The sequence below is a fragment of the Humulus lupulus genome, chromosome X (assembly GCF_963169125.1).
Source record: "Humulus lupulus chromosome X, drHumLupu1.1, whole genome shotgun sequence".
Taxonomy (NCBI): domain Eukaryota; kingdom Viridiplantae; phylum Streptophyta; class Magnoliopsida; order Rosales; family Cannabaceae; genus Humulus; species Humulus lupulus.
In genome coordinates, this window is record NC_084802.1 from 192,754,767 (window position 1) to 192,816,974 (window position 62,208).

The window sequence follows — 62,208 nt, forward strand, 5'->3', positions numbered from 1 at the left end:
TTCTTCCTCTTGAACACAAAATGAAATGAGCTCATTAAGAGTCCACTTCTCCCTTTGACAGTTGTAACTGACCTTGAATTGGCTGAATTGTGGAGGAAGAGAGATAAGCACTAAATGCACAAGCAAGTCATCTGAAAGCTCAAGCTTTAGTGCCTTCAACTTTGAAGCAAGGTGAGACATTTCCATAATGTACTCCCTTATGTTTTCCTTGCCCTTAAACCTCATGGAAATAAGTTTCTTTAAAAGAGTACTTGTTTCCGCCTTATCGCTTTTTGCAAAGCGTTTCTCAATTTCAGCAAGGAAAGTTGTGGCATCGGTGACCTCTTCGGACACCGCACCCCTAAAAGCCTCAGGTATGCCGCGCTTGATGATCATAAGACTCATGCGGTTTGAACGGTCCCACTTCTCATAAATCCTCCTTTGCTCGGAGGTACTAGCATCCGTAAGAGAAGCAGGTCGATCCATCCTTAATGCAAGGTCAAGATCCATGCAGCCAAGAACAATGAAAATGTTCTCCTTCCAGTCCTTAAAGTTATTACCATTAAGGACCGGCACTGAATTAAGGTTAGCAGATACAGTAGTAACAGCTGAAAACAGAAGAGTACAATTACATAAATAACATGCTCATATAAGAAACCAAATAAAACAATAAATTCAAATAATGGTTAATCCCATCTCAAGATACCAAACACATCATTAATATCAAGTCTTTGGACAATAATATTAATTGAAAACGGTACTCTTGTTATAGCGATCAGACATTGACAATAAATTATGTCAAATAATATGCAATCTTTGGACTAACATATTATTCACACAAAAGTACCTTATAATTGTCACACATTTATCACCATATGTACGTATGAAACTCTGTCAAATATTAACTTACATTTGGGTCAGTTAATAAACACATGAATTACATACACACAATTATCTTAATATTGTTATTGAATTAATCTACACAAAAGAGATCACTTTGGTGATATTTTGTTTCAATTAATTTAACTAAATATTAGATATCCTTAATAAATTCTCAAACCAAAATTTGAATTAAATTGTTACTGTATTATTATTATATATTTAATAAAATAATAATAATAATGAAAACCCAATAACACATATATATATATATCCATATACAAAACAAAAGAAACTATAGTTGGTATTTTGTTTTATTCTTTATATATATATTCATATAAAAAACAAAAAACAAAAACGTAATCTGTTTTGTAAAGAAAACAGAATAAAACATATCCATATAAAAACAAAACAAAAAACTCTCCAATATAACTATAACGGAAGAGAAGAGAAGTTCTGCAATATAACTATAACGGAATCCATTCAAATTTAAAATGGCATAAGATGTTATATATATATATATTCAAAACTAATCGCAGATGTTATGTATCCATTCAAAAATAAAATCGCAGATGTTATATATCCATTCAAAGCAGAAATTCATATTATATATATAATAATTGAATGAATTTTCTGCAATTATATTTCTTAAACATTCATCGCATAACATGATGGAAGATCAATACTACTATATATTCTCAAGAATTAATTTAGGGTTGCTCTGATACCAAATGTTGGGAAAAACTTTAATCTGTATTTAGCCCTAATTAATTCATGAGAATCAAACAATAGAATTAAAGTTTAGCGGAAGCGTACCAGAGTCCATAGAATCGATTTTGAATGGTATGATCTTCCAATTTTTGCATCAATATTTCTCTCTGGAACCTCAGTTTCTTGATGATGGGGATTCAAGAATAAAGATACGATATATGAAACGATGCAAAAATGGGGACCAACTTGTTTATTAATAACTGAAAAACAGTAATTAATAATTTATTTACTATTTCTAATTTGACCCCTCATCAAATCAGAAATTGTCTCAATGGTATCCACATATAAAAATCATGACAATCATGCCCTTAAGTCATAAACTTTATTAAAAAATAGACCACATAAATTTGACTCATTTATATAATGACCCAACACACATTTTTATATATACAATTGTGACTCCAAATAAATAAATTTCTAATAATTCATTCAATTGTATTAATTAATAAATATATATATAGATCGGCCTAACAATTAAAATTTTAAAAGCACCATTAACAATCATTATTCTATATATAAGCAATAAAAAATACATACACAAAGCGTTAATAAATACTTACGGATTAAGGAAAGTCAGCAAAAGTCCGCAAAACAGATAAAAAGATGTTATAAAGTGTACAATGTATTTTAAATGAAAACATTATTATTAAAAGATCCCAAACTATGCATACTAAAGACAAATAAGGCAATGAACTTAGATCTACAGCATATACTCTCAAACATCTTATAGCCCACAAATAAATGTGAAGATATTTTTAAGAATTACAAAAACGACAAAGTAAATCAACAGCATCCATTTTTTCTATAAAAATCAAAGCTTTAAAACATCATGTCGCAAACAAAAGCGATGGATCTGCAAAACTCAGTTTTTCTTGCAATCATTAATTAAAAAATCATTCCAACAAAGAAGTACTATTGCCTAACCACAACCCAATTCAGCATTTTCATTCTACCCAAAACCCAAACTCTCAATATTAAGTAAAGCAAACAAACCAAAAACAAAAAAAAGCATGGATCCAAAAAAAAAACCATCAGCAGGAAAAATAAAACTCTAATAAAAAAGTCACATTTCCATTAATGGAGACCAAATAAAAACAACCCAGAACATCCATTTCATCAAACAACCCATGAAACAATCAAAACCAACAAAATATACATTAAAAAAATACTTTTTATCTTTTTCTTTTCCCATTTGTATCTACCAAAAACCAAACAAGAACAGAGAAGCAAAGAAAATGTACAGAACAAGAAAAAGCCATTGTAAACATTACCTTAATTAAGAAAATGAGCAAATATCGAATGAGATTGCATTGTATTAATGTTAAAGATTCTCCCAGTTTAATAGTATACAGAGGAGAAGAAAATACGAGCACAAATAAGAAGATAAGTAAAAAGTAAAAAGAAAGAAGATCGTCAAAACAATAATAAGTTAAAATAAATTATATTGAATAAGTGAAGTGTAACTGAAGATCCTTAGGGAATATTCCTTCATTAAGGAATATTTTAAGCTATATAGAATATCACCAACAACAGTAATTAAACTATGAAAGGAAAGAATCAGGGGTATTTGCTGTCAAAATCCAAACTATAAAGCTATTTTTCAGCAAAAAAAAAAGTATTTTATACATGTAGTATTTTATAGAATAAAATAAATATGCGTAAATTAGAATATTAATTAAAAGATTCAATAGAAATCTTACTTCTCACAGATCATTAACTGAAGCCTCAGCTGCTGAAATGCACAGAATCCTACAAAAATATATAGAACAAATACCTATCAAAGAGAATAAAAAAGGAAAATAAAATAAAGACGTAAAGAACAAAGTCATTATTTTTTTTCACTCTGTTTACTGAAATAGAAGAGAAGTAATCAATGGAAAATATGAAATAAAATTCACGGAGCCCTAAAATGATATTTTATCTTTTAACTTAGTTTTTGAATGCTGAGAAAAAGTTTTGAAATACAGAGAAGAACGAGTAAATAAAGATAAAGAGGAAGGAAAAAATGATATATAAAATGAATAAAAAAGTATTGTGTATGTTTGACACGTTTTGATTTAGCTTTTTTTTTTCAGCAAACATTTTTCACTTCCTTTGTCAGTAAGAAACTAATATTTTAATAATTTATAATAAGAAATATATATATATATAAAAATATGTGACATATATATAATAAATAACAAAAATAGAATTTAAAAAATATAAACATGTAAATATTTATTTAAAAAATAAAATTATAAACACTTAAGTAGAAAAAAACACATTAAATAGAAATGCAAAATTAATATTTAAAAAAATAGAAATTCATTACTAATAGAGAAGGAAGAGAAACAATCAAAATGCAAAAGACAAAATACATTGAGGAATCTTTTATGGATAGGGAATATTCCTAAACTAATTAGTGATCTACACTTCTATATATTACTATAGATATATATATATATTCCATTTGTATTTTTGTATATATTTTTTTCAAGAGACAACATACTCGATGTAGTAAATATTAGTAATGTGTTTTTGATTAACTTGAATTTTAACCAATCTGTTATTTTTTTTTCCTCAAAACAATTAGACTTCCACCTCATGGAGGTGGAGTAAGGAAAATGCTCAACCACCCCAACTAGGTCAAGTACGTGATCTTTTAAAGCCTCAACTAGGAATGTTAATTTAATATTCGGGGTAGGGTTCCGTGGGGACCCATCCCTAATGGGGAGGGGCAGGGCAGGGGACATGACCCCATATCGAATCCGTCTCATTTACATTGTAATTTTATTTTAATTTATTTTTTAATATAAATATTATTAAAAATATATAATATAATAATTTATATGAAAATATATATTTCCTAATGGTATAATTTATTATTTTTTAAGTTATTTTATATTAAAAAAGTATTAATTATTTTAATTTATTTTATGAAACGGGTACTTAATGGGAGCCCTACCCTGAGACGGGATAGGGATGGGGGAGCCATCCTTGACCCCGACCCTGTCCAACCCCGTTTACATCCCTAGCCTCAACTGTTGGTGGCTAAAGACTGAGTTTGATGAATTGAGATTGAGCTTTTGTTTTTCACAAACCTATTTTTAATTAGCCCGCGTACATACACACACACGTGTATATATATATATATAAATACAAATATATATATGTATGTATTAGGTAAAAGTAACGAGTAATGTACATTTTTTTAATTTTATTTATTAATTTATTTTTATTATGTTTTTTAGTCATATAAATTTTAAATAAATAAATAATGTCATATATAATAAAAGAATGACATAAACATATTTAAAAAAAATTAAACCAAAACATTGTCTATAATTTTTAAAAAATAAAAAATATGATAACTTTTTAAATACAAACTGCCCTACCTACTTGTTATACCCATTTTTTTTTGGTTTAATGACGTGTCAAAGAGTAGCAATGACTAGGATTTCTTAACCTGGTGGTTATTTCCTTTATAAGATAATGAACAAGCTTTATAGAATTCCTACTCTCACATGGTAAGCTATCAAGCACTAGCAGAAGAAGTCTGGTCGCTCAATGATATTATTATATTTCTGGTCTCTAATAGAAGGTTGTAATACGCTAATAGGTTATAGATCTGGTTGCCTATTCCTTCAGTGTATTCTTGCTTGTTTCTCACTAGCAATCGTGCGTTAGCAGGAGTAATAACAGAAGAATGAGTCGTTATTTACTAAAGATACAACCAAAGCAACTTGGTTAAGACTTTTAATGTATTATTTACGGGCCAAGCCCAATAGCCTAGACCCACAACTCAAATGTAACCCTAAATTCCTGACCATAAATAAGAGGAGATGGAATCATAATAGAAAGGAGGCAACTCATATTGCCTACAGACTGAGAAACTCTATTCCTGTACAAACTAGTCCTTATGTAATCAAAGCAAATGAGGATTGAAGAACAACCAACAATACAAGTTCGCTGGAAACTATGGTTCTTCAAGCTTAAATATCAATAAAAGTGACTAAGTGGAGTATGTCATCTTTTTTGGGCCGAACCACTATATACATAGTGTTATTTTCTCATATCTCTATTCTTGAATCCATGCTCTAATGTTCTTAAGTTGACGAAAATAGTGTCAATATTACATTTATTCAAGGTACAAAACATTCAGTTATATTATTCTTCAAAGCACACCTTAGTGATTGGAGAAAAAGTTTGTTTATTCTTGATAGAAAAGAAATGTTATTCTACTTTCTTATGTAGTTACACAACCATATTCTTTATACACATACGGCACCTATATACAATGTACTTATAATGTTTGTTATTATTTAATATGAATATAGATTAAGTAATAAAAAAAAGAGTAACATGTTTTAAATATATATATATATATATAAATGATTAATTAAATATTATTATAATAATGATATTTTTATAATTTTGAATTTATATTAATATAATTTAATAATAATGATAATTTATAATATTAAAATTTATATTAATATAATTGTTAAATGTCTAGTCTTGTATTAAATATTATTATAATAATGATATTTTATAACATTTGAATTTATATGAATATAATTATTAAATATCTAGTATATTGTATTTTTTTAATTGATTTTAATGGTATATTCCATTAAATATTTGTAAGATTCTGTTAAAGTTGACGAAAAAAAAAACCGTTAAACCAAGAGTCTATTAAAGACACATTTTTTATATATAAAGATAAGATACATTATAGTTTTAAAATTAAAATATTTTTCTCTAATTTTCTTTTAGAAATAATACCTATGAATTTCAATATAATAAAATATGAAGAAAAAATTATAAATTAAAACTATGAATTTAAAAAATTTATTTGATCAAATTTTAATTTTTCAATTAATTTTTTTTAAAACCAACAAAAATTTATATATAAATATATATTATTTAATTAATGGCTAGAGCAAATAAATTAAGTATGTTGACGCTGTTTTTCGTCAACTTGAGAACATAAGAGTATAGACTCAAGAATATAGATATAATCAAAAAAATAACACCATATTTTATATTGGTTCGGCCCCAAAAAGATGACCTATGTCTACTTAGTCACTTTTATTAATATTTAAGCTTGAAGAACCATAGTTTCCGGTGAACTTGCGTTGCTAGTTGTTCTATAGTCCTCATTCGCTTTACATTACGTAAGGACTGTGTTTACAAGAATGATCATTTGGCATTATCAATTGCCCCTCTATTTCTATCCCATCTCCTCTTATTTATAATGAGGAGTTTAGGGTTACAATTACATCATGGACCTAAGTTATTGGGCTTGGCCTGCAAATAATACATTACAACAGAAATACAGTTATATTTTGATATGTGACAACTCTGTAATCCTTTGCTAACTCTATTAGCGTGAATGTTGTGTGTTGAACGAACATGATCCTTTGCCTTGTGCTAACAGAGGTGGAATAACTTGTCTTGTGCGAGCAGAGGTAGAGGAATGCAGCTACGTGACCAAATCCCTTCTATTAGCGCTTGATAGTCTGCTTTGTACTCTGTGAGAACAAAAACCATTTTGCATTGCGTGAGAACAGGAACTATTTTGCAGTGCGTGGGAACAGGAAGGCAAAGTATTCTCTTCATCATCCCTTCATAATTACTATTTATTATTATTTTTTAAATGTCATAGATGTCCAAAAAATGGGTATAACATTTACCCCCCAAGTCAGTTTTCGTGCTTTGCGCAATTCTGACTTAGTTATGCGAACAATTTCCCCATTCATTTTTTATTATAAACTTATATGACATTTAAATAAAATATCATTTTCACGATCACTTCTCTAATCGTTTCCAAAGGCATTTTATTTGACAGCATCTTGTTGGACTTGTTTACTTTTACATTTCTTAACAGCAGTAGGCCCACTATTTTTACTAGAGCCTTAGGCCCAAACTTTGCAAACATGAAGCCCAAAGTTCTTGTTGTTCTCGTAGAAACTCATGGTAAGCCAGAGCAAGCAGCCGCCGAACCCCTTGTGCACTGATAAGATCCCGACGCCGTGAGAGGAAAGGTATTCTCAGCTTTCTGAAGTCACGCCGACGTCGTCGGAGAGGAAGAAGCGTTGCCGAGGAGCACCATCGTCTATCCGTTTGTGCTTCTGGTGAGTTCTAGATTTCATTTTGTAATTTTATTTTCACAAATCTGAATCTAAAGATAGTATTCTGACTAGGCCCTCGTCATTCAGCATCTTTGGAGCCCCAAGTTTGAGCTTGTTGAAGGTGTTTTGTAGTTTTGAACTCATTTTGTCGATTCTTCTTCTGATCGTTCTTTGAACAAAGTGTAGCTCCTAATTAGGCATGATGCTCTGTTTGTTCCCTTTAGTTATAGACTATGGCACATGAACAGATTCCCATCTTTTTGTGTTCTTAGCAAATAGCTTCACACAAGCCTGCTTTTCCATTAAAACACTACATAAACGAACATGAGTCTAGATGTATTATAAGTAATCAAATGCCTTTTGGACACCATATACATCTGAACAACATAATGATATTTGTCGTTTAGGCATGTTGCTGTCTCCACTTATTTTGGACTTTCCCATTTCCTTAATAATGCACTTGTCTACACAAGCAAACCAACAAATCCCCTTCTGTTCGTTTCTTAAACATTTTGCTATTGTTTCTTGCTTTTTTCATTTCAATGAATATGAATAAAGATGATTAACCATCTTCCATCTATCCGAATGAGTTGATTTCATTAGAGTAGAGACTTCAAATTCTTACTCATTTCTAGGTACACAATCGAACAGTTAGTCTCTGTTTGCTCCCCTCATAAGCAAGCCCCTTTTCTTCGATTCTATTCTCATCTGGTATGTGTATGTAGGCGTTGCGCGAACAAGAACGTAAGCAACTCCATGTTGCCTTATTCGAATAGGTCCTCATAGCGCATCTTTTATTCGTATCATTTATAGTATAGGCGGAAAAATAAGCTTTTCCTCCCAGGCTATATGTGAATAGGTTGCATCTTTGAATATGAGAACAGCCCCACCTAAGTCTCAGTCTAATCCAGATTTTATGAAAATAAAAAAATAATAAAAATAAAAATAAGATATTCTTGCTGGTCGGAATATCTTATTTAAATGACTTTATTATTTTTTTTATTTTGAAAAAATTATTTACCTTATTTAGAAGATTTTAAAATTAACCGTAATAGAAAATAATAAAAAAATATTATATCTAAGGGAGAAGAACAATTTCTATTAAACATAATGTATAAAGATAATGCTATGTTTTAAGATGATGACGTGACATACACTATCTTTCTAATTGACTATTTTTTTTCTTTCTAATTTGTGGTTATTTTTATCTTATATTATTCTAACTTTTAATATTTATTAATAATTTATATATAATCAATAATTTTAATTATTTCTAATAATGAGCAATATAAAAATAATTAACATTATCTTCGAAATATGGCCAACTGTATTCCGTTACATAATTTTATATTAATATTAATTCTCAAATATTCCAATTTTCAATATTTATTAAAATTCTATTTATATATATATATATAACTAGTAACATATATGATTACCCAATTTCACATCTCATTCATCATATAAAATTAGATATATAGGAGAGGTGTGGTCACTCCCCTCAATCAAGAAAATGACTCATTTTGTCCAATAAATTTTGACCTCTTTGGGGGATCTTGTTGAGTTGTGCGTAAGCATGTTCTCTTCTATTCTCTACTCAATATATAGCTTTATAATAGTCCTAATAATTAAAGCATTTTCATTATCAGAGACGTCACCCACCCACAACTTAAATAAACTCACAATTTATCTTTTCCAACTAATCCAATTAATGTGACTGATTATTGATCATAGACATTATTATTATTATTATTATTATTAAAAGATGTATTTTAGGGGTCCTAAAATATATATAGAGGTTAGTATCTATAAAAAGAAGAATGCCGTCAAAATCGTGCCCACAAAATTATCTACACACAAGGAAAGCCTCTCTCTCTCTCTCTCTCTCTTTTTCTTTCTTTCTTTCTTTGTCTCTCAATTCTTCATCGACCGACCCTAGCCTCCACTACTCTTCGAAATTGCATATTTTCACCATTAAACCACTCGTTCTTAATAGGATGCTGCCACTTTAGGGGGGTCGGAGAGAAAGAGGGAAGGGACTCCTAATTCATCCATAATACTACTCTTACCTATACCAAGGACTCCTTTTCCTCTTTCTTTCTTTTTTTTCTTCGAAAAAAAGAAACACAAAAAGGGTCTTCATTGGTTTCTATGAGGAAGGTTTGTCCGAATTTTGACAAAGAAAATGGGCTGGATACGGTGTTGGAGGTTCCTATCCCAGAAGAAATGTTCACCAGCATGGGTAGCAACGCCCTTCTAAGGTGGCAAAATCTACGGTCTTTGATGAAAGCACAATCCATTGAGAATATTAATAAGCTTCCATCTTGTAATATATCCCATCTCTCTTCTGGATCCAATAACGAGTTTATGGCTTTGCTTAAACTCGTTGGCTCTCCTCTTATTCCTCTTCAGCTCCAATCTAGCGACGCCCTAACTCGTCCCGTTAAAACTGGTTCCATTGTAAGCCTCACTAAATTAATGTCTTTATTCCTCAATATTATTATTATTCTTTTGGTATATATCTGTATGTTTCTTGACATGTCAATGTATTTACCATTGTTGACTAAGTATATATACATGACACATAATCCTTATGATTGATTGAGATCACGTATTGAATAAAATAATAAACAAATAATTAATTAATTAATGCAGGAAGCTTCGTCGGCAAAGTATATCGTGCAACAATATTTGGCAGCAACAGGGGGAGTAGGGGCATTGAACTCGATCAACAGCATGTACGCAGTGGGACAGGTGAAGATGACTGGGTCAGAAATGAAAGAAGGTGATGACAGTGTACGGATGAAAGGGAAGGGTGAGGTGGGTGGGTTTGTGCTTTGGCAAAAGAATCCTGACTTGTGGTACTTAGAACTCGTCGTTTCGGGCTTCAAAGTCAGTGCCGGCAGTGATGGCAAGCTCGCTTGGAATCAGTCTTCTTCTCAACCTTCTCATGCTAACAAAGGTCCCCCTAGACCACTCCGTCGCTTCTTCCAGGTATTATTATTGTTATATATATATATATATATATATATTCACTTATTACCAATTAATCATTCTATACTAAACTTGTTATTGCGAGTTAATTATTTTTGTGACATGATAATATATATATATATGTGTGTGTGTTTAGTTTACCATATTTTACTGATTGTGATGATTAATCGCCAATTTGTTGCTCTATGAATTTCCATCAAAACAAATTTGTTGCTCTATGAATAAACAACATGATGATGAGAGAAATGAGAATAAGCCTAATGATTTGTGACAGAACATGATGACTTGACTATTGCAATAGATAGAAAGTGGTTGCATATATAGTGACAACACACTCACCGTCACCCCCCATAGTGGAACCCCTCATGCATTTTTAGGGTACAAACTACATACATTGTTTTTGTCTTGGTTAGGTATTTCATGAATTAGGTGAGCAAAGCAATATCATGTCCTATAATAAATATACTAGTTAATAATTTTAAAGTCACCCTATTCTAAGTTTTTTGTTTTTGTTTTTGGTCACACACATTTAAGTACTTAATTAAGACCGAGTAGGAAAAAAAAAGCAGATTGATCGAACATTCTTTTCCTTAATTAACTCCGAAATTATATCTCATTAGGGATTGGACCCCAGGTGCATAGCCAGCTTGTTTCTTGATGCTGTATGTGTGGGAGAGAAAACCATTAACAACGATGATTGTTTCGTACTGAGGCTCGAGACGGCCCCAAACATACTCAGGGCCCAAAGCACGGCCCAAACTGAGATATCTCGCCATACAATGTGGGGATACTTCAGTCAACGCACTGGGCTCCTCATACAGTTTGAAGACACCAAACTAGTTCGAATGAAGCCCATTAAGGGAAACGACAGTGTATTTTGGGAAACGACAATGATATCGTCCATAGAGGACTACAGATACGAAGATGGCATTAACATAGCGCATAGTGGTAAAACCTCAGCCATGCTTTATAGGTATGGAGAAGCTCATAATCACAAGAGAAGGATTGAGGAAACATGGAAGATTGAAGAAATTGGCTTTAATATTTGTGGATTGTCCATGGATTGCTTTTTACCTCCTTCTGAACTGAAAAGAGAATAATGTGCGAGACAGTTAGTTTTTTTTTTTTTTCATTTACATTGTTATTCAAGGAGTACATGAAATGTAAATATATGTTTTAGGTAATTATTTTGTTTAAGAGGCTGTTTTTATTTTTATTTTTTGGGGTTTGGAGGTAATTTTGTACTTTGATATTGTGTACACCATTTTACAAGGTTAAAAAAGAAAAAAGAATGTAGATCATTAATTGAAAAAGTAAAAATACGATTGAGAAATGTAATTTGATCATACAAAACTTTCAAAAACATATAGGCCCTTGGTAGTGTATTCAAATACATTTTTATGATTTTGAAAACTTAAAATCTGTGGGTCCCACAAGAATATGTAATTGGCAGCTTGTTTTTGGAAACCAAATCCAAAACAATATCTGGATTTTGTGTTGTAAAATTGAAAACGAAAAAAATCATGTTTTCTAACTTATTTCCCAGAACTCTAAAAATAATATCTTCTCTCCTCCATTATCTCTCTCGGCAACACCCAAAGGAATAGAGCCCAACTCCATCTCACTTTGTATTATCCTATTTCTTTCTTTAAATTATTATTATTATTATTAATGCTGTTTTCCAAATGATTATTATATATTATTTGATTGAATATGGAATATATTATTATTGATTATAGGGATTTTTTTATTAATACGTATATAAAAAATTTATAGTTCATTTACACGGTAGATAAAGAATTAATTCAAAACTACATAAACTAAAGTTTTTTTATTAAAAATACGGCCTCTTGTAACCTTTAATCTATTCTTTATTTTCTTATGCTTTTACGGGAATAAGGTTTCAGCGCTAATTAATGAGCCTTGCCAGCGTCTCTTCCCACTTCTTTCACTTATTCTCTCTGTCCCTTTTTTGCTCATTTGCCTGTGCTTTCTTCTATGCTTTTTTGCATATTTTTATGCTACTTTAGTAGCTTCTTTTGTAGCTGCACAAATGTAGTTTTTGAAGTAGAAAGGATTAGGATATGAGAGCATTATTTTTTTATCAAATGACAACAACAACAACAATAATAATAATAATAATAATATCAAGTAGACTATTGATTTAAGCACGAGAGAGCTAAACTCTGTTTGAAGTGTGGCCAACAACACCTACACATTAGCACGCAAATGAAGTAATAAATATATGTGCCATCACTCAATTGGATCACTATATATATATATATATTGGTTTCCCATCTGCAAATATCATTTATTAATTAATCTATAGATTCTTCTTCACATACTATGGAAGAAGTGGATATGTTATGAAATATGTCATCATCTATATAAGTGGGTCATGATGCATACACCAGTAGTTTTGTTACTAGTTGCTTTTATCGACACATTTATTTGTAAGCATAATTTTTTTCAATATGTATATATATATATATAAATATATGTACATTCTCATCCATGGAAAGATCATTTTGCATAGAGATGAAAACAGTTTTCCATTAAAGTTCACCAAATGTAACGCCAAAACTCCCTGATTGTTTTCTGACATTACAAGGACTTACATGATAAAATATTGGCACAACAATTTGCCCAATGCAAGCTTAGGGCAAATATGTAGCTTAAAGCAACCTCAAATGCCATTAGGTTGAAGGAGTTACATTGAGCTTGCATTTGAAGCTGCAGAGGGTTACATGAGTTGGATAATGATGAAATTTACAAAAGAATTTTTTTAAATTTAATTTAGGTCGCATGGGGTTGCATTGGATTTGTATTTGAGGTTGTAGAGGGTTGCAAGAGTTGCATAATAATTAAATTAAGATATAAGTTTTAAGTTGCTATGAGTTGTATTTGGTTGCATGTGCTTACATTTGAGGTTGTAGTGTGTGTTATTTTAGATTGCATTGAACTTGCATTTGAAATTGCAATAGGTTGCATGAGTTATATAAAGAATGAAATTTACAAATGAATTTTTAAAGTTGTTTTAGGTTGCATGAGATTGCATTGAACTTGCATTTATGGTTGTATGAGTTGCATAAGGATGTAATTAACATATGAATTTTTAAGTTGACACGTGGTTGCATTCGTAATTCATTTGGATAACTCACATTAGGGGTTGCAGTGGGTTGCACTTGGACTAGCCATGTGTTGCTTTAGGTTGCATGTGGTTGCATTAGTAATTCATATGGATATAACTCACATTAGGAGTTGCAGTGGGTTGTACTTGGACTAGCCATGTGTTGCTTTAGGTTGCATGTGGTTGCATTCGTAATTCATTTGGATAACTCGCATTAGGAGTTGCAGTGGGTTGCACTTGGACTAGCCATGGGTTGCTTTAGGTTGCATGTGGTCGCATTCGTAATTCATATGGATAACTCATATTAGGAGTTGCAGTGAGTTGCAGTGGGTTGCACTTGGACTAGCCATGTGTTGCTTTAGGTTGGATGTGGTTGCATTCGTAATTTATTTGGATAACTCACATTAGGAGTTGCAATGGGTTGCACTTGGACTAGCCATGGGTTGCTTTAGGTTGCATGTGATTGCATTCGTAATTCATATGGATAACTCACATTAGGAGTTGCAGTGAGTTGCAATGGGTTGCACTTGGACTAGCCATGTGTTGCTTTAGGTTGCATGTGGTTGCATTCGTAATTCATTTGGATAACTCACATTAGGAGTTGCAGTAGGTTGCACTTGGACTAGCCATGAGTTGCTTTAGGTTGCATGTGGTTGCATTTGTAATTCATATGTATAACTCACATTAGGAGTTGCAGTGGGTTGCACTTGGACTAGCCATGGGTTGCTTTAGGTTCTATGTGGTTGCATTCGTAATTCATATTTATAACTCACATAAGGAGTTGCAGTTGGTTGCACTTGGACTAGACATGGGTTGCTTTAGGTTGCGTGTGGTTGCATTCATAATTCATATATATAACTCACATTAGGAGTTGTAGTGGGTTGCACTTGGACTAGCCATGGGTTGTTTTAGGTTGCATGTGGTTGCATTCTTAATTCATATGTATAATTCACATTAGCAGTTGCAGTGGGTTGCACTTGGACTAGCCATGGGTTGCTTTAGGTTTCATGTGGTTGCATTCGTAATTCATATGTATAACTCACATTAACAGTTGCACATTAACAGTTGCAGTGGGTTGCACTTGGACTAGCCATGGGTTGCTTAATACTTACAGACACTTAAAGACTATTTCCTTAATACTTACATATTTATAAACAAATTTATAATGTTTCTGCCGTATTTTTCTCTGTCACTCTCACTTGTTCTGTTTATATAATTTTCTTTCCACTCTTTGTTTATTTCATATGAACAAGATCTACTTGCAATTCCATTAATCTATTTTTGCAACTTTTGACGTTCTCAGACCCAACACTACAGCTCTCTCTTTTCTTCTTCTTTTTCTCTCCTTATAATAAATCCCCTCTTTGATCTGTTACTAGGCTACTACACTAAAACTTAAGTATGGATAAGTGGGAGAAAGAAACGAACCCATGAAGGAGAAGAACTCCATCTTTCTCTTCCTCTCTTCTAGACGTTATCTACCGTTCGATTGACGAATCAAAGGGTGGTGGTGATCACGAACAAGAGGAAGAGGAAGGTAGGAGTGGTTATGCTACTACTACTAGAGTAATTATGAAGAAGAAACAGAAATAAGAGAAGGAGAAAAACAATCTCAGGCGAGCTATGATGATCGAGAATTGGGTCGAGAAACAGAGCGTTCAAAGTTCTGCGCTTTCGACTTCGGCCTGGAGCTCTTCGGCCGACTCAAGCTCCGGTGCTCTGTGGTCTTCCTCTGAAACAGAGTCAACCCAAAAGTGAAGCAACCCATTTCTCCAGGGGTCGTATAGCGACCTTTATTAACTCCATTTTCAATTCGGGCAATGTTAAAAAGGCCAAAATTAAGTAAAAACTTAATACGAAAAAAGAAGGAAAAACTAATGAACAAAACAAAAAATTAAAAATATAAAATTAAGTAAGTAGTATTGATGATAAAAATTCTTTATAAAAGTGAGAAGCTTTTTTAGGGATAGTAAAAATGAAAAAAAAATGCAAAATGTAGTAACTGTGGTAATTTCCCTTGATTATATTATTAAGAATGATTCTACTGTATTTATTTGAAGTTGAAATATTTTGTTTCAATGGATTTTGGATTTGGGTTAGGGTCGGAAGACAAACTATGAGTGGTTTTATTCTAAAACCCACAACAAATTTTGAGGGCATTGTTTTCTAGTTTATGATGTCTGCTATATATATTATTTTAAATAATTTCAGGATATTTGTGTTTTAGACTATTTTTATTTAATTGCTAAAAATAATGCTAAATTTGGCATAAAAAGTAGCAAATTCGATGCAATATTTTTTGTGCATAATATTATTTAAAATGCTATTTGAAATGAAAGTACAGATCACAAATGGTTAATTAAAATTTTAAATGAATTCATTAAAAAAATTCTCATTAGCAATTAGATATTAAAAATATCTTAGGATAATATGTTAATTAAATATATGTATTTAATTGTTATGCTAAATTTAACACATTAAAATTATTAGAATATCAATATGTTTCAAATCATAATTTTTAAAGGAGATTTTTTCAAAAATATACTTTTTTTTACTTTTTTTCCGATCTCTGATTTTTTTTTTTCAAAAATACTACTTTGAGTTTTCGGAAAATACGTTTTTAAAGTTTTATATTTACAAAAATACGACGTCAATGAAACAACTAAAAAACAACAACTAAATATTGATTCTATTTTTTTTAAAATCAAAATATATCTTAAAATAACTAAACAACAAATTGACAACAACAAAACAACTATAAATAAACTTAAACAACTAAAAACTAACATGAAAACAACTATACATAAAATCTAAACAACACAAAAACAATAATAAGACAACAACTAAACAAACTCACTGTTTACTACACACATTTAATCCGAAAAGAAACAAACTAATGAAGGGTAAAATTGTCAATTCAAAAAGAGCTCGAAAAACTTTCAAGTTTCATCCAATCTCCTTTGACATTGAAAAGTTAGCTTTCTCATACACCCATGAATATCTCTATAGAATATCTTTTGCTCTTTCTCAATTAATGAACCACATAGATAAATATTCATGGAATCAATTAATTTTCCGAGAAAGTGATTTTCTAGCTACCCATACACTTCAAAGAAAAAAGTTGCCAAAGCCACCACTTCCCACCATTGTTTTTCTTCTTTCCTTGATCTTTCTTGTAATGATCTCGAATGCCAATCTTACTCAAAATTTTGAAACGTACGAAACCCATGTCTAGTTAAGTGATTACAGTTCAAAATTACAGAGACACAGAAGAACAAGTTATTATTCCTTAGATGGGTCTTCCGAGATTTCCGAGCCTCGGAAGCGTGTTCAGAGTTCAGTCCCATCTGAAACGACGAGGCAAATTGAGGAACTGGTCTCGACCAAGGTCTTAATGGAAGCAAATACAACAATCTTCAGCAAGAACAATACGTTTCAGCTTGGGTTTTTCACTCCGGATGGGAGTCGGCACTATCTGGGTATTTGTTATCGTTTAATTTCATCGCCGACCTACATTTGGGTTGCAAACTGAGAGAGACCCATTAAGAATATATCGACTTCGACCTTGGAAATCACTGAGACTGGACGATTGGCGGTCAAGGATTCCGTTAGTTCGATCGTGTGGCAGAGCACGAATCTCGAAATTGGGACATCCCTCAATCTCTTGGAGAATGGTAACCTGGTTTTTCTCACCAGCAATTTGGTAAAATAAAATCAAATTGATCTAAATCTGGTTGACTGTAATCTCGAGGGACCAAAGTTGTTCGAATTTTGCTGGCGTTGTCGGCATAAGCAAGATCCGAGAACTCCATTTGAGCATACCATGATGACTGGGTGCACTGTAAAAGTGGAAACAAATTAATTCAAACCGTATAAAAGAAAAAAAAAAACTCCGTTTACCCGTAAATTTGTAATTTTTTTTATTAATCTAGTATTTTGGTAAATTCTCTTTTTAAAACTACAATAAAAATATATAGGGAAATTATATTTTCACACAAAAATATATATAGGCACCCATTAATTGAAAAAAAAATTAATTTTTAACACTTTTTCTCAATATTTTTTTTACATTTTTTAATTTTTTTGTTAATTTCAATAATTTTATTTTGTCTTGGTTTCATAAATTTTTTAGAAAAAAACTCTACTTTAACAAGTTTTTATATTTTTTGTGTTTTAATTTTTATTTCATTTAAATATTTAAAATATATATTATTTATGTGTATTTTTTAGAGTGTGAAAAAGAAAAAAAAATGTGAACATAAGTTAAAAAAATGAGTAATGATATGTGCACCCAAAATATACACTAAAACATTGCACACAGTGATGTGACCGTTTAATATAGCCAATCACATTTATTAAAACTGAGCCCACTGTTTTAAAAAGCAGTGACACGTCACTATGTGTAATGTTTGGGTGCATATTTTGGGCGCACATATCATTACTCTAAAAAATTATACATTATGTATTATTTTTTAATAAAAATAGGGTGGTTAAATTTTGGAGTACAAATATAATATTCTTATATTTTATAATAGTTATATCGACGCCCTAATTTTTATAAGTACACTCCAAAATTAAAAAAAAAAGTTTAAATACATTTTTATCCTTGTATAAAATAACTAAAATATACAATTTTAAAATTAATTTTATTTTTAATAAGTACATCCTCACTCGTGAAATTCAACCGTTGGTTAAAATTGAGTATCTTTAAACCCTAAAACAAAGATAAATTTCATCAATAGAACAATACAATATTGAGAATTCATCCATGGAATAATTATCCAATACAAAAGTAAGTTTACCATATAAATATATGTTAGGGAATTCAGCTTCCTCACACCAGCTTCATTTGGAAACACAAAAGCAACAAACCAATAGACACAATATACACAAATTTCTATAAAAAAATCAGCAAGAAAAACAATAAAATGAACACCAAGAATTATAGAGGTTCAGCCCAAATAACTTGAGCCTACATCATCTTTGAACTCCCCTTGGGATGTTCTTCTCTGCACTATGAAACAGCTATGAAGATTACAACTTGTCACCACTAGAGAACTTCTACACTTGATGGATTACAATGCCTTGAACCCAAGCAAAACCCCAAGTACACTTGACCATGTACAAAGAAATCTCTCACCCAAGACCCAAGTGTTTCTCTCTCAAGCTCTCTCTCTTTCTCTCTCTGAAATAGCTCCTATTTTTACAAAATGAAATCTGTTCTCATCTCTCTCTTAACAACTGAGATAATAAGACTTATTTATAGGGGGTTTTTGTAATATCCAACATTTTCATAATACATTTATTTATTATAAATCAAAGTTTTAATACATAAAATGTACAACTTTACAAATTTAAGAAATAGTAATGGAAAAATAGTGTTTAAAATATGATTTTATGTTTTTAATGAGATTAAAGAAAGAGAAACTTGAGTAGTCAAGTATTGGACCCAAATGTCATATAATTTTAATTGGGGATTTTTATAAAATTAAGAAAGTTTGGCTAAAGGGCTTATTTGAAAAGAATTTTAGTATTTTGGGTCCAAGTGTAATTTTTAAAAATAAATAAATAAATAAAATAAAATAAAATAAAAGGCTTCAGCCTTTCATTTTACCCGAGCCCCTCTCTCTCTCTCCTCAGAAAACCCCTCTCTCTCTCTCTCTCTCTCTCTCTCTCTCTCTCTCTCTCTCTCTCTCCTCTACGTATCACTGTTGCCGACGACGCAGGAGTACTTTCCGGCCACCATTTTTAGCCACGCGCCGGACCGTTGGATTCAGAGGCCTCCGAACTATCGACCCACGCGGGAATCTAGAGCTCACTCGCCGATTAAACGCCTCAACCACTCGATTTAAGTTCGGCCACCCCGCGACTTTAAAGTTGCGATTCGGCCACCTCGGGCATCCGTTTGCCGATCCGTCACCACCATCGTGTTCCTCGTGTTGTGGGCTTCAAAACCCAATAACTTGTTCCTACATCTACCATAGTTGGGTGGTGGGCCCACCACGAGCCACCGCGATCCACCGTAGATCGACGGTCGAAACTTAGTGTTCGAGGTTCCGAAGTACGTTTTGAGTCTCAGAAAATCATCGTTTGACTTATTGTGGAACCCGATCATTTTGGTATAATTTCTTTAACCTATATATTGTGATTTAATTGTGATTGATTAGAGTAATTGTTATTATGTGTATTTATAGTATATAATTATATATTATTGATATATGGAATATTTTCTGTAATTTACTGGCTGTCTGGGATTATATATATTTTTGATACAGGTTTTGATTTTGGAATTGTCCACTTTATAGCCGTTGTGCTGTCTAATTTTCTAGAAAATATTAGATATTAAATAAAGTATAAAAATACATATTTAATTGATTTTATATTAATATGGAAATTATTATGATTAAGTAATTTTAATTATTATTGTTATTATTTTGTTAAGTAAATCAAGAATACAGATTCATATATATATATATATATATATATATGAAAAGTATGATTTATAGTAAACCTATTATCTAACCATTATTATTGTATATTAATATTTGAATATTAAAATAATATCAAATATTAGTTTCTTACAGTTATTGATATTTGTAAGACCAGTGAAGTTTGGAGAAAGTATATTTATTATATCACTGGAATTGATATTATGACTAATTAATAATAATATAAATATTTATATTTATATTATTATCATTATATTGATTATTACAACTTTATGTTAAAAATATGATTTCTTTTATAAAATGACTATTTGAATATATACATCCATATACGTATTGCTATTGAAGTATTTTGTTATTAATATCGAAATAAGTTTAATTATAGACGATAATTATTATTTTTGTTGGGATTATTATTATTATTATCATAAGGGTACATTATCTTATGAGCAAGGTTTAAAGCATGGTTTTATATGAAGAGTTATTTGCATTACGTTGATAATAATTTATTATTATCATTTATATAGTTTCTGGTATTATTAATATACACTATCAATAGTGTATATTTATGATTTTGATAGAATTTAATAAATGATGTGCCTTGAATAGGATTTGTATGGATTTGATTGATTGACTCTTGGTGAGGAATTTTAAAATAAGCTAAGGACCTAAGGTAAGTAAATCTCACCTTTTGTGCTTAAGTGTAAGATGCATGACTACATTGATTGTGTACATCTGATGAGTTAAGTATGGTATGATGATGATGCATATGATAAGTATGTGAAGAATGGTTATATGAACACCATAAGGGTGTTGTGTGATATGTAATTGATGAATTCTGTGATATGTGAAAGATGTCTTACTTGGTTAAGAATGATATGAATTATGTGCAAGTATGTGTTCTTATGTTGATGGATATGTGGATTACTCTATGTTCATGATTTGTTATATGTTATGATATATGAAGCGTTTAAGTTTTTAGGCTGGAAACCTTAGACCTGAGCCATAGCTCTACGTTAAGGTATAACAACGCCACCAACCCAAAGCTTCATGTATTATGACTAAAGATGTTTTGAGTTATATGAGATGTGATACAATGCCTTGATTGAATACCATCAACATGAATCATGAACATGAACATTGGCATTTCAGCATCAGCATGTATGCATGGCATGTACAGTTATGTGATACATTATTATGTGATATAAGACCATGCATATGAATATGAAAAAAGTTATGAAATGCCTTGAAAAGTTTTATGTAAAGTTAAACATTTTAATGACACAAGGCTTAAGCAAAGTGATAATAAGATGTTAAAAAGGGTGCCACTGTTTCGATGAAGCAATCAAGTAAGTTCAGTAAAGAAGACGGAAGTCTATAAGACTTATAGTGGCTGCCCACTAGTGTGGGCTAGGTCAGAGTTGACCATTCAGATATGTTTGCCATGTTTCCGTCTTTCTCCTCCATATGTGTAATAAGTATGGCAGCTATGGCAACGATGAAATGAGTGTTATGATGAGCCTAGCTGAGATGATGGCTAGCCGGAGGAGAACCCATGGGATTCTATATGATATGTGTAACAAGCCCTGCAGGCATTGGCTGAATCAAACAGTGTGCACAAGTGATATTGGGCCCATAAAAATGTGAAACTAAAAGAAAGAGCATAAAAGTAAAGTTTGAAAGTGCATGAGCAATAAATGAAATTCATAAGTATATAAGTCAGCATATTAGTATATGTGCACTACAAACTCACGACATTCATGTGTATGTGTATGCATGAGATTTGCTTACTGAGCGTTAGCTCATTATGTTATTTTCCAACATTTTTCCAGGTGTGGCTTTAGCTGTTGAGCAACTTGTGGAGCACGGACTCAGTAGCAATGCAATAATGGTTTAGAGTTTTCATATGGCTGCCTTAAATTTAAAGTATTCATGCGTGTAATAATTTCTACTAATAAGTTTATATAAAAGTTTTAAATTTTTCTGTATTTCTTCGTATCATTTTATTTAATTCTTTTGGTCAAGTGCCTTACATACTCGTAAACCCTAGAATTACGAGTATGTGGCAGACGTACCCTACCTTAGGGACGTTACAAATGGTATCAGAGCTTTGAGTTTGTAGATGTCGTGTACTCATTATGTTATTAGATTTTGGGATCTGAAATGCTACTGAGTTCCGCCACAAGACAAGCCACACGTTAATGGTTAGTATAATTTATCCATATTTTAGTTAATGTATGTTAATGATGTTGTATAATTGTATTAGAAACTCATTGTGTGTTTGAGTTTCCATGATATAAGTATGAGTTTGGATTAAATGAATATTCTCATGCACGGTAGAGAAATTGAAGTTTGTTATTTATCTGAATGCATGCCTTTATTATTGATGTGATAAATAATTGATGATTTATCGATGTCGATGTTTGGATTGTTAATTGATATTCTCAAGCTTTGAAAGTGATCTATCAGTTCAGTTAGTGTGTTAAGGGTTAATATGTCAGGTTAGTGTTTTGGAGAGCAAAGTTTTAGGTTGTTGCTGAGAGCACACACGATAAGAGACTTTAGTGAAACAGTAGTAATATATAGATAAAAAAAAAAAAAAAAAAATACATAATCTATTAAGGATTGGGGTTTTGGACACGTTCTACCTCGTCAATCAACTTTTGTTGTTCAACTCTAAGGGTCTCCCCAGTAGTTTGCAGTGTCTGAAATTTTTCCTTCATATCGACTGAGTAGTTAGCAAGAAGTGTAGTTAAAGTCCCATTCTCCTTAACCAACTTCTCCTTCTCTCGAGTCAATGCCTTGTTGGCATTTCTAATGGTTATCATCTCTTGTTTTTGTGTTTCTATATACCTTTTCAAGTGGTCAACCTCTTGTTCTCTTGCAAGAACCCGTTGGCCTAGGTTTGAGACCGATGCTGCCGCCTGAGTGGTAAGAACTAAGGAATCTTTTACAGCTTGTAGGTCTGACCTATGGGATAAAATTATTTGGTCTTTAGGGGTGAGTATGCTTTGACCTATACTAATGGCCACCTTTTTATCGAGCATAGCTGAATCCTCCACTGTGACAAGGCCAGTATCAGAATAAAATTTGGGAAGCCAAACTCTGGGAAATTGAGTATTTCGTTCTGGGATGTGTACTGTAGGATACACCATTAGCTGTGGTAGGGGTGCAGAAATTTGTGGTGAAGATTCGATAGTGGGAAGATTTGGCTCAGGTAAAGCTAAAGTTAGGTCTAAGTTCAGCTGAGATGATGAGGATGCCATGGGTTGCTTAGCTTGAGTAATGGACGGAAGTAATAATGATTTGGTTTTCAAAAGCTTGAGATTGATTGTGTTTTAGTGTGTATGTGATGAATTTTATTTATAGAAAAATTTGTTGAACTGTTGGGTCATTGGATCCTTGAATTTGTTTGTTTTCAAGATAGATATCACAGATTTTATCTTGTTCAATGTGTTACGCTATCCTCTCTGATGATGAAAGTCAAACTTATTAGATGTTGTCGACATGGAAATCACTTCTATTGATTTTGCGATCCTGATTTGAACATGGAAACAATTTGTAAATTGTTGAATGAATCGAGGTGATAAATGTTATTTACTGAATTACTCTGTAGTGTGAATTACTTTCGGCGATTAAATTATAGTATATTAGCTGTTTTATCCCGAAAGTAAGATAATGTATTACTTGTGTGAAGTGATGACTGAGTATTATTGGTATAGGTGTTGAAATGAGACATGTCTAACTTATTAGACATGTGAGAATTATTCGTTTTCGTAGATGAAGTGGTGGATTGGTCAGTCAAGACTTATCCCATGTTTTATTCAATGAAGGGATACTAAGCTAAGTGTGTGAATTTCCGAGTGGCCACGGTTATTTGCATTCTAGCATAGTATCAATATGCCCTTTATTATTTTATACATTTGGAAACAATTTTGATTTTTAAATGTTTTCTTAGAGAAAGAATGAGAGTCAGGCTTTTCTGAACTGGTACCTAATGAATGGCCTATCTCACTATTTCTCATTCAGGGCAAGAAGTCGGTTTTGACAACGAAAGGGTTTCACAGAGACTTGGTTTTAAAGAATAATCTTCATCGGCTATATAATTGTTTTCTAGTTATCCAATTTTTTTTTTATGCCGAAAAACTTTCTATTGAACAAACTTGTTGCTCAATTTAGCATCTATTATCAAGGTATAACCAGTCAATTGCATCTGCTTAAAAAAAAAAAAAAAAAAAAAAAAAAATTTGACTGTAAGACATGAAGATCAAGGATGTTTTCATGATGATGGTCATTTTCTCTTCTTACGTTATGTGGTTTGTGTTCAAAAGTATGGATGATGAGGATTCGTTTGTATTTTCGTATACATTCATTGTAATTTATACTATTGTTATAGCTTATTTCCTTTCTATCTATATTGTAGTCCTCATGTGAGGTGTTTACACATCCTCGCCTTTTTATATATGATAAGGATTACAAGAAATCAGGAATAAGTTTTGTTTTCGGGGTGAAAGTAAGTGTTGTGTATAAAATCTTATGCTGTGAAATGTTGTTCTGTTTATTTGTAATGGTAGTTCTTGTCTCCGATTATCAAATTTTAGTTTGAAATTTCGAGGACGAAATTATTTTAACGGGGGAAGGATTGTAATATCCAACATTTTCATAATACATTTATTTATTATAAATCAAAGTTTTAATACATAAAATGTACAACTTTACAAATTTAAGAAATAGTAATGGAAAAATAGTGTTTAAAATATGATTTTATGTTTTTAATGAGATTAAAGAAAGAGAAACTTGAGTAGTCAAGTATTGGACCCAAATGTCATATAATTTTAATTGGGGATTTTTATAAAATTAAGAAAGTTTGGCTAAAGGGCTTATTTGAAAAGAATTTTAGTATTTTGGGTCCAAGTGTAATTTTTAAAAATAAATAAATAAATAAATAAATAAAATAAAATAAAATAAAAGGCTTCAGCCTTTCATTTTACCCGAGCCCCTCTCTCTCTCTCCTCAGAAAACCCTCTCTCTCTCTCTCTCTCTCTCTCTCTCTCTCTCTCTCTCTCTCTCTCTCTCCTCTACGTATCACTGTTGCCGACGACGCAGGAGTACTTTCCGGCCACCATTTTTAGCCACGCGCCGGACCGTTGGATTCAGAGGCCTCCGAACTATCGACCCACGCGGGAATCTAGAGCTCACTCGCCGATTAAACGCCTCAACCACTCGATTTAAGTTCGGCCACCCCGCGACTTTAAAGTTGCGATTCGGCCACCTCGGGCATCCGTTTGCCGATCCGTCACCACCATCGTGTTCCTCGTGTTGTGGGCTTCAAAACCCAATAACTTGTTCCTACATCTACCATAGTTGGGTGGTGGGCCCACCACGAGCCACCGCGATCCACCGTAGATCGACGGTCGAAACTTAGTGTTCGAGGTTCCGAAGTACGTTTTGAGTCTCAGAAAATCATCGTTTGACTTATTGTGGAACCCGATCATTTTGGTATAATTTCTTTAACCTATATATTGTGATTTAATTGTGATTGATTAGAGTAATTGTTATTATGTGTATTTATAGTATATAATTATATATTATTGATATATGGAATATTTTCTGTAATTTACTGGCTGTCTGGGATTATATATATTTTTGATACAGGTTTTGATTTTGGAATTGTCCACTTTATAGCCGTTGTGCTGTCTAATTTTCTAGAAAATATTAGATATTAAATAAAGTATAAAAATACATATTTAATTGATTTTATATTAATATGGAAATTATTATGATTAAGTAATTTTAATTATTATTGTTATTATTTTGTTAAGTAAATCAAGAATACAGATTCATATATATATATATATATATATGAAAAGTATGATTTATAGTAAACCTATTATCTAACCATTATTATTGTATATTAATATTTGAATATTAAAATAATATCAAATATTAGTTTCTTACAGTTATTGATATTTGTAAGACCAGTGAAGTTTGGAGAAAGTATATTTATTATATCACTGGAATTGATATTATGACTAATTAATAATAATATAAATATTTATATTTATATTATTATCATTATATTGATTATTACAACTTTATGTTAAAAATATGATTTCTTTTATAAAATGACTATTTGAATATATACATCCATATACGTATTGCTATTGAAGTATTTTGTTATTAATATCGAAATAAGTTTAATTATAGACGATAATTATTATTTTTGTTGGGATTATTATTATTATTATCATAAGGGTACATTATCTTATGAGCAAGGTTTAAAGCATGGTTTTATATGAAGAGTTATTTGCATTACGTTGATAATAATTTATTATTATCATTTATATAGTTTCTGGTATTATTAATATACACTATCAATAGTGTATATTTATGATTTTGATAGAATTTAATAAATGATGTGCCTTGAATAGGATTTGTATGGATTTGATTGATTGACTCTTGGTGAGGAATTTTAAAATAAGCTAAGGACCTAAGGTAAGTAAATCTCACCTTTTGTGCTTAAGTGTAAGATGCATGACTACATTGATTGTGTACATCTGATGAGTTAAGTATGGTATGATGATGATGCATATGATAAGTATGTGAAGAATGGTTATATGAACACCATAAGGGTGTTGTGTGATATGTAATTGATGAATTCTGTGATATGTGAAAGATGTCTTACTTGGTTAAGAATGATATGAATTATGTGCAAGTATGTGTTCTTATGTTGATGGATATGTGGATTACTCTATGTTCATGATTTGTTATATGTTATGATATATGAAGCGTTTAAGTTTTTAGGCTGGAAACCTTAGACCTGAGCCATAGCTCTACGTTAAGGTATAACAACGCCACCAACCCAAAGCTTCATGTATTATGACTAAAGATGTTTTGAGTTATATGAGATGTGATACAATGCCTTGATTGAATACCATCAACATGAATCATGAACATGAACATTGGCATTTCAGCATCAGCATGTATGCATGGCATGTACAGTTATGTGATACATTATTATGTGATATAAGACCATGCATATGAATATGAAAAAAGTTATGAAATGCCTTGAAAAGTTTTATGTAAAGTTAAACATTTTAATGACACAAGGCTTAAGCAAAGTGATAATAAGATGTTAAAAAGGGTGCCACTGTTTCGATGAAGCAATCAAGTAAGTTCAGTAAAGAAGACGGAAGTCTATAAGACTTATAGTGGCTGCCCACTAGTGTGGGCTAGGTCAGAGTTGACCATTCAGATATGTTTGCCATGTTTCCGTCTTTCTCCTCCATATGTGTAATAAGTATGGCAGCTATGGCAACGATGAAATGAGTGTTATGATGAGCCTAGCTGAGATGATGGCTAGCCGGAGGAGAACCCATGGGATTCTATATGATATGTGTAACAAGCCCTGCAGGCATTGGCTGAATCAAACAGTGTGCACAAGTGATATTGGGCCCATAAAAATGTGAAACTAAAAGAAAGAGCATAAAAGTAAAGTTTGAAAGTGCATGAGCAATAAATGAAATTCATAAGTATATAAGTCAGCATATTAGTATATGTGCACTACAAACTCACGACATTCATGTGTATGTGTATGCATGAGATTTGCTTACTGAGCGTTAGCTCATTATGTTATTTTCCAACATTTTTCCAGGTGTGGCTTTAGCTGTTGAGCAACTTGTGGAGCACGGACTCAGTAGCAATGCAATAATGGTTTAGAGTTTTCATATGGCTGCCTTAAATTTAAAGTATTCATACGTGTAATAATTTCTACTAATAAGTTTATATAAAAGTTTTAAATTTTTCTGTATTTCTTCGTATCATTTTATTTAATTCTTTTGGTCAAGTGCCTTACATACTCGTAAACCCTAGAATTACGAGTATGTGGCAGACGTACCCTACCTTAGGGACGTTACAGTTTTACAACTGTTATCTAACTTAAAAAAAAAATACCAGAAATAAACGCAGACTCATCTGGCGAAACGGTAGACAAGACTGGAAGAAAAACGTAACTTTGCTGATGTGTATTGATGTTTAATGCACACCAAAAATTCTAACAATATATATTTAATTATTTTATTAAATCTTAATAATTGTGTTATTGTCATGTAATTTTATTTATTTCTTTTTAAGGTTATTAGCCGCTAAAGTCTTTGTTCTTTTACAAGTGTAACATTTAAGTTTTTTATTTTCACTACAACAAAATAGACATTTAATGGCTATATGGGGGAGACATTATAGACATTTTAATGTCTCCCCCTAGGGGAGACGTTGTTGCAGGAGCCATCTAAAGTAGCCCTATGACGTCTCCCATGGGGAGACTTTGTAGATATCCAACGTCTCCCCCTGGGAGACAGTAGTCGTAACATAGACCTAGACGTAACATCAAAGCTCTAAGGAAGGAGAAGAAAAATAAACTAGTAGAAAATAAACGACCAGTAGTTAAGAAGTTTACCTCCTCGAGTGAGGGCCAGGTTATCGGCGACCAAGTCCGTCGTAAGGAAATACTCCTGGAAGTACTTCCTTGCATTGGATTTGTAGGTGATGTAGCTCAGAAAGGTACGAGCAGACTCTTGGTGGTAGAAATGGAAGAACCCCATGTTGTTGTGGTTGGGGTTGGAATTGAGATCGAACAAGTAGTTGATCTCGTGCGGTGTAGGCACAAGCCATTTTTTATGGTTGTAAAGGATATAGAGTGTTGATAGCACTTGTTATCCAAAAAACTGGCATAGATGATGTGGCAAGTGATTCCTGGACACGTGGCTGACATTTGGAGAAACTCTGCTAGGATATCGACCAGAAGGCACATTATAAGCAGTAGGCGACCTAGTTTTACCAGCGACCAGTCTGGTCGATGGTTCCGCATGCAACATGATGTTCCAATAAAGATCTTTGTAAATCCCGAAATTGACTCACACAATCTCTTGAGTATCCGATTATTTAGGAGAGAATATCTGTAACAAACTCATGTAATCCCCCTTGAGCCTATAAATAGAGAAAGATAGCTCAAGGAAGGGACTTTTGGCTTTTGAATTATTTGAGACTAGACTAACTATATCTGAGATATTTTATTGTTATTCAGAGGTTAGTGAAACTCATTGAACCCTAGTTCTTTAATCACTCCTTTGATTCTCACATCAATAACAATCTAAGTGAACGTAGGTTATTACCAGATCCTGGGGCCGAACCACTATACAAATATCGTGTTCTTATTATTTTTGTCATCACGTTCTTTTCAACGCATTCATCTACATCAAGCATATTTTGACTCCGTGTCAGTTGCCCAAAATCAGGGTCAACATTCTGGTGCTTTCGTTGAGATCTTGGTATATCATCTTTGAAAAAACCAATGGCGAAAACTGCAAGGAAAACTGGACAGGCGGCCACCACTGCACCGTCAAACCCGCCTCCTCCTCCTCCTGCAAGCGTAGTTGAGGATAAGCCACATTTGGACTTTGAGGAGGAAGAAATGGATGACGCGACACTGAAGAGTACTCTGGGGGCGTTGCATGAAGAGCTGGCCAATCTGAAGGCCAGCCAAGAAAGTACTACCGAAATCATGGCGCAGCAGCAGCAGGAGATTGAACGGCAGCGCGTGGAGTTAAGCGAAAGGAAGGCGGAGATGGATCGCCTCCAGAGCGAAGCCATGGTAGCCCTCGAGGCAGCCTTACAATTGGCTAGAAATCAGGTTGCACCTGTCTCGCAGCCTGATCAACCAGCAAATGGGCCACCCCAAAGGGGTCCCGATCCAAGTCCGTCTATCCAACCCTCGAGCCCGCAAAGGCCCGAGCAGCCTCAGGTGCCTCATGACGATGCCCCACAGGACCCTGAGGCACGACCTCTATCCCAAGCTGGTCGCGGCAATCCCCCGCGTCAGAGGCAGAATAGGACCGAGCATCAGCCTCGCAGTCCTAGACGCCATAGGGGCGACGAGCCGAATCTACCGAACAGAGGTCAGTATCCTCCTGGTAACAGGAGGAACTCGGAGTTAGGCTCTGCGGTCCGGGGTCCCCCATGGCATGATAGTGCACGGGGACACAACGACCAACGCAGGCCACCCTCTAACGCTCGGGACGCTTCAGCCAGGGATGGAAATCGAGGGAACAGTCGATCCCACCATAGCCAATCAATATTCAGAGATGGCCATGGATATAATGAGGCCGACTCAGGCAAGGGAAATGCCGGTCGGAGGAATGAAGAAAGAGGTGGAGGCAGGAGCCAGATACCTCAAGATGACCAACCCAATAGACGGGACGCTGGGGGGCAACCCAGGCAAAATAATGTCTTCAACCGGTTTGGGGGTAGCAAGCAGCGGAGAAGAGACGAGGATTTGAGAGATTTACTCAACGATCTCCGCGAGCGACATGGCGAGAACGTCCCCCCCACCACAAAGGCCACAGCGATTCCTGTCGATGTACAAGCCCAGATAGATGCCCTCAACCAGGCAGTACAACAGCTGGTCGGGGGAAGAACATCTCATATCGACCACGACAGGAGGAAAGGCACTCCTTTCATCCAGAGGATAGCTATGGCAGAGACTCCTAGCAAGTTTAAAATGCCTACGCTTCCGAACTTTGATGGGTACGGAGACCCAGTATCTCACGTCAATAAGTTTGAGATACAAATGGACATTCAGAAAGTGTCTGAAGACGCTCGGTGCAGGATCTTCCCTGTAACACTTTCTGATGCCGCCCAGGAGTGGTTTTTTAAGTTCCCTCCTGCAAGCATAGTTTCTTGGGAGATGTTTGTAAGGGAGTTTTACGAACAGTTCTATGCAGGTCGTGTGCATCCGACCGAAGCAAACCCGCTGGTTGAAATTCGCCAGCAGGATGGAGAATCACTGAAGGACTACATCCAGCGCTTTATGCGAGCAGCAGCTGGAGAAAAAACAGTGGGGGACGAAGGCAAAATGATGGCCATAACCGCAGGGGTTAGGCGTCGCTCCCCCCTATGGAAGAGCCTTCGCAAAGATGGAGTTAGAACTACCTAGGAATTCTTGGACCGGGCTGATCGATACATCAAGCTCGAAGACGCCATTGCCGACGATGGAAAGCCCTCGGGCAAGGATAAGAAGGTATCCGAGACAGCCAAAGCTGCCAATGGCTCTAAACCTAATGGCAACAGCAAAGGCAACGGGAACGGCAATGGCAATGGCAAGAATGGTGGAAAACGACCACACAATGAGCCTTCCACCTCCGACAACAAACGAGCCAAGGGTAATCGTTATGAACCTCAGTTCACTAACTACACTGCCCTAGTCGAGTCTCGGGGAGAGGTTTATCAGGCCACGAGTTCCAGTGTGCCTTATAAGAAGCCTGCCCCCATTCGAAAGGATATTTCGAAAATAGACACCACAAAGTTCTGTCGTTATCATAACGACTACGGACATGACACCAACGAATGCAACCAGTTAAAAGATGAAATCGAGTTCCTTATTAGACAAGGACACTTGAGAAGATACGTACGGGCCTCGTGAAATTCCCAACGAGAAGCTCTGGGTAGCAATGAGCAGGCGCCCACGCGCCAACGCTCGCCACCTTTGCAGCCTGCCCCCGTGACTGGCGCACTATTAACCATTTGTGGAGGCCCGCACCTCGCGGGAAATAGTGGAAAGGTCAGGGAACGATACGCTCGGACTCTGCGCCACGACCAGGACATCGAGATGATGACTGTGGAGGACCGTGCGCCAAAAAAGGCTCGATCAGAAGAGGGTGAGATAACCTTCTCTGATAGCGATGCAAAGCATGTCCGGTTCCCACATTCTGATCCATTGGTCGTGGATATCCAAATGACCAACATGATGGTGAAGAGAGTGCTGGTCGATACAGGAAGTTCAGTGAATATCCTATATAAGTCTTCGCTGGAACGCATGAAACTGTCCGTTAAGGACCTGGAGCCTTGCAACCAAACAATATACGGCTTCTCTGGTGAGGGACTCGCCCCCACCGGATCGATTAGACTGCCAGTGACGACAGGTACAACGCCTGCTACCAGGACATTACTCGCTACTTTTGTAGTAGTCGATTGTCCTTCGGCATACAATGCCGTCATTGGAAGGCCTATACTGGTTGATCTACAGGCCGTCATCTCTATGTGGCACTTGGCCATGAAGTTCCCGACAGACGCAGGGGTAGGACACGTGTTGGGAAACTAGAGGGAAGCCAGGGAGTGCTATAACGCATAAGTCACGAAGGCGAAAAAGGGAACACCAAAGAGCACTACCTCAGATAGGTTGCAGATGGCAATTGATACACAAGCCCAATCCGGTGATGAGGTCACCAAATAGGGTGTTTCCCAAAGTTAGGATAGAGATCTAGATCCTCGCTTTGGGGATTTTGAAGAGAATGTTGGACCCGTCAAGGACCTGGAAGAGGTCCAACTTGACGAAAAAGACCCGACTAAAGTCATAAAGGTCGGGAAAAACCTAAAACCAACCACGAAGCACGCACTGGTGGAATTTTTGCTGAAGAACCAGGAAGTCTTCGCCTGGTCGCATAAAGACATGGTTGGGATAGACCCTGCAGTTATCAGCCATGTCCTGAATATGGATAAGACTTTTCTTCCCGTGCAGCAGAAAAGAAGGCTACTTGATAAAGATCGATCGAGAGCCTTAAAAGAAGAAGTCGAAAGATTGAAGGAGAATGGGTTCATCAGGGTAGCATATTATCCATCGTGGGTCTCCAATCCAGTGCTGGTTCCCAAGCCTAACGGCAAATGGCGAACCTGTGTGGATTTCACAGACCTCAATAAAGCCTGCCCAAAGGATTGCTTCCCACTCCCAAGAATCGACCAGCTGGTCGATGCTACTGCAGGACACGAGATCCTCTCGTTCATGGATGCATATTCGGGCTACAATCAGATTAGCATGCATCCCCCTGACGAGGATCACACCAGCTTTCGAACCGATACGGGCTTATACTGTTACAAAGTAATGCCCTTCGGACTGAAAAACGCAGGTGCGACTTACCAGCGGTTAGTTAACCACATGTTTAAAGAACTGATCGGGATAAACATGGAGGTATACGTGGACGACATGCTGGTAAAGTCTAAGAAGGCAGAAGGACATGTGGAGGATTTACAAGAGTGCTTTGATGTATTGAACGAATACCAGATGAAGTTAAATCCCCTCAAATGTTCCTTCGGAGTTGGATCAGGGAAGTTTTTGGGTTTCATTGTAAATTCAAGAGGAATCGAGGCCAACCCCGACAAAATAAAAGCCCTGATCGACATGAAATCTCCAGAAAGGATCAAAGATGTACAAAGTTTAACCGGGAGAATCGCAGCCCTAAGCAGATTTATTTCGAAATTGACAGACAAGTGTGTCCCTTTTTTCAATCTGCTTAGGGGCAATAAGAATTTTGAATGGACAGGAGACTGCGAGCAAGCTTTCCAGGCCTTGAAATCACATATGGCACAACCTCCCATCTTATCAAAGCCAATCGAAGGAGAAACTTTGTTTATTTACCTGGTGATCACTGAAGTTGCTGCTAGCGCGGTACTGGTATGAGAGGAGGAAGGCGTACAAAAAGCGGTCTACTATGTTAGCAAGAGGCTGATCAGAGCAGAACTGAGATATCCACCCATTGAAAGGTTAGCATATTGCTTAATCCTAGCCTCAAGGAAGCTGCGCCCTTACTTCCAAGCCCATCCTATCACAGTTTTAACCGACCAGCCCCTTCGGCAAGTCCTTCAAAAACCGGAGGCGGCTGGGAGATTATTAAAATGGGCAGTCGAACTAGGGCAGTTCGATATTACATATTCATCGCGAGCAGCAGTAAAAGGACAAGTCTTGGCTGATCTTATTGCAGAGTTCACCGAACTCCCAGACAGCGAACAGTGCAAACAGCCTAGTGCGCCTGAGCCTCAAGAGAAAGCTCCATCGTGGAAGCTATTCACGGATGGGTCGTCCAACGAATCCCACACAGGAGAGGGAGTGATATTGATAACGCCAGAAGGGCATCGATTTCACTGCGCCATTAGGTTCGGCTTCACCGCGTCAAATAATGAAGCCGAATACGAAGCACTCCTAGCTGGACTGAGAATGGCCAAAGACATGGGCATAAAGGCGCTTGATATTTACAGCGATTCACAGCTGGTAGTGAATCAAGTTCTAGGGGAATATCAAGCGCGAGGCTTAAAAATGGTAGCCTACCTGAACAAAACGAAAGACCTGCTAGCCCAGTTCACGAAGTATACCTTCCAGCAAATACCGCGGGATCAGAATTCAAACGCAGATGCCTTAGCCAAACTCACGAGCACGAAGGATGTTGACACTTTGAACATTGTGCCAGTAGAAAGATTGAATGAGCCAAGCATACAAGCGGTTGATACCAATATGGAAATTCGAATGGAGGATACATGGATGGCACCTTACTTGGAGTATCTAACAAACGGTGTGCTACCAACACATAGAAACAAGGCTAGAACTCTACAAAGGCAGGCCGCTAGGTACATACTGGTCGATGGTGTTATGTACCGAAGAGGGTATTCAACGCCACTGCTTAGATGTGTTACGCCAGAAAAAGCTAAGGAACTCATGAAAGAGGTGCATGAAGGCTTCTGCGGGGATCATGCTGGGGGCAAAGTTTGGCAAAGAAAATTCTAAGGCAAGGCTACTTCTGGCCAACTATGAACGAGGATTCAATGGAGTTTGTACGAAGATGCGATAAATGTCAAAGGTTCTCCAAAATTCCACGAGCAGCTCCAAACGAATTGAAACAGATGCAAAGTTCGTGGCCTTTTGCGGTATGGGGGATAGACTTAATTGGGTCCCTACCCACAGGAAAAGGTGGAGTAAAATACGCAGTTGTGGCGGTCGACTACTTCACCAAATGGGCCGAAGCTGAACCACTCGCTACCATAACGACCAAGAAAGTTCTTGACTTTGTCATCAAGAACATGGTTTGCCGGTATGGTTTGCCCCGAAAGATCGTTTCAGACAACGGAACCCAATTTGACAGTAACTTATTCACCGACTTCTGCGAAAGGCATGGAGTTATTAAAAGCTTTTCATCAGTTGCGCATCCCCAAGAAAACGGGCAGGTCGAGGCCGTGAATAAAACTCTTAAGGACATCCTGAAGAAGAGGCTTGAAGACGCTAAAGGAGCATGGCCAGAGCAGCTGCCTGAAGTCCTATGGTCGTATAGAACGTCTCACCGAACAGCGACAGGTCATACCCCATTTTCCTTAGCTTACGGGTATGAGGCTATGTTACCTGTCGAGCTAGATCCCCCCTCATATCGACGCATGACATACGACCAGGACCAGAACAGCCAACTGATGATGGAGTCTCTAGACTCAATTGACGAGATACGGGAGAAGGCCCAACTCCGAGTTGCTGCGTACCAGCAAAAAGTCGCCCGGTATTTTAACTCAAAAGTTAAAGAAAGAAAATTCAACATCGGTGACTTGGTGCTATGACGAGTTTTCTTAAATACCCGCGACCCCACTGCTGAAGTACTCGGACCAAATTAGGAAGGACCTTACCAGATTGAGGAAGTCCTTCATCCGGGCACCTACAAACTTGCACGCCTAAATGGAGATCTCGTTCCACGTTATTGGAATGGAGAACACCTGCGCAAGTATTATCAGTAAACAGTCCTTTTTAAAGGACTAGCTTGTACTAAATTTTACTTTTTACAAGTTTTGCAAAAAGGGTTAGCCACATTGAATGGCTAATCGCTTATATATATGTAAGATCCTATTTTAGGATCACTCGTAAAGACATGTTTAGTCCATTTTTAATACGAGATTATAAGGGATTGTGCGCAGCCAGTCATTCTTGCCAACCTTTGTAAATTTATGTTTACAAGTATTTTTTCATTACGTGTGTTGTTTTGCTGTGCTACAAGTATTACGTTTCCACCTGAGCAGAAATGTTCGAACAGGTCATGGTCAAGGCAAGTGACCAAGGACCTAAAGCTCCTCGATCACTTGGGGGGCATATAAGGCATATAAGGCACATCGATAGCAAAGCGTACCATAAGGTATGTAAACACATGAACAAAAAGAGTGAAAGCATGCTAAGGTACTTAGAGTATTTTTCAAAATTTATATTTTGTTAAATCAAGCCAAAGTACTATGCTAAGTCCGGTCATATGGACAAATGTTATAGTAAATGAAAATATTATAACATTATAATGCAATCTTTTACACCGCAAGCATCATTGCTTGGATGTAATTGTTCGAATAAAAGGAAAGTTTGCTGCCCATGCAGCAAATTCAAAAAGATATATAGTCTTCACATCACGACCCGTGGGTCGTGTAATTAGAGAAAGAAATAATAATAAAAGCTCAAGGAGCAGTAGGAGTATGAGGGTCTTGCTCAGTAGTCTGGTTGGCCTCATCCTCAACAACTCCTCCTTCCTCTGCACCAGCGGCCGGCTGGATGCTTGGGGAAGCAAGGATCCTTGCTCTTTCCTCTTCTTCGGCCAATCGAGCAGTGCAGTGGGCCAGTTCAGCATTCCTGATATCCTCTGAAAGGTAGTCAAAATTGGCGCCCTGGTTGTGTTTCCAAAAGTTATAGAAGCACCGAAGTGTCGCATTCTTATACCTTTCCAGATTCTTGGAGTTGTCAAGCTTTAGCTGCTCTATTTGGCTCTCAAGATCAGCCACGGCCTTATCCTTTGCAAGATTCTCCTCTTTGAGTCTCTTGCATTCGCGATATTGGACTCGGCTGGCCTCCTAGTACTCCTCCCTCTGCTTCCTCAAGGCCGCCTTCGAGGCTTCGACCTCCGCCAGCTTGGCCACTGCAGCATCCTTCTGCTGGGTGACTGCCTCCAACTCCTTCGCATGCCTGGCCTCTGCAGCCTGAAGCTCCTCAGCTGCTTTCGCCTGGGACCTCTCGATAGCCTTTGCCCGAGCCTGGTCGATGGTGGCTTGGGCGCAGGTACGAGCAACAGTTGCAGTCAGCAAAGCCTGTGGACAAAGGATAAAGTTAGCGCCTGTTGCAAAGAATAAAAGACTAAGGCCAAAGAAATAAGAAGCACTTACGCTGGCCATTTCATTGAGGGCCCTGCTCAGAATTTGGTTGACCCCCATATTCTCTGCCTTAACCATTGCATCCTTGCAACGGTCGTACCTCACAATGTGTGCAAGGCGGTCTTTGGCTGCTCGTAGGGCGCGGTTTGAGAGTTTGGCCTCGAGGGTTTCGTCCCGCTGGGTCTGTTCTTTGGCGGCTGCAGGTTGAGGGTTCGTCGTCGCAGGCGGGGTTTCCTTTTCAGCAGGAACCGAAGGCTGGGCAGAAGTTTGCCCAGTTGGCGCATCCTTGGGAGGATCTTCTGTTCGAATCTTCTTGGCAGGAGGTCCTTGGCTCGATTCGCCGTTGTGCCTCCTGGACGTCTTCCGCCAAACCAAAGGAACTTCTACTTCCTCCTCAGTCTGGTACAAATCGAAGACGTTGGGAGTGGCCATGTCTGCACACAAGTAAACATATGTAAATGATAAGATAAAGGCAGACAAAAACTCTTTATAAAATAGAAAAGAGGTCACAAAGTTTAATACACGAGCTACAACTACTGGTCACTATACTATTGACTCTATTAGTCACACACTCACTATCTGGCATGAAGAAGTCTGGCCCTAGATTTGGAGTATACGTAAAGTTGCCCTCCCCGTCAAACAAGTGACAGGGAATTGGCAAGTTATTTAAAAGTGAAATAACTGTATTGTTTTCATCGGAGGATTCCCCCAAGTCCACAACCGGCTCTTTTGCCTTTTGTTTCCCCTTGCCTTGGGGAGCAGAAGGCCTTTCTGCAGAAGGATTGCCCGTGGGTTCCCTGATTGTAACCCCCGTCGGCCTCCTTCGTGGAGGGGACGCAGGGGGTTGCTGCTCGGGAACACCCTCGGTAGTGGCATCGGCAACTACGAGTCCTCTTGTTTCATGGTGAGGAGCTAGGAGGCCAGATAGCCTCAAATTTTCATTAGTAACCAGGGAGTTGACGCTTTTTTCTGCGTCTGTCATCCTGGCCAATGCGTTGGACCTCAACACCATGTCTGGTGTTGGGGTCGGACGTAACCATGGGCCTGAAAGACAAAGAGTATTTTAAGAAAAATGAAGGAAAACTCGCTGATGAAAAGTATCGACTAGTAAAAGCAGCACTTATCTCCTCGAGCGAAGGCCAGGTTGTTGCTGGTCATATCCGGAGTAAGGAAGTACTCCTTGCTGTACTGCCCCACGTTGGATATGTGCGTGGTGTCACTTAGGAACGTCCGGTTGGTCTCCTGGTGACAAAGATGGAAGAAGCCCGTCCCATACTGTTGAGGGTTGGACTTGAGGTCGAAGAGATAATTGACCTCATGTGGGGTAGGTTCTGGCCATTTTTTTAAGATTGTACAGGATATAGAGTGCGGCCAGCATTCTATATCCATTCGGAGTAATTTGGAAGGGGGCGACACCAAAATAGTCGGCCACCCCCTGATAGAAAGGATGTAGAGGGAGGGTAGCCCCCGCCTCTATGTGATACCGAGACCAAGCACAATAAACACCTCCGGGAAGGTTAGCCCTTTGGTCTACAGCAGGAATCTTGAGATTGACCCCTGTGAGGGGATACTTCCTAAGGTAGTTGGCAAGCATCCGAGGAGTCACTTGGCTGGTCAGGGAGAGATACCACTCGACATCAGGCAGATTCTGATGGCGCATGCGGGCTCTAGTTTGGATATTAAGGTCAGGAGCAGGATTTTCTCGACCACTGGTCGAGGGAACCCTAGCCTGCGAATCAGGCTGGGCAGGAGAGTTTGGGCTATCTTCGGAGTCGAGTCTTTTCTTGCCTAAGGATTTAGAGCGGGCCATTTGAGGAGGAGATGGGCGAAGTCTAGGAGAAGATCGTGAAAAAGGGATCTCGTAAATTCAGTCGGTCGGTTGTTCTTCGCCTTCGAGCAGCTGGGCAAGAAGATCGTCGTCGATGGGCCGTTCACCTCCCCACAAATCTGGCATTAAAGTCTGCAAACAGAAGAATGGGGAGGTGAGGATAGAGAATTTTTAAGACCTTCTAGACTAACGTTGTTCGAGTATAAAAGTTAAGCTTTTATACAGCAGCATTCTAACGAAAGTTAAAAAAATTTCACACGAACAGTTTGAAAAACGGATCAAAGGGTGAAAGCAAAAAGTTTTTCGTAAAAGCTTTTTCAACTCCCCTTAGGGTGGGAAAAACTTATTTTTCGGCTGGCCTAAAAATCGAATTTTTACTTCGGTTTTACGTCCTAAAAGTATGATCCCAACTATCAAACTAACTCGTAACTTTTTTCACCCACAAGACATTCTATTGACAAGCATCTCAACACAGAAATAGATAAACTCAACAGTAAAACATACAGGAACATGCATTGCAATAATACGAAATGTAAAGATTCGAAGACTTACCAGAAAGAAGATCGTGGAGATTGGTAAGAGTTTTCGGAGATCGAGGAACTCTCGGGCTGAGTCTTGAAAATGCAGAAGAACGGTCTCTGGAAGAAGAAGGAAGCACTGGTTTTAGGGTTTCTTGAAAAGGCAATGGCGTGTGTAAAAAGAAAAAGGGAACTTCGGAGATGTTATATATAAGTTTGTCTGTGGCATTAAAAGGGAGTAATCATCAGTTTCCCCTTTTTCGAAGTATGGGGAAGCGAGATAGCCGTCGTATTATTACTGGGGAAGCGAAAAGTCATGATTAGACAAGAGTAGGTTGCTTTTTCCCAAAACACACGAAGGGTTCTGACACGTATGGCGGGGTCATCGAACGGTCGTTTCCTCAAAAGTTTATTTATTGCTCGTAATAAATAAACTTGGGGGGAAAATGTTATCCAAAAAACTGGCATAGATGACGTGGCAAGTGATTCCTGGACACATGGCTGACATTTGGAGGAACTCTGCTAGGATATCGACCAGAAGGCACATTATAAGCAGTAGGCGACCTAGTTTTACCGGCGACCAGTCTAGTCGATGGTTCCGCATGCAACATGATGTTCCAATAAAGATCTTTGTAAATCCCGAAATTGACTCACACAATCTCCTGAGTATCCGATTATTTATGAGAGAATATCTGTAACAAACTCATGTAATCCCCCTTGAACCTATAAATAGAGAAAGATAGCTCAAGGAATGGACTTTTGGCTTTTGAATTATTTGAGACTAGACTAACTCTATCCGAGATATTGTATTGTTATTTAGAGGTTAGTGAAACTCATTGAACCCTAGTTCTTTGATCACTCCTTTGATTCTCACATCAATAACAGTCTAAGTGGACGTAGGTTATTACCAGATCCTGGGGCCGAACCACTATAAACATATCGTGTTCTTATTATTTTTGTCATCACGTTCTTTTCAACGCATTCATCTACATCAAGCATATTTTGACTCCGTGTCAGTTACCCAAAATCAGGGTCAACAACACTCTATATCCATTTGGTGTAATTTGAAAAGGGGAGACCTCGAAATAATTGGCCACCCCTTGGAAAAATTCATGCAGAGGCAAGATTGCCCCTGCCTCGATGTGGTACCTCGACCAGGCACTGTAGGCGCCTCCGAGCACGTTTGCTCTCTGGTAGGGTGAAGGTTTGACAAGGGTAATCCCAGGAAGACCGTACTTCTTGAGATAGTTATTCACCATCCTAGCTGATATGATGCTAGGAGGCGCAACATACCAGTCAACTTCTGGCCTAAGGTCGTCGCGAGGTCAGGCTTTAGGTTGGATTTCTGGAGGTGTAGTATTTACAGGCTGAGGGTTAGTAGAAGGGTCCTCGGTACGAGGGGTAGGCTGGTTAGAAGAAGGGTTGGTTGTTTTCTTCTTTCTACGAGCAGTATATTTCACGCGACCCATGATTGGTTGACTGGTCGAAGAGCTGGTTGCTGGGTTTTGTGGTGAAAATGGTACTTTTGAAAATAGCAGTGACGGTTGTTCTTGATCCTCGAACAGCAGTGCAGGAATATCGTTGTCGATTATCCTCTCACCTCCCAAAGGATCGTGCATGAATATCTGAGAACAGAAAAGGGGATGAGAATCTACGACCAACAGATAGAAGAAGTGGAAATGTTGGGATAACGTTGCTCGTGTATAAAAGTTAAGCTTTTATACGACCAGTAGCATTCCAACGTCAACACTAAAAGCATGTGAGCAGTTTGGAAAAGCAGATCAAAAATTGGAAGTGAGAAAAACTTTTCGACTCCGAAAACAAGCGGGAAAAGCCCGGATTTTTCCGAAAGCATAAAAATCGAATTTTTACTTCGATTTTGGGCCCTAAAATAGTACCTTTACTTCCCACATCGATTTCTAAGCCTCGCTTAATGTTTTTACCACTTGAAATTCCTATCCTATCATGTTTCTGACTACGAACCCGATCACCCCGAAAAAATTTCTCAAGAACATTCAAAAACTCATATCTGAATACCAGAAACTTCGTGAAATTTATTTTACACGATATAACATAGACAAGGAGATCAAGAAACTTACTTGAATGGAAGATTGCATAGTGGACACGAGTGTTGATGCTCAAGGTTGGTCAGACACGCCTCGGATCACTGAAATTTTCTGGGCTTCTCTTGAGAGTTTTTCTTCAGAATTCTTGAGAGAGAAAGGCTTGGTAAAAAGCAAAAAATGAGGCAAGTGATTTATTTATACTGATCGTGGCACAGTAATAGAGGTAATGATGGGGTTAAATTTTTGATGTGTGGGAAATCGTGTTAGCCGTCAAAACGTCTTTGGGAAACTGCAACAGTCATTATTATTTACTTTTTCGAAAAGGCGCTGATAGACGTGACAGGTAAGACGGTGAGTTGGTCGATAAAGTTTATTATATGCTGGTCGCAGTAAAATAAACTTGGGGGGCAAATCCTTTGATTGGAAAGGCCTTCTCTTTTTGGTGAATTGCAGTTCAAGTTGGAATAACTTTGCCCTTTCCGACGGAGATCCTGATAGTTTCATTCCATCTGTCTTGGATTCTTTGTGTTTAAGGCAAAAGAAAGTCTATGTTCTTGCAAGCGAAAAGCAAGAGGAGAGGTGCTCTGTAAATGAATAAGAAAGCCGGTGCAGATGAACGCTTTTTCAAGCCAGCGATCGAGTTTCCTTCCTTTTCCTTCTCCCATCCATCTAGTTTATGAAAGGTAGCAAGGTAAAAGCTCCATGGGAAAAAAAAGTTAGTGAAGTTCTTTCATTGTAATTAGACCTAACAAGAACGGAATCACGATCTGTAGGATTTGAACCTACGACATCGGGTTTTGGAGACCCACGTTCTACCGAACTGAACTAAGAGCGCTTTCTTATCACAGCATGGAAGTAATGAAAAAGAAATAGTTATATAGTTGGACCATCTGCTCTATCCGTTCGAGTTTCGCTTCTCTAGAGAAGATGAGACGCTAAACATAAAAGTGTTCGCAACGCATACCAAAAGGGTACCAATGAAGCCGACCATTAATGACTAGTTCGAACACCAGGAGCAGTCGGATCAAATAAGGTATCAGACCGCTCTTAGAAAGATGAAACAAAAGCAAACTCTCATAGTTGAAGCCCAGCTCCAACTATTTCTTCGTAAGTGAGGTGAGGTACTTCTTTCGCTGTTGAACGTCCGATGACGCGTTGCTCTGACCTGAGCTATGCAACAACGAGATCCCCCTTGATCCTTGCCGGATGTGCTTGACGGTCCCCCATAATACGCTCACTTGGGGACCTCTTACTCCAGCTGTTCCAAGAGTCTCCGCTAGTTGAACCCCGTCCAGTAGACCCCCTGTTTCGCTCATCCCCTTCGTCAGCTGTTTGATCGGGAGACTCTTACCTAGGTTCCTAAACTTGGAATGGATGGCGGAGCGTAGGTGGCAAGCAGTTATATGGATACGGTGCTTTACCCGTAGACGCTTCTCCAGCTCTCGCAAGAATTGTATGGGAGTCGTCCTCGGAGGGACTTCCCGAATGACCCTCATCCCAAAAGCCAGAGTTCGAGATTGAGGAAGCGGAACGTGAACTTGCCGCTTTTGAGATCGTGTACTCGCACTTTTAGCTCAGTTTCATACGCTAATGTGTTCTTGTTCCGTTAGTGGGACCGGACTGAATCCCTTAATAATTAGTATCAAAGTAGGCAATCCACCTAAAAGCCGGACCCCGACTGAAAAACGTAAGATCTTTCGGCGCTAAAGCTTCGTATTCGAAATCCTATTTTATTAAGTAAGGTCCAGGGATCTCCAAGTTCTGTAGCTTCCGAAGGCTTGGAAGACCACCAACAAGAAAGAGCCAGTAGGACTACAAGGAATCGGCTTTTGGTTTTGGCAGTGAAGGATCTAAAATATCAGCCAAAGGTCTTCTGGGATGGGATATTGTTTCAGCGCAGAAATAGCTGTTATCACGATTGAGAGGTCATTCTCAAACTTCAGGCCCTACATAGACTAATCGGATCTTCATTCAGGGAGTATCCTCCTAATAAGCTCTACTTGACAAGTAGAAAGGAGTCCCAATCAAAGCTTTCGTCTCATCTCAGGGGCTTATTGCACCATATAAAAGAGGTAAAACGGGTTAGAGCTCGCAAGGATTACAGAAAAGTACCGACGCACGAACCACAATTGTGTATATATAGTTAGTTGTATTGTAGTCAAAAGGGGTGCTGGCTCGCACAAGCGCACTGCCCCGTTTCTTGGCAGGTTCGTTGCTTGCTGGGTTTGTAGATCTTGTGCCACTCCATCTGGTCGTATGAAACTGGCATGCATCTTGGCTCCCGAGACTCTTTCATAGAATTCCAACAATTTCTCCCGCTCCTCAGAAGCCCACAGGAACAGAGTTGATGCTCCCACATCCATAGCATGAGTAGTTAAAGCAAGTGAATGATTTGAAATTCGAGTTATTTCACGGAATAACACTCGTATATATTGAGCTCGTAATGGTACCTCGCAATTCAAAAGTCTCTCCACGGCTGAAGAATGAGCGTGTTCTTGGGCCATCGTAGAAACATAGATAGGGTCGACGACGGAACGAACAACGAAACTTTACGACAGCTTTTTCGCCCAAAAAATATTTACCTGATGACGTGGTGGAATTAACAAGCATGTGGGATACACATGACCGTTTAAGTGAGTACAATCTGTTCGATCATCGACCAGAAGAGTTCACTCAACAGATGGCATATTTCATGAGCGACCAGTCTGGTTGCAGTATTTCAGATGTTTTCTACAGATATGTAATTTCACATTTATGTAATAATTGTTATTTCTATTATTACTTAGATACACCTGTATTAAATGTAATTAAGGCCCATCGGCCCATGTAAAAATCCTTGAGCCTATAAATAAGACTCAAATGGCTCAAGAGAGGGGACTTTTTTTTTGGATTTTTGGACTTTGGAGTTCTGAGAGAGAATTATAGTGTTTTTATCCACCAAAATTGTATTCATCCTAAAGCTTGTGAAACTCATAAACCCTAGTTCATTGATCACAGTGTTTGAGATTTTATATCAATAAGAATACTAAGTGAACGAAAGTTATTACCATTTTCTGGGGTCGAACCACTATAAATCTTTGGTGTCGTTTATCTTTTTGTCTTGATTTCATCTCGTTTTTATCTTTTTACTTGATTCCTTGTCGTTGACCAAATCAAGGGTCAACAAAAACAAATGTAGTAATATTGAATTTTTATTATTTGACAATTTTTTTCTTCAACAAAACTACAAAAGATGAAGATGAAAAATGCTGCTCTTGTTTTTTTTTTTCATTCATTTTTTTAATATATTCCTTCTTTTTCTTTTTTTTCTATAATTTTTTTTGACAAGAGACAACATAAAAATACAGAAAAAATACAAGAAATTAAAAAGGAAATTACAATTAAATACAACATAGGCTCTTTAAAACAAAAATTACCCCTCTAGTAAATGTCATGTTTTAAAATCCCAAAAATTAATTTTACCAACTCAAATGATCAATAGAAGTTTTCAAAGTTGTTTTCTCATTCTCACAACTCACAAAAAATTAAAAGCTTTAAACTTTAAGATTTTTCTCAACTGAATGTATTAAAACTTTTTTTTTTGTTTGGTTGTGTAGCACCCACATTATTTTGATATATATAGCCAATAATCACATGATTGCATTGCATTACATATCATACAATATGTATAATTTGAGCATATGCATATTCTTATAAGTGTTTTCATGTATAAGTATAAAAGTTGTGTATGTGATGTCTATATGTATGCTCAATATTATTAACCTTGTGGCATTTGAGTTGTCTTTTATGGGTGTTTGATGTGCTCAAGATATAAGAAAGTATGAAAAATATGGACAAGGCATGGAATTAAGTGTTGAAAGTGAGATATAGAAGGCAAAATAGGTTAAGTAGTGGAAAATAGTACAATGTCGATTACTAGTATTTCGGTGTAAAATTGAGTATTTATGGATTTACCAAATGTAATCGAGGTAGGATTAAGGTCTCATTGATGATGTAAAAATGGTTTTAGAACCATTAGATCAATTCTTGATGGGAGGTATACATAATCAGTGGTATGGATGCAAAGTCAAAACGAGCTTAGCATAAGTGCGCTACGCTCGATCGGGTAAGCATAACTATTGGGTATGAAGTCATATGGACCTAAGGTTTGGTGTGAGTGTTTTACACATAAGGATAATAGGCCTAGCAGATGATTAAGTCGAAATTATTGAAGTGATAAGGTTTTCATAAGTCAAAAGGTGAAATGATGAGATGAAAGGTGTCAACTTTTGACAATAAGGCTAAATCATTGAAAATAAGGAATTTTCATCAAACCTTATCACTTTGCACGACCATTATTCTGAAAAACAGAGAGAAAAGAAAACCAAAAACCATTTCTTGGCTGGTTTGAAGAAATTCTAAGGAGATCCAAGTGAAAGCAAAGCCAAAGAAGTAGATTAAGCTTAGTTCTAGCCTTTTTATGGTAAGTTCTTGTACTTGGAAGTTAAACTATGTTTTTGAATTTTTCTGAGAACTTATATATGGTGTTTTATCATTTTTAAGATATTTCTTGGGGTTTCCAAGTGGTTTGAGGTTTAGAAAAGCTTGAAGAGATTGTTTTCGCCGAAAAGTTGCTCGGTAAGTGAAATTTTGTGTTTTATGAGGTTTTTGGGGTTCTTGGAGTACAAGATGATTTTTGGTTATTTGATTGAGTTTATAAGAGAGTATATATGTTTATAAATGTTTGAATATATGTGGAGACTCATTTAATTTGGGTGATGATCTAGGAGATAAGAATTTTATCAAAATCGGTATATGATAACTTTATGATGAATCATGTTGGTATTTGGGATATATGGTTATGGCAGGTTAATTGATGTTGATTATTGGTGTATTTTGATATTTGAGGATAGCTAAAATTAAGGGGAAACTCTGTCAAAATTTCCCCAAATGTCTAAGATAAATCTAATGCTCGATCTAGGTGGTTTAAGGCATTTTAGGCATGTTTTGGGTATGAAATTTGATATGAAGTCTTATGGGTATTTTTTAAATGAGAGTTCAATGTATTACTGCCATCATTATGATGAGAAATCCATGCTATTGTCAGGATAAGCACATCAATACCTAAGACATCACTTGTTACACGGTGAAATATATTGTGGACAAAAGGTAAGTAAAGTACTCAACTGCAACACAAGAATTATGTGTTATGTGAAAGTATGCATTATATGAATATTTTGTGAGTAAGTGGTATTAACATACAGTGACACTTCATCATAAATTTGTATGCATGGCATAATAGTGATATGGTAAATTATTATATGATATAAGACCATGCATGATATTATGATGATTAATTATATGATGCCTTTGCAAGTTTTGTGCAACATAAAAGAAAGTTGTAATAAGAAGTTTAAGTTCAGTGCCACTGTTTTGAAAAGGCAAATGAAAGTGTTAATAAGTGTAAACGGAGGCCTATAGTAGGCTTATAGTGGCTGCCCAATAATTTGGGCTAGGTTTAGTGAACCAATTATATTGTTTGCCATATTTCCGTTTTTATTTCTCCTCCATATGAGTTATTGTTATATGTATTGACACCACAGTGTGTGGCCGCCTTAACTCTTGAGCCTGACGGGGCAACGATGGAATAAGGTTTTTAATGTGCCCTACTGTGGTGAAGGCTAGCCGGAGGAGAACCCATGGGATTTTGTATTATATGTGTAACAAGCCCTGCAGGCATTGACCAATTCAAACAGTGTGCACAATATTAAGGGGCCCAAAATTTAAAAAGAAGTTGTATATGTCCATTGATATTGGGTAATCATTAGCATTGCATGCATTACTTTGCTTACTGAGCTTTAGGCTCACAGTTGTCTTGTGTTGCAGGTAGAGAAAGAAATATGTGAATGATATGAGGAGAACTGAAGCATGGTCCTGACCCTGATTTGTACATATGAACACATCGACCTTTTTGTGGGTTATTTCAGTTATCAGTGAGATGTTTGTAATAAAGTGTGAAGTTATGTTTTGAAAATAAATTGGGTTATTTAATACTTATGTATAATATGTTTGAGACACACTTTATGTTTAATGTAAATAATGTGAAATAAGTTTTCAAGTTTAAAAAAAAAAAAAAAATGTCCAGACTTCCGCAGAAATAAATTATGATATAGTTTTAAAACATAACACCTCAAATATGGTTTTTAACTAAAATAAGTGAGGGTGTTACAAGTTGGTATCAGAGCGCCATGGTTAAAATGTTCTTGTAGACCGTTCATATGTACACATTGAGGAAAGGATAATGCTCAGTTCATCTGTAAGTTTTATGTGTGCATTTATTATGTGCTGGTTGCATGCATCATGTGCTTTATTGGCTAAATGACATAAGTTATGGACATTTTGTCTTAAAAGATATATAATAACACAGATGGATCATGAACATGGTATGGGGGCTACTGAAGGCTCTTGCAGCAATAAATATGAACAAGAAATGGCTCAACTTCGAGCGGTGGTGAATAGACAGGCTGAACAAATTGAGAAGTTGTTAGCAGAACAACGACAAAGGCAAGCACCAACACCACCTACTGAAACTCCAACACCTCCACAAGCCCCACCTCCACAAGCTCCACCTGCAGTGCACCCCATGGAACCATTATATGAACGGTTCCGAAAACAACGCCCACCAGTATTTGAAGGTAGCACTGACCCACTTGACGCACAAGACTGGAAGAGTTCTTTAGAAGACATCTTTGAGTTCATGCAACTAAGTGACAGGGAAAAAGTTTCTTGTGCTGCACATACACTTAAAAAGGATGCTAAGATCTGGTGGGAAGTGGTTAAGCAGACTAGAGAAGTGAATCAGATGACTTGGGCAGAATTTGAACTGGTCTTCAATGAGAAGTTTTATAATGAAGCTGTGTTGACTGCCAAAGTAAGTGAGTTCACTAGGTTGCAACAGGGGAATCTATCAGTGGCTGAGTACGCCAGGACATTTGACCGGTTAGCCAAGTTTGCACCAGACTTGGTTAACACTGAAACTAGTAGAGTGAATCGCTTCCTGGAGGGTCTACAACCAGAATTGGCTAGAGATGTAGATATGGGACGTACAGGGCCTCTTTCTTATGCTCAGGCTGTGGAGAAAGCTTTGAGAGCTGAACACAGAGAAGAAAAAATAACAAAAGCTAAAGCTGCTACTAGCATGCCTCGTAGAGACACTCCATTCAACAAAGAACAAAGCCGCTTTCACAATGACAACAAAAGAGGGGCCCAGAATTTCCAATTTAGACAAGGACAGAATAAGAAATTTAAAGGAGGTCAGCAAAACAGGCAACCTGGATTCCAACAAATGCCACGATGTCAAACTTGTGGAAAGAATCATTTCGGGGAGTGCAGGCTTCTAACTAAGAGCTGCTTCAAATGTGGCAAGGGGGATCATTTTATCAAAGATTGTCCATTGATGAAGAACCAACAAATGAAGGATGAACCTCAGAGGACAAATGCTAGGGTGTTCACGATTACTCAGGCTGATGCTGATACCAACAACTCTGTTGTGTCAGGTGATATTTTTGCATCTGGTATTCTCACTCATGCATTAATAGATTCAGGTGCCACGCATTCATTTGCATCATTGACATATGTAAAAAGGTTGGGTAGATCGTGTGAAAAATTGTCAGAAGTTTTTAGTACAATGTTACCATCTGGAGAGATTCTGTATTCTACTCATTGGTTGAGGGGGGTTCCTATTTGCATTGATGGTAGGGAATTATATGCTGATCTAATAATGTTAGAGATGGCCGATTATGAGGTGATTTTGGGTATGGATTGGCTTTCAAAGTATAATGCCACTATTGATTGTAGAAGGAAAACAGTGATATTTAAGCCTTCAGAGGAAGATGAGTTTATTTTTACTGGAGCGACATCAAAAAGTTGCATTCCATTAATTTCTGCTATGAAGGCCAGGCGACTGTTGGAAAGTGGATGTGTGGGTTATCTCGCCAGTGTGGTTGACACGTATAAGGAGCAAAAGTTAAAACCGGAAGATGTACCGGTAGTTAGAGATTTCTTAGAAGTATTTCCAGAAGATTTACCGGGATTGCCTCCAGACAGAGAAATTGAATTTGTGATTGAGCTACTTCCTGGTACAGCCCCTGTGTCCAAGGCACCTTATAGAATGGCACCAGCAGAACTAAAGGAATTAAAGATACAGTTGCAAGAACTCCTGGATAAAAAGTTTATCAGGCCTAGTTTTTCACCATGGGGAGCTCCGGTGCTATTTGTGAAGAAAAAGGATGGGACGATGCGAATGTGTATTGATTATAGAGAATTGAACAAGTTGACAATCAAGAATAAGTATCCACTTCCTAGAATTGATGATCTTTTTGATCAATTACAAGGAAGAGGAGTGTTTTCAAAGATTGATTTGAGATCTGGGTATCATCAATTAAAGATTAGAGAAGAGGATGTACCAAAGACCGCATTTCGAACTCGGTATGGCCATTATGAGTTCCTTGTGATGCCATTTGGATTAACTAATGCTCCAGCTGCATTCATGGACTTGATGAACAGGGTGTTTAAGGACTACCTTGATAAGTTTGTAATAGTGTTTATTGATGATATCTTGGTGTATTCTCGATCCCAAGAAGAACATGAGGAACATTTGAGGTTGACGTTGGAGAAATTAAAAGAAAAACAACTCTATGCCAAATTTAAGAAATGTGAATTTTGGCTAGAGAAGGTGGCATTTTTGGGCCATATAGTCTCAAAAGATGGTATTGCGGTGGATCCATCAAAGATTGAAGCTGTTAGTAAGTGGAATAGACCAACAAATGTTTCAGAAGTAAGGAGTTTTCTGGGATTAGCAGGCTATTACCGAAGATTTGTTGAAGGATTTTCCAAGATAGCAATGCCATTGACACAACTCACGAGGAAGAATCATAAGTTTGAATGGACTGAAGCTTGTGAGAAAAGTTTTCAAGATTTGAAGCAAAGATTGGTTTCTGCTCCAGTACTTACTATTCCATCTGGATCAGGAGGACTTGTGATTTATAGTGACGCTTCAAAGCAAGGTTTAGGGTGTGTGTTGATGCAGAATGGCAAAGTCATAGCTTATGCTTCTAGACAATTGAAGGACTATGAACAGAAGTATCCAACACATGATCTGGAGTTGGCAGCAGTTGTTTTTGCACTAAAGATTTGGAGACATTATCTGTATGGTGAGAAGTGCGAAATATATACCGATCATAAAAGTCTCAAGTATTTCTTCACTCAGAAGGAATTAAATATGAGACAAAGGAGATGGTTGGAGCTAGTGAAGGATTATGACTGTCAAATACTTTATCATCCTGGAAAAGCAAATGTAGTTGCAGACGCACTGAGTAGAAAGTCTCATGGTAATGTGTCATTTTTGAGGAAACTGACAAGACCACTTCAGGAGGACATGTGCAGAGCGGAGATTGAGGTGATCACAGGAAGATTATCAGTGATGACTATTCAGTCTACCTTGTTAGAGAGAATCAAACAAGGTCAATGTGAGGATCCTTACTTGGTGGAACAAAAAGGTGAATTGGAAAGTGGGAAGGTCAATGAGTTTAGTGTGTCATGTAATGGGATGCTAAAGTTCAAGGAAAGAGTTTGTGTCCCTAATAATGAGGAGTTGAAGAGAGAAATCCTTACCGAAGCTCACAATACCTTGTATTCAGTACATCCGGGGACGACCAAGATGTTTAATGACTTGAAAAGACACTACTGGTGGCCCAACATGAGAAAGGATGTGGTCGAGTTTGTAGCCAAGTGTTTAACCTGTCAACAAGTGAAAGCTGAACATCAGAAACCTGCTGGTTTACTACAACCAATACGGATACCAGAGTGGAAATGGGAAGAGATTACTATGGATTTTGTAGTTGGATTGCCAAAGACTTCTAAACAACATGATGCTATCTGGGTTATAGTAGACCGATATACCAAATCAGCACACTTTCTTCCGGTACGCATGACTTATACTATGGATCAGTGGGCTGAATTATATGTTCAAGAGGTTGTTAGACTTCATGGAGTGCCAGTATCTATAATTTCAGACCGGGATGCTCGATTTACTTCATTGTTTTGGGAAAGTTTGCAGAGAGCATTGGGCACAAAATTGAAGTTTACTACGGCATATCACCCCCAATCTGAAAGGACCATTCAAACTCTTGAAGATATGCTTCGAGCTTGTGTCCTAGATTTTCAAGGATCATGGGAGAAGTATTTGTGTCTGATAGAGTTTTCTTATAACAATAGCTTTCATGCAACGATTGGTGTAGCACCGTATGAAATGTTATATGGCAGAAAATGCAGATCACCAATTCATTGGGATGAAATGGGAGAAAGAAAGTATCTTGGTCCAGATCTGGTCAGAAGGACAACTGAAGCAGTGGAGAAGATAAGAAAAAGAATGTTAACTGCTCAGAGTAGGCAAAAGAGTTACGCTGATCGAAAGCGAAGAGATGTGGAGTTCAACATTGGGGACAAGGTATTTCTGAAAATTGCCCCTATGAAAGGAGCAATGAGGTTTGGAAAGAAAGGGAAGTTAAGCCCAAGATTTATTGGACCTTTTGAAGTATTGGAAAAGGTGGGAAAGGTAGCCTATAGACTGGCATTACCGCCATCACTGTCAAATGTCCACGATGTTTTTCATGTCTCATTATTGAGAAAATACGTGCCAGATCCTTCACATGTGCTAAACTACGAGCCAATAGAAGTTGAACAAGACCTAACATATGAAGAAAAACCAGTGAAAATTCTTGACAGAAAAGAGAAAGAGTTGAGAAATAAGAAGATTTCACTGGTTAAGGTCTTGTGGAGAAGTTCAAACATTGAGGAAATGACATGGGAACGGGAAGATGAGATGAGATCTAAATACCCAGAGCTATTTGGGTAAGAGAAATTTCGAGGACGAAATTTTTATAAGGTGTAGAGGATTGTAGCACCCACATTATTTTGATATATATAGCCAATAATCACATGATTGCATTGCATTACATATCATACAATATGTATAATTTGAGCATATGCATATTCTTATAAGTGTTTTCATGTATAAGTATAAAAGTTGTGTATGTGATGTCTATATGTATGCTCAATATTATTAACCTTGTGGCATTTGAGTTGTCTTTTATGGGTGTTTGATGTGCTCAAGATATAAGAAAGTATGAAAAATATGGACAAGGCATGGAATTAAGTGTTGAAAGTGAGATATAGAAGGCAAAATAGGTTAAGTAGTGGAAAATAGTACAATGTCGATTACTAGTATTTCGGTGTAAAATTGAGTATTTATGGATTTACCAAATGTAATCGAGGTAGGATTAAGGTCTCATTGATGATGTAAAAATGGTTTTAGAACCATTAGATCAATTCTTGATGGGAGGTATACATAATCAGTGGTATGGATGCAAAGTCAAAACGAGCTTAGCATAAGTGCGCTACGCTCGATCGGGTAAGCATAACTATTGGGTATGAAGTCATATGGACCTAAGGTTTGGTGTGAGTGTTTTACACATAAGGATAATAGGCCTAGCAGATGATTAAGTCGAAATTATTGAAGTGATAAGGTTTTCATAAGTCAAAAGGTGAAATGATGAGATGAAAGGTGTCAACTTTTGACAATAAGGCTAAATCATTGAAAATAAGGAATTTTCATCAAACCTTATCACTTTGCACGACCATTATTCTGAAAAACAGAGAGAAAAGAAAACCAAAAACCATTTCTTGGCTGGTTTGAAGAAATTCTAAGGAGATCCAAGTGAAAGCAAAGCCAAAGAAGTAGATTAAGCTTAGTTCTAGCCTTTTTATGGTAAGTTCTTGTACTTGGAAGTTAAACTATGTTTTTGAATTTTTCTGAGAACTTATATATGGTGTTTTATCATTTTTAAGATATTTCTTGGGGTTTCCAAGTGGTTTGAGGTTTAGAAAAGCTTGAAGAGATTGTTTTCGCCGAAAAGTTGCTCGGTAAGTGAAATTTTGTGTTTTATGAGGTTTTTGGGGTTCTTGGAGTACAAGATGATTTTTGGTTATTTGATTGAGTTTATAAGAGAGTATATATGTTTATAAATGTTTGAATATATGTGGAGACTCATTTAATTTGGGTGATGATCTAGGAGATAAGAATTTTATCAAAATCGGTATATGATAACTTTATGATGAATCATGTTGGTATTTGGGATATATGGTTATGGCAGGTTAATTGATGTTGATTATTGGTGTATTTTGATATTTGAGGATAGCTAAAATTAAGGGGAAACTCTGTCAAAATTTCCCCAAATGTCTAAGATAAATCTAATGCTCGATCTAGGTGGTTTAAGGCATTTTAGGCATGTTTTGGGTATGAAATTTGATATGAAGTCTTATGGGTATTTTTTAAATGAGAGTTCAATGTATTACTGCCATCATTATGATGAGAAATCCATGCTATTGTCAGGATAAGCACATCAATACCTAAGACATCACTTGTTACACGGTGAAATATATTGTGGACAAAAGGTAAGTAAAGTACTCAACTGCAACACAAGAATTATGTGTTATGTGAAAGTATGCATTATATGAATATTTTGTGAGTAAGTGGTATTAACATACAGTGACACTTCATCATAAATTTGTATGCATGGCATAATAGTGATATGGTAAATTATTATATGATATAAGACCATGCATGATATTATGATGATTAATTATATGATGCCTTTGCAAGTTTTGTGCAACATAAAAGAAAGTTGTAATAAGAAGTTTAAGTTCAGTGCCACTGTTTTGAAAAGGCAAATGAAAGTGTTAATAAGTGTAAACGGAGGCCTATAGTAGGCTTATAGTGGCTGCCCAATAATTTGGGCTAGGTTTAGTGAACCAATTATATTGTTTGCCATATTTCCGTTTTTATTTCTCCTCCATATGAGTTATTGTTATATGTATTGACACCACAGTGTGTGGCCGCCTTAACTCTTGAGCCTGACGGGGCAACGATGGAATAAGGTTTTTAATGTGCCCTACTGTGGTGAAGGCTAGCCGGAGGAGAACCCATGGGATTTTGTATTATATGTGTAACAAGCCCTGCAGGCATTGACCAATTCAAACAGTGTGCACAATATTAAGGGGCCCAAAATTTAAAAAGAAGTTGTATATGTCCATTGATATTGGGTAATCATTAGCATTGCATGCATTACTTTGCTTACTGAGCTTTAGGCTCACAGTTGTCTTGTGTTGCAGGTAGAGAAAGAAATATGTGAATGATATGAGGAGAACTGAAGCATGGTCCTGACCCTGATTTGTACATATGAACACATCGACCTTTTTGTGGGTTATTTCAGTTATCAGTGAGATGTTTGTAATAAAGTGTGAAGTTATGTTTTGAAAATAAATTGGGTTATTTAATACTTATGTATAATATGTTTGAGACACACTTTATGTTTAATGTAAATAATGTGAAATAAGTTTTCAAGTTTAAAAAAAAAAAAAAAATGTCCAGACTTCCGCAGAAATAAATTATGATATAGTTTTAAAACATAACACCTCAAATATGGTTTTTAACTAAAATAAGTGAGGGTGTTACAGGTTGTGCATGAAATTACTCTAAAAAACTACTTCCTAATAGTAAAAATAGCAAAAACTATCTCATAAAGATTTTGTTATCATGAATTTTGCAAAAATTTAACTCAAAATTTCAAAATGGTAATCAAAATATATTTCAACGCATGAATATGCCCACTACCCCCAACTTTAAATGAGACATTGTCCTCAATGTCTAAAGTTAAGCCCATTGTGAGAGAAAAATGGAATATGATAACCATCAAACAAACAACAACAAAACCCCAAAAAGTAAAATTCGCAACAAAAAATAAAGATACAAATTAAAATAAAGCACACTAAAAAGATAGATAAAACTTGATCAGTCTTTGGTAGACAAAAGCATTGCTCTAAGATAAGTCTACCAACTGCATGTTTCTGTACTATCATGTATCAAAAATGAATTTTCTTTTATCCTACATCTCAAAAATAAAAGCGTTAGTAACATTTTCAGGATAAATAAAATGTTTGGGTTCAAAATCATGGAGGAAATTGAGTGAATGTTTCATTGCAAACACGTGTATGATTTCCTCAACGATTAAGTCTAGCACATCAGTATGATAGCTCTCTTTTTTCGTTGGAGTGGTTGGAAGAATTTCTGTATGGGAAAGAGTTTCACTCCAAATGGTAATAGCATCATCCTCATCGGGTTTAGGAATGAGAGTAAATGATGGCGCTATGGTTTCAGGCTAAGATGGTAATTGACTTAGAGTATGTGCATAGTTGTAAAATCCCGGTTTTGAGGGATTTGTTTCTATTTTTAGTTTATTGGCATTTTTGGTTTTAGTCAAAATTAATATTGTATTTATTGATTAAATCATGTTTAATGTGTAATATTCTCTGCTGTAAATGTCTCTTTCTGTATATAGAATAAATCTGGAATTATCTTGGAAATATTCTTGTCATTTATTCTCATTGTCTCGGTTAGGAAAGTCTGGGTATCTTTTGTTTCAGCAGAATCCGATTCTGTCGAAACAGATGGATATTTACCTTATTTAGAATTATCTTGTGCATCAAGTAATCAATGGTGAATATTCTTTATTTATGCTTTTGTTTCTCTATAAAAGCTTCTGACCTGTGCGATTAGGTTATCACTTCAGAGATTGATTTCATATTTTGTTGAAGTGCCGTTTTCATGTGTAGAGAGCTTTTGTCCTAGAGCTCTTTGTTTTGTTTTCTGTTTTTCTTGCATATGTTTGTTAACTGTTTTGCAGGTAAAACTCTCAAGGACACTTTGTTTAGGAGCTTCGGGAGAAGCTTGTAGTGTGAGTCACTCTTCGGGAGGATTAGTGCACGGACCAGAAGTTGAAGGGAGTTCAAGTTTCTGAGTCATTTGGAAGTGTTATTAGGAAGTGTCAAATTGCTGGGATTGCGACAATTTAAAGAGGGAGTCTTTAAGATTGTATAAGTCAATTGGTGATTGTAATTTGAATAATTCTTATCTAATAAACTTCATTCTCTGGGCGTGGCCTCGTGATTAGTAACAACCTGCAAAGGTTGTTGATACCACGTAAAAATTCGTGTGTCATTTATTTTTACGTTTCTGATTAAGTAATTCTGTTGACACATATCATACATCTGTTTAAGCATTTCCGCAATCTGTTAAAACGTGTTTTTACATACATCATTGGATTAATTATTTGAATTAATCAATTAATTTAATCCAAATAAGAGAATTTCAATTGGTATCAGAGCGGTTCACTAAACTCTTAGTGAGATCTTGTGGTTATTTTTCATTTGATTTGTTTTGTGTGAAATGTCTTTCTTTGCAGAAGGTAGTTCGGTGTCTCGACCTCCATTGCTAAATGACTCAAACTATCCATATTGGAAAGTTAGGATGAGAGCCTTTATAAAAGCTCAAGATGAGAAAGCATGGAGAGCAATTTTGTCTGGATGGTCACCTCCTACTGAAAAAGGTGAAGATGGAAGCACAATTGTAAAATCTGAACTTGTTTGGGATACAGAAGAAGAAAAATTATCTAGCTATAATAATAAAGCTCTTCACGCCATATTCAATGGTGTTGAAGAAAGTTTTATAAAGCTTGTTTCCACTTGCACCTCTGCTAAAGAAGCCTGGACAATCCTTCAAACTCAATTTGAAGGAACAGCTGATGTCAAGAGATCTCGATTCATTATGCTTCAAACTAGGTTTGATGATCTCAGAATGTCTAATTCTGAGACTTTAACTGAATTCTATGAAAGACTTTCTGATATTGCTAATGAATATTTTTCTTTGGGTGAGAAACTTGATGATTCTGTACTTGTTAGGAAAATTTTTAGAGTTCTACCTGACAGGTTTAATGTGAAGCTCACAGCAATGGAAGAAGCAAAAGATTTCAGCAACATGAAGGTGGAAGAGTTGATGGGATCACTACGAACTTTTGAGCTTAACCAAAAGATTCGTCAAAAGGACAAACCTAACCCATCAAAAGAAAAAGAAAAAACGATTGCTTTCAAAAGCACGGAGATGGAGACTCCTGATGAGGGAGATGGTGATAATGAAATGGCTTTGCTCTCAAAATTTTTTCAAAAATACATGAAAAAGATTGGGAATAGGCAAACCATTGGAAAGGCTCCTAGAGGTAATTTCTCTTTCTCTAAACCCTCTTTCTCTAACAAAAAGGGTATTCAGTGCAGGGAATGTGAAGGCTTTGGGCACATCCAGGCTGAATGTGCAAACACTCTCAAAAAGAACAAGAAAGGTATGATCGTTACATGGAGTGACGAAGACTCGGATAACAGTGAAGAGGAAAAAGAGAACGTTGCGTTCACAACCAGCATTTCTGAGTCAACATTGAGAGAGGCCAAAATGGTGTGCCTAAACAATTGCACCAAAGGTGAAAGCTCGGATAGTGATGAATCCGATCTAAATGATGAGTCTCTAGGAGAAGCATACAAAAAATTGTATGAATCATGGGAGAAATTGTGTTCTGAGAATCGATCATTGGTTAGTAAGAACAAAGAACTTTCTGCTGAGATTAAAATACTTGTTGATCAAAATGAATTGCTGGAAAATGATATTAATTCGAAAATTAATGAAATAAGCAAATTGACAAAAGATCTTGAGAATCTCAATAAGAATGTTAGAATGCTTAACCCTGGATCTACTGTTTTTGAGGAAATTCAGAATGCAGGTCAACAAGGGCACATAGGACTTGGAGCCTCAAGTTCTCAAAAAGTGCAAAAAACTGTGTTTGTTTCTGCAAGGTTATTGGCACCTGGAAGTTCTGCTCCCACAGGTATAGTGTCTGACTCAACAGAAAAAAAACTTGTTGTTACAGAAAAAAGGTTCACTGGTCGTAAGAAAAAAGGTAAGAATACTGTGTTCATTCCCACATGTCACTTCTGTGGGAGAAAGGGACATATTAGACCAAGATGTTTCACTCTCATGAATTTTGCTGAAAACAAATACTTTGAAAAATTGAATTATTTCAAAGAAAACATGAAAGTGAAAATATCTAAATCAAAAAATGTTTGGATTGAAAAGAAAAAATGTTTTGCTGGAATTTGTGATGATAGACTTCCTTCATCTTACTTATGGTATTTTGACAGTGGTTGTTCTAGACATATGACAGGTAACAAGACAATTCTCACTGACTTAAGACCTTTGCATTGTGGATCAGTCACGTTCGGTAATGGTATTGAAGGTAATGTTCTTGGAATAGGTACTCTTGATTTTTATGGGTTACCTAGAATTAAAGGAATTTTACTTGTTGAAGGACTTAAGGCTAATCTTCTTAGCATTAGCCAAATTTGTGACCAAGGCTTCACGGTCAACTTTGATAAAGAAAATTGTGTTGTAGTAAATCAAGATGGTGAGGAAATTCTTGAAGGGTACAGGTCTAGAGACAATTGTTATACCATGTTACCCTCTTTCATGTGTTATTCTGCCTTAGGTAACAATACTGATGTGTGGCATGCTAAACTTGGGCATATAAACTTTAAACTATTGAAAAAGTTGTCTCATGCAGGGATTGTTCGTGGCTTACCTAGTTTGGGTAAGGAAACTGAAGGCAAATGCAAAGAATGCCAACTTGGTAAGCAACTAAAAAGCACTCATAAAAGTGTCTCCGACATTAATACTTCGAAAGTGCTAGAATTGCTTCACATGGATCTAATGGGTCCAATTCAAGTTGAAAGCTTGAATGGTAAGAGGTATATATTTGTGTGTGTAGATGATTTTTCTAGATACACATGGGTTGAATTTTTAAGGGAAAAATCAGATACGTTTGATGCGTTTAAAACCTTGTGTACTAAGTTGCAGGTTGAAAAAGATTGCACAATTGAAAAAAATTTGTGCATACGTAGCGATCATGGAAAGGAGTTTGAGAACTCGGTCTATGATGAATTTTGTAAGGCTGCAGGTATAACTCATGAGTTCTCAGCTCCTAAAACTCCTCAACAGAATGGCGTAGTGGAAAGGAAGAACCGTACCCTGCAAGAAATGGCTAGGGTAATGTTGAATAGCAAGAAACTAACTAAGAGGCTATGGGCTGAAGCCATTAGTACTGCTTGCTATATCATAAATCGTGTCTTTCTTCGTCCAGGTACCTCTAAAACCTCATATGAAATTTGGAAAGGTAAAAAACCTAGTGTTGCTTATTTTCATGTGTTTGGATGTGCTTGTTACATTTTGAGAGATAGAGAACATCTGGGAAAATTTGATAACAAAAGTGATGAGGGTGTATTTCTTGGGTATTCCACTAATAGTAAGGCTTATCGTGTGTATAACATGAGAACCCAAACTGTTATGGAGTCAATTAATGTTGTTATTGATGATGTTCGAGATTTCTCTGAATTTTCTACAGAAGAAGAAATTGACAGGTTTGTGGACGAATCCGTTGAGCAAGTTGACGGTGAACCTGTTCATGACCATGCTGTGGGAACCTCCGGAACATCTGTTTCCACAGATCCTGAGTCTGATGACACAGATACTGAACAGACAGAAAAAAGGTTTCCAGGTATTATATCTGATGAGATTCGAAAAGAACCCTCTACCAGAGTCAAACTGAACCATCCATCAGATTTAATTCTGGGGGATCCTAAAGACAGCATGGTGACACGAAAAAGGTTTAGTAATGTTTCTCGTTTTGCTTGTTTTTTATCCAATTTTGAGCCTAAAAATGTGAAAGAGGCATTAACTGATGCTAATTGGATTGAGGCTATGCAGGAAGAATTGGAGCAATTTCTTAGAAATAAAGTGTGGAATCTTGTGCCCCGTCCACTTGACACAAATATTATTGGTACTAAATGGATCTTTAAAAATAAATCTGATGAATTTGGTACTATCATAAGAAATAAGGCAAGATTGGTGGCACAAGGATACACACAAGTGGAAGGGATAGATTTTGCTGAAACATTTGCCCCAGTTGCAAGACTGGAATCTATACGTTTGTTACTCTCTATTGCGTGTTTGATTGGTTTCAGGTTGTTTCAAATGGATGTGAAATCCGCATTCTTGAATGGTGTTTTAAATGAGGAGGTTTATGTTGAACAACCTAAAGGGTTTGAAGACCCTCATTCACCTGACCATGTCTACAAGCTAGACAAAGCTCTTTATGGGATCAAGCAGGCACCAAGGGCATGGTATGAGAAACTTACAAATTTCTTGGTGTCACATGGGTACAAAAGGGGAGGAGTTGACAAAACATTGTTCATCAAGACTGTTGATTCACATATCATAATTGCTCAAATCTATGTGGATGACATTGTTTTTGGCTCTACCTCTGAGTCAGAAGTTGAAAAATTTGTGGAACAAATGAAAGTCGAGTTTGAAATGAGTATGGTGGGTGAACTAACGTTTTTTCTAGGTCTGCAGGTAAAGCAAATGGAGGAAGGCACTTTTGTGAGTCAAAGCAAATATGCAAAGAATTTGGTCAAGAAATTTGGTCTTGAAAGCTCAAAATTTGCAAAAACACCAATGAGCACCACAACTAAACTCACAAAAGATGAGAATGGTGTCAAAGTTGATCCTACACTCTATAGGAGTATGATTGGTAGTTTGCTTTATCTCACTGCTAGTAGACCTGACTTGTGTTATAGTGTTGGTGTGTGTGCCAGGTACCAAGGAAATCCAATGGAATCTCATGTGAAGGCTGTGAAAAGAATAATTAGATATGTTCATGGAACAACTGATTATGGGCTTTGGTACACCAAAGAAACTAATCCCACTCTTGTGTGTTTTAGTGATGCAGATTGGGCTGGCAACACCGATGATCGAAAGAGTACTAGTGGGGGATGTTTCTATCTAGGGAACAATCTGGTGTCATGGCACAGCAAAAAACAAAACTCGATCTCCCTCTCCACTGCTGAGGCAGAATACATTGCTGCTGGAAGTTGTTGTGCTCAACTCTTATGGATGAAACAAATGCTGAAAGACTATGGGTTTGATCTTGACACTTTAACTGTTTTTTGTGATAACACAAGTGCTATCAACATTTCAAAAAATCCGGTACAACACTCTAGGACTAAGCACATTGATATTCGACACCATTTCATAAGAGAATTAGTTGAGAATAAAACTCTTGTGCTTGAGTATATTGAAACTGAAAAACAACTTGCAGATATTTTCACCAAGGCCTTGGATTCGGTTAGGTTTGACTTCCTCAGAAAATCCTTGGGAGTTTGTCTTGTTTAAAGTATTGGTTCTTGGTTGCTGGCACGAACTTAGAATCTGTTCAAACATTTTGAGAATCTATGTGTATGTCTTAGAATAAATTATCCTGTGTTGTATGAATTCCTGATTTGCTTGCCTAGAGTAAAATCAAATAGCAATCCCTTCGTAGTTTTTTTTTTTTTTTTTTTTTCTGTGAATCAAGCATTGTTTTATGTGACAGTGGTGTTTAGTGTTTCACAATTTCAGGCTCCTATGAATGAATAGAGCTACCTTCCTAGTGTGTGAAAGCCATCTTTGAGTAAGTTGGAACTTTGTAATTCGG

The 62,208-nt window shown here is 36.5% G+C and overlaps 2 protein-coding genes, 1 long non-coding RNA gene and 1 other non-coding gene across 4 annotated transcripts; 3 read left to right on the top strand and 1 right to left on the bottom strand.

Annotated features, from left to right (window-relative positions):
• Nucleotides 1-9,614: 9,614 nt before the first annotated feature.
• On the top strand, nucleotides 9,615-12,069 carry LOC133804963 (uncharacterized). The gene is made up of 3 exons (XM_062243063.1): nucleotides 9,615-10,202; nucleotides 10,398-10,736; nucleotides 11,357-12,069. The coding sequence occupies exons 1-3, from the start codon at nucleotides 9,894-9,896 to the stop codon at nucleotides 11,834-11,836; spliced, it is 1,128 nt and encodes a 375-aa protein (XP_062099047.1). The 5' UTR covers nucleotides 9,615-9,893; the 3' UTR covers nucleotides 11,837-12,069.
• A 9,170-nt stretch (nucleotides 12,070-21,239) lies between these two features.
• On the top strand, nucleotides 21,240-27,911 carry LOC133803754 (uncharacterized). The gene is made up of 2 exons (XR_009878130.1): nucleotides 21,240-22,076; nucleotides 26,808-27,911. It is a non-coding gene; the product is annotated as an uncharacterized LOC133803754 (long non-coding RNA).
• A 14,554-nt stretch (nucleotides 27,912-42,465) lies between these two features.
• On the bottom strand, nucleotides 42,466-42,539 carry TRNAW-CCA (transfer RNA tryptophan (anticodon CCA)). Its single transcript has one exon. It is a non-coding gene; the product is annotated as a tRNA-Trp (tRNA).
• Nucleotides 42,540-45,918: 3,379 nt separating this feature from the next.
• LOC133803753 (uncharacterized) lies at nucleotides 45,919-50,405 on the top strand (the record flags this gene model as incomplete). The annotated part of the gene is made up of 3 exons (XM_062241866.1): nucleotides 45,919-46,166; nucleotides 46,247-46,321; nucleotides 48,095-50,405. A coding segment is annotated over exon 3 (2,295 nt), but the record flags the coding sequence as incomplete, so codon positions are not given.
• Nucleotides 50,406-62,208: the final 11,803 nt, after the last annotated feature.

Bases quoted from the DNA above. Each gene is read 5' to 3' on its own strand.
- LOC133804963 (XM_062243063.1), top strand. From the start codon at position 9,894: ATGAGGAAGGTTTGTCCGAATTTTGACAAAGAAAATGGGCTGGATACG. The intron at 10,203-10,397 runs GTAAGCCTCACT...TAATTAATGCAG, and splicing joins CCGTTAAAACTGGTTCCATT to GAAGCTTCGTCGGCAAAGTA. The intron at 10,737-11,356 runs GTATTATTATTG...ATATCTCATTAG, and splicing joins CACTCCGTCGCTTCTTCCAG to GGATTGGACCCCAGGTGCAT.